The following is a 72,089-nucleotide window of genomic DNA, read 5'->3' on the forward strand; positions in this document are numbered from 1 at the left end:
CTGTTGACACCGTCCATGAGGACTCGCGTGAGGTGGAATACATCAATAATTGGGTCGAGGACTAGCGTGGCCGAGCCTCCATGATGGATATTGGTTGGGTGGTCTCTGCGATCGAAAGTGATCGGACTTGCTGACCATGGGTCGAATTTTGGGGCGACTGGCTCGATCGCGTAGACGTCCCTCAACGCGCGCTTGCGCTCCCACTTGGGGATGTGAGTAGCATATATCATATTCACAATTTTGACCTCGGGGGGAAATTTCTTTTGTCCCCCTGTGCTCGGTGCGTGAGGTTCCCCATCGTCATGCTCGCTGGGTGACCCTTTCTCCTTATGTTCGGCATTTAACTTGCCGGCCTGTTTGAAGACCCAACAACTTCTGTTGGTGTGGTTGGCAGGCTTGTCAGGAGTGCCGTGAATCTGGCAAGGTCGATCAAGTATTCGGTCCAGGCTTGATGAACCGTCTTTGTTTCGTTTGAATGGCTTCTTCCGTTGACCGGGTTTGGAGCCACTAAATCAGGCGTTGACCGCCGTATCCTCTGTATTATCATTGTTGCTTCGACGCTTATGTTTGTTGTGCCAGGGCCTTCTGTTGCCGTTTCTAGCTTCGAAAGTGCCAGGGTCGCTGGTACTGTTGCTGCTTCGGGCTAGCCAGCTATCTTCGCCCGCACAAAAGTGGGTCATTAGTGACTGCCATGGATTTCGGCTTTCTTGGCCAAGGTGTCGGGCGAGCCATTCGTCGCGGATGCTGTGCTTAAATGCTGCTAGGGCTTCGGTGTCCAGATGGTCAACAATCTGGTTCTTTTTAATTAGCAATCTGGTCGAGAATTTCCTGGCTGACTCTCCCGGCTGCTGGACTATATGACTGAGGTCATCGGCATCCAGAGGCCGGATATAAGTGCCTTGGAAGTTGTCTCTAAAGGCATATTCCAAGTCTTCCCAGCTTCCAATAGAGTTTTCTGGGAGGCTATTTAACCAGTGCCTAGCTAGTCCCTTAAGTTTTAGGGGAAGGTATTTGATGGCGTGTAGATCGTCCCCGTGAGCCATGTGAATTGGGAGAAGAAAATCTTCAATCCATACTGCGGGATCTGTTGTACCATCGTATGATTCAATGTTGACAGGTTTAAACCCTTCTGGGAACCGGTGCTCCATTAGCTCATCGGTTAAGCATAGGGGGTGTGCGGTGCCTCTGTATAGGGCCATGTCACGATGTAGTTCGGATGAAGTTCGTATGCGGTTTTTGGCTCGGGCATGATTATGCTTGTCGCGCCAGGCTTGATAGCCATCTTCTCGCGCCAGGGCATGCCCCCACGATTCGTAGATTGATCTGGTCTAACCTGCTCTATTTTCCAGGTCTTGTCGTAGGTCATAAGTGTATCCCCGAGCTGTTGTTTCTCTGCTTTTACGGCGAGGTGGTGCAGGCTGGTGTTCAGCTTGAGTTGTCGTTCTGTCCCGGCCACGTGGTGGTCGGTCAGGTCCGTCAGCCGCATTACGCGCGGGTGGTATGGGCTCTGGTGCATCGTCGTTAAATTGTGGTAGTAGCTTGCCCTTCGGGTAGGTCTTTGGGGGTGCGAGGCTGTATTCCTCGGCTGCCAGGACGTTACTCCATCTGTTGTTGAGCAAATCCTGATCAGCTTGAAGCTGTTGCTACCTCTTTTTCACGCATCTTGCAGTGGCGATTAGCCGACGCTTAAAGAACTCTTGTTCGAGGAGTTCCTCTGGTACGATGAAGTCTTCGTCGCTGAGGCTCACATCCTCTTCAGAGATATGTAGGTAATTACTATCCTCCGAGTCCTCGTTCCCGACAGGATTGTCGGGGTTCACTTGCCCGTCCTCCCAATTATCCTGTTCGGATGTTGGCTCTACAGGGGCTTCAGGGTCACTACTGCAGGATGCTGCTAACGTGACACTACGATCAGAGACCCTTTGAGAAACTATGTGCGATGCAATAATCGCAAACGGTGTTGTATGAAAACCGTCAGAAATGTATAAAACGTTTGCGATGACGGATACATCAAACACGGTTCAGGTTTTAGTTGCCTGTGTGATGAAGGGCATACGGTTCTGTTCAATTAACTGTTTGCGATGAGGAGGAACAAAAGAAATGGGCAGCCAGATGAAGGCGTGTGCGATATACAACATATGGTTCACTGGGATGAACTGTGTGTGATTAGCCAGCACAAAAGAAACGGTCAGCCTGATCAATGTGTGTGTAATGTACAGCATATGGTTCACTCGGATGAACTGTTTGTGATTAGGCAAGAGAACAGAAATGGTTCAATATAACAAGATGTGTGTGATACGCGGCAAACAGGTCTGTAATCAGAAATGTGTGCGAAGACCGATAACAACGCAGACGATTGCTTCTAATAAGACGTATGTGATATGCTTTGTCTACACAACATCTATTGGACATTGTGGGACAGGCGGTCATCCGGATACGCCATAAGGATGTGAAGAGGCATTCCTATCAGCAAGGACTAGTTATTCCACGAGTAGCTCATGTAAGAAAACTATCAAGTTAAGTGTGCTCAGGCTGGAGCAGCCATCGGATGGGCGAATGGATGGGAAGTTGTGTCGATGTTAAATTAGGTGATGGGATGGGTCATTTCAGTCAAATGACTGAAATGCCCCATTCCCTCAGCTAATTTAACCTCGAGGTCCTTGTTTTTTATTTTTTATTTTTAACGCATGTTAAAGAAGGTCTACCGCATTACTTTTTGACAATGTGCAATATGTGGCATACAGTTGATCCATCCGACCTATTTGTGATGGAATAGGCCGTGTGTGTTGTGGGCAAATGCTTGCTAGTATTCAACCGTTTGGGATTGATGAATTCATCACTGACAGGTTCCCTAGTGTGGTCCGTGTTCATCTGATCATCATCTACTTCTTGTGCTAGCTCAATGCTAAGTTTCCATTAATTGATGGTGTATTATGAACACGCCACCGTTTCCCACCATTTCCTTGCCTGTTTCCCGCCACCCTGCTATATTGCGCATACAGGGCGTGCGACGCACGAAGGCGACAAGCGCAGGCTGTAGCACATCCACCTTTTCCAAGCATCCCAACCCACCAAAGCACCGCCTCTGCCATCATCCTCGTCGACGAGGAAAACGAGCAGGCGCCACGGCCCGTCGAGGCCGAGGTGCTCCCAGCAGTTTGTGCAACCAACTTTGGTCCGCACATCCAAGCAGCCAAGCAGTAAAATACTAAATCTTTATGGCACGAAGGAAGTGGGCATCGGAGCAACTACGTGCTCTGGAGTCCGGGTCCCCTATTTTTTTCCGCTGCATCGGCTCGCCAGTGCAGGGCACCGGTGCAAGATGTAGGAACAGTTGTCTTTACCCCAGTTTTGGCATTCTATGTTACTAAATTTGTGCGTGTACACACCTATTAGTATCAATTTGCTGTCATCCAAACACTGTCGCTATGCTGTTGCAGTTATATTTACCTTCCTCATAAAATGTTCAATTTGTTATTTATTGTACATGAGTAAGAACTTGTAGCGTCGTTGTAGTTAATTATAGCTTCGGATGTTCCAAAATTTGGTTGTTGTCTCAGTACCAATTATTTCATTTGCACATTGATCTTTTTGAGAAGATATGTCATAATTAACATGTTTCTTCAGTTTTTCAAAATAAGCCTTGGTGATTTTCTATGTTGCTATAAACCCATTTCCCCTACAACTGTTACTGATCTAGTTTTAAATATTATAGGATGAACGGAAGTGTTCTTACTTGGAGTGGGTTGATCAAGAATGGCCACAGTCTTTGAAGATGTGCCTAACGAAGCTCTGGAGCATGTATGAGGAAGAAAACACATGTAGGCTTAGATAAAGTCTTGTTAACGCTGAAGCATATTTCAAGATGTGGGATAAAAAGTTGAAGGTGGAGAATGAGCTCAGGTTTTTTAAATCGGACTTTGCTAAGATGGTGTTGGTGAAGGAGGAGGCACTTTCCCAGTTGGCCCGTGCAAAACGGGTTCTTACTGAACTAAAAGCAGAGGTGGATAAGATGAGCCTGGATGATCTCGATTAGGGAAATGAATATATTGTTCTTATGAAGTTGAACTAGCTATATGTTGTACTGTGCTGTTTTCATGTAGCTACCGTACTGTGATGTTATAATATATTTATGTGCCTGATATGAAATTGGCAAACAGCTATTCGATATGAAATGTGAATTTGTGTAATACTAGAATTATTAATTGTAAACTAATAAACCTGCTAAATGAGTCATGGATCTTTGCAAACGATTCTAGGAGTAAAAGCGCTTGCGATGGATAGCCCAATGCCACACAGTTTTCTTCATCAAATCGTGTGTGATATAGTTGATAAAAGCAAACGGTTAACCAAGGAAGACTGTGTGTGATAGTTACACCTTTCAGACATGAGCATACCCATAAAACTATGTAGGATGTATGTCCGAATGGAAACGTTTTCCCTGGTTGATTGTGTGGGATGTACATAAGAACGGAAACGTATTCCTTGGATTGACTGTGTGTGATATACATATGAACGGAAATGTTTTTTTGGGATTCACTGTGTGGGATGTACATACCTACGGAAATGATTTTCTCGGATTATCGTGTGGGATGTACATACCTACGGAAATGATTTTCTTGGATTACTGTCTGGGATGTACATACCTATGGAAATGATTGGGTTTCGGTGCCTCGCCCAATCGCACACGGCCCCAGCCTGGGACCCAGGAGGGCCTATCCCCGACGATTTATGGGTCATGTGGGAAGGACACCCTATCGCACACACTCGACGTAAAGGGGTTAAAAACCGTTTGTTTTGGACCGATGCGCACCAGTGGGTCTTCGCCGTTTTCTGGAGTGTTATTCTCTTTGGTGCCAGTATTGTTGTCTTTTTGGCGACGCGATTTTGAGTGGCGCCGCTGACGTTGATGTTTTGGGGGTGCTTCGGCAGGCTTATCCTCAACCGGATTCTCCTTGTCATCGTTGCCATCCTCTTTGGGTGTGTCCACCTTGTACACGTCGTATGTGGAGGTGGCCGTCCACCGTCCAGTAAACGGAGGGTTTTGGACTGTTCGTCTCCGGCATGATCGTCCATACCGTCGATGTCTTCGGAGGCGTAATCCAGCATGTCGGTTAGATCCTCGACAGTGGCTATGAAGTGGGTGGTGGGTGGGACGTAAAATTCCCCGCTCTCAGCCCCTAGTCTGGGATGGGCGTAGTTCAGAAGTGATCCTTCCCTAATGGCGAGTGATCGCATTAAGTCCAGGGCCTCGTTTAAAGGTGAGGGTTGGACAGAGAAATGAGAGTCCGTGGGGCTGTCCGGAGTCGGAATCTCCTGGCGGCGCTCGGACACGGACCTCGGGAGTTTGGTCCTAGAGTCCGGCAAAGTGTCCGGTGCTTCTTCAGCAGCAAGCTCCATAAGTGCAAAGACTCCAGCGTGCTCTAGACTCCCGTCTTTAGACCTGTTGGCCTACTCTGGATCTAAGGCCAGGGCGGAAATTGGAGCTGCTAACCCTTTGAAGATCAAATATCCTCGGGTATCAGCGACATAGTTTAAGTTCCCGAAACCAATCTGATGACCAGGGGCGTAGCTGTCGATCTGCTTGAGGTGGCCAATCGAGTTGGCACGCAGCGCGAAGCCGCCGAATACGAAAATTTGGCCTCTGGGGAAATCTCCCCCGAAACAGTATCATTATTGATCGAAAGTTCCATCGAATCCTTTGTCAATAGCACAGAGGAGCTCTCAATGAAAGCACCAATGTCGGTGTCAAAACCAGCAGATCTCGGGTAGGGGGTCACGAACTATGCGTCTAAGGATCGAAGGTAACAGGAAGCAGGGGACACGATGTTTACCCAGGTTTGGGCCCTCTTGATGGAGGTAAAACCCTACGTCCTGCTTCATTGACTTTGATGAGTATAGGGGTTACAAGAGTTGATCTACCACGAGATCGTAATGGCTAAACCCTAGATGTCTAGCCTGTATGATTATGATTGCCTCTACGGACTAAAGCCCTTCGGTTTATCTAGACACCGGAGGGGCCAAGGGTTGTACAAAGTCGGTGTACATAGAAAGGAATCTTCATATCCGAACGCCAAGTTTGCCATCCACGTTAAGGATAGTCCCATCCGGACACGTGGGGAAGTCTTCTATCTTGTATCTTCGCGGCCCATTAGTCCGGCCCATGTTACATAGCCCGGACACCCGGGGACCCCCTAATCTAGGACTCCCTCAATGAGGTCCCGAGAAGCATCAAGCACTTCGTCGTACTTGATAGGCCCGTCAGTTTGTTGTGAGGCGGGCGAAAGAGAAGGGGATGTGGCGGCGGCGTGCATCAGCGATGGCAACGGGAGTCCATCGGTGGCGGCATCGGACGGGGGTTCATCGGCGGCGAAGTGGAGCGCCGCCGCCACCGCCTCTGTGCGCTCGGGCGGCTTGCTCTATCCTCTCGTAACAAGTGGGTTAGGGTGGGTTCCAATGGGCTAATAGGGTTAGCCCACTTAATATTTTACCTGTCCAGTGGGAGTCCACTAATGCAATTTAAGTGGGATGGGATTCTTAGTCCCACTTATTCCCACCCCACCTGCAGCGTGAGCTCAAGGTCAAAGTTTTCTTCAAACTAGTACCAGCCAGCTTTCACGTTATAGTAGCTTGTATTGGCACCTTTCAGATCCACTAGTTGATCTTCTTGGAAGCATCCATGAGAATATGTCAGAAACAGGAGGTGTGTGAAACAATTTCATCCCTGCCTTGAGCAGTTACTCCCTCCGTTCCAAATTACTCGTCGGAGAAATGGATGTATCTATAACTAAAATACATCTAGATCCAGTTAGATGACTCTACGAATAAGCTTCCAGATCAAATACAAGAAGCAGATCAACCCACGTCATTGGTTACCATGTTTAATTCAAACCGACCTAGATTAACTTGTACTACAAGTTTGTAACTCTTCCAGCCCATGTATATATACGATCAATGTAAATCATCGAGGTGTGCAATTGCAGCCCGATCATATTCTGTTACATGGTATCAGCGTAAAGTTCGATCCTTGGCCTCCTTCCTCTCCAAACCCAGACTTATTCCTCCTCCAATCCAAGCCGATCTCCACCATGACTCCCGACAAAATTCAAGCCAAAGAGAAAGAGCTCCGCCAGCGCGCCGAAGTGCTCGATGCTCGTGAGGCGGCGCTCTCCCGCCAAGTTACCGACGACACCGAGAAAAGTAAGAGTACAGCCGCTACACCACCACAACCAGCTCCCAGCCCCTCAAACTATGCTACTTATATCAAGCTCCACGTCCCAATAACCCTAGATCTCAACGCATCACTACACCAATTGGCGTGAGCTGTTCATCATTGCCCTCGGCCGCTATGGCTTAACAGCCCATGTTCTCGGCGACACCGAAGCTACTCCTTCTGACACGTCGCTGTCTTCAGATTGGGGCCGCGACGACTTCACGGGTCTCTCGCGAATATATGGCTCCATCTCCACCGACCTCTTAGGCATTGTCATGCGTCCCGACTCCACAGCGCAGACAATCTAGGATGCCATCGAGAACCTCTTTCGCGACAACAAAAAGCATCGGGCGATCCAACTGTAGGCGGAGTTCGGGAACACTCCATAGGGCGACCAGAACATCAGCGACTACTGCGCCAAGCTCAAAGCTCTCGCCGACTCTCTTACCGACGTTGGTCAGACGATCAGCGACGAGACGCTGGTCCTCACCATCCTGCGTGGGCTCAACGATGGCTGCGCGCATCTCCGATCCTTTCTCCCGTTCCAGGTGCCTTTCCCCATGTTTCTTCAGACACGATTGGCACTTATTTTGGAAGAGACGCGGAAAAATACCGATGCCAAGAACGCCATCTCCACTGCTCTGTGGGCGAGCTGCAACAGCATCATCCCTAGCGCGGGTGGTGAGCGAGCCACTCCGCCATCAGACTCTGGGGGCGAGTGCTCCGTTGGACACGGGGCAGGCTTCTCCGGCTACAACAACAACTTCTCCAACCACGGCGGTGGACACGGACGTGGTAGTGGCCGCGGTGGACGTGGTCGCGGTCGTGACAATCGATGGCAGTTTAATCCGTGGACCGGCGCTCCGACGAGGACTAATCTCCTTCAACAACACCAATAACTGGCTCCCTGGCAGCAGCTGTCGGCCCCCTGGCAGTCTCGTGCTTGGCATGCACCATCTTCAGGTCTCCTTGGCCCTCGTCCTAGCACTGCTCTGCAAGCTTACCATGCATACGGCCAAGCTTCCACCATGAACTCAGCTCACAACTCGACAGTGGACCCAGCTCTCCTTGCGACTCTCAACAATATGCAGATTCTTGTCACACATGAGTGATATATGGACTCCGGGGCATCCTCTCATATGGCATCCGATCATGGTAACTTCGACTATATTCAACCTTCTTATTCTTCTCAATCTGTCACTGTTGGTAATGGTGCAACCCTCCCAATTACACACATCAGATCATATGCACTCACTAGCACTTCTATACCTCTTCATCTACATAATATTCTAATTGTCCCACAGATTATCAAAAATCTAGTTTTCGTTCGTCAATTCACAACTGACAACTTTTGTTCAATTGAATTTGATCCTTATGGTTTTTCTATGAAGGATATTCTCACCAAGACCATGATTCTTCGATGCAATAGCTCTGGTCCTCTCTATCCAGTCTGCCCATCCACGCATGAAGCCCAAGTTGTCACCACCACACCTTCATCCGATCTATGGCATCGTCGTCTCGGTCATCCCGGGTCCCCCACCATGCCGCGTCTTCATCAACTTCAGCATATCCCCTACAATAAAGGCCACAATACATTATGTCATGCTTGTCAATTAGGAAAACATGTTCAGTCTTTGTTTTATTCATCTCAGTCTTCTATAATTCGTCCTTTTGAATGCATACATTGTGATCTTTGGACCTCTCATGTGCCCAGCACGACTGGCTATTGCTACTACATAATTATAGTCGATGATTTCACTCATTATTTATGTAGTTTTCCTCTTTGCAAGAAGTCTGATGTTTATGCCACCTTTGTTGCCTTTCATGCCAATGCCTCAACCCAGTTTCAACTCTCGGTCCAGTGCGACAATGGTCGTGAATTCGATAACACTAAACTTGACAAATTTTGTATAACGCATGGTATTATTTTCTGCTTCTCATGCCCCTATACGTCTCAACAAAATGGCAAGGCGGAGCGTGCCATTCGTACAACAAATGATGTCGTAGGTACTCTTCTCTTCCAAGCATCTCTTCCATCATTGTTTTGGGCTGAAGCTTTACACACTGCTACCTATCTCATAAACACACGACATACCACTCCACCCTCCTACTCTTCCCCTTTCTTTCTCTTACATGGTCGGCATCCCCGATACAATGATCTCCGTGTGTTTGGTTGTTTATGCTATCCCAACACATCCTCCACTGTACCACATAAACTCGCGCCACGTGCTGCCCACTGTATATTTCTTGGTTATCCCTCTCGACATCGTGGTTACCGCTGCCTCGACCTCACCACTCGCCGCATCATCATCTCTCGGCATGTCACCTTTGATGAAACTACATTTCCATATGCCCCACCTCCCATCCCGACACCCTCTACTCAACTTGACATCTTTGATCCGCAGACTTAAGTCGCGGCATCACTGATTCCTACCACGACCCACCATCCTCCTGCCACGACACCACATCCTGTCATGGAAGCCCCTACCTCATCTTCTGCCATGACAGCATCCCCACCTGAACAACCCTCCTCGCCATCTCCCTCCCAGCCCCCTTCGCCACCTCTCTCGCCGGCAGTACAGCCTCCTCCCTCTCCCGAGTCCTCACCATAACCGACCAACATCTTGGTTCCGTCACCTATTCTTCACTGTACTCGTAGTGTCACTGGCCGCCTACCACCACCCATTGATCGTCTAAATCTCACCGCTAATGTTTCCTCTCCAATCCCTCACAACTATCTCATTGCCTTGCGCGACCCCGCTTGGCGCTAGGCTATGCAGGATGAATATGATGCACTTCTTCATAATGGCACATGGACTCTTGTGCTTCCCCCTCCAGGAGCCAACATTGTTAGTGAAAAATGGATGTTTTGCCACAAATATAATTCTGATGGCTATTTAGCTCGTCACAAGGCACGTTGGGTTGTCTGAGGCTTCACACAACAGCCTGGTGTTGACTTTGCTGAGACATTTAGCCTGGTTGTCAAGCCATCAACTATACGCATTGCCCTCTCTCTCGCCCTAGCTAAATCCTGGTCTATCCATCAACTTGATGTTAAGAATGCGTTTATGCACGGCAATCTTGATGAAGAAGTATATAGTGAACAACCTTCTAGATTCATTGATGCTTGTTTTCCCAAACATGCATGTCGTCTTCAAAATCACTTCATGGTCTTAAACAAGCTCCACGTGCATGGTTTCAACGATTTTCCTCTTATGCTCGTTCTATTGGCTTTCTTGAATCTAAGTTTGCTGCCTCTCTCTTTATTTTTCATCACGGTAACCACATCGCCTATTTACTTCTTTATGTCGATGATATTATTCTCACTGCTTCATCTTCTACTACTCTTAAAACCATCATTCAAAAGCTTAGCACGGAATTCTCTATGAAAGACCTTGGTCCTATTCATCATTTTCTTGGTATATCTGTTACTCGTACTTCTTCCACTCTTCATCTCTCACAACGTCAATACATCGTTGATATTCTTTCTCGTGCTGGCATGCATGATTGGCATCCTGCTTCTACTCCTATTAACACAAAATCCAAACTCTCCGCCACTGTTGGTTCTCCAGTTTCTAATTTTTTTCAGTATCGTAGTCTCGCTGGCGCTCTATAATATATCACTCTCACACGACCAGAGAGCTCTTATGCTGTGCAACAGGTGTGCCTTCACATGCATGATCCACGTGAGCCGCATTTTCTTCTTATCAAGCATATTCTTCGCTATCTCAAAGGGACACTTGATCTCGGTCTTACACTTTAGTAGTCCTCTAATCATAATCTTGTTGCCCATTCGGATGCTGATTGGGCTGGATGTCCGGATACTCGCCGCTCTACTTCTGGGTTCTGTGTATTTCTTGGAGATAATTTAATTTCATGGTCGTCACGTCATCAACCAGCTGTCTCTCGCAGCAGCGCCGAAGCTGAATATCGTGCTATTGCTCATGCAGTAGCCGAGACTTGTTGGATTCGTCATCTTCTACTCGAGTTAGGCTGCCCTATTGCTACTGCTACTATTGTCTACTGTGACAACATTTCTGCAGTCTACATGTCATCCAATCCAGTGCAACACTGACGGACAAAACATATAGAGTTGGATATTCACTTCGTTCGGGAGAAAGTTTCCATCAGTGCCCTACGTGTTCTTCATGTTCCATCTAGCTCACAATTGACATATATCTTCACGAAAGGACTACCAACGCCTTTGTTTTTGGAGTTCAGGTCCAGTCTTCACATCAGCAACGGTTTGCCTCCTAGTTCAGACTGCGGGGGCGTGTTAGATGACTCTACGAATAAGCTTCTAGATCAAATACAAATAGCAGATCAACCCACATCATTGGTTACCATGTTTAATTCAAACCGACCTAGATTAACTTGTACTGCAAGTTTGTAACTCTTCCAGCCCATGTATATATACCGATCAATTTAAACCATCGAGGCGTGCAATTGCAGCCCGGTCATATTCTGTTACAGATACATCCATACCTATGACAAGTAATTCGGAACGGAGAGAGTACAATTTTATGGAACATGAACTGGTGAATGGGCATGTGGGGGAGGATGTCAGTGCTCAACAGATTAGGGAGGCTTGTCCTGCTGACGAAGGCAATAATGGAGATGGTTTACATGCTTCTCTGCTTTCTCAGGCGGCAACTGCGGAAGGATATGATACAAATGCACCCTTTACATGTGAAGGGATTTCTTCATATTTAAGAAGGCATGGCACAACAGGACTTGTGCAAGATTTTATGGCTTCTTTAGATGATCATGAGATTGAAGAAGAAGAAGAAGAAGAAGAACAACAAGAAGAAGAAGAAATCCATGAAGCAGCATTGTTATCACATCAGCCTGCACTTCATGATGTGGAAAGCACAAGGAGACATCTATCCAGCCAACAAATTGTCCAGCTATTTGAAACGGCTAATATAAGGCCTAAGTGGAGTGTAATTCAAGAACTTCAGGATGTACAGTTCTCTCTGTCACCCACACGTGTCTATGTACATAGTTTGAACAGGAAGCTTAGCTCACAGTCCTGCAGTATCAACTGAACATCTTACCAGTTGCGCTAATAGCTTGCTTACTGTTTGCCCTCTCTTGAAAATGTAGTCTGCAGGAATCAATGGCCTTGTCCGTTACACTTACAAACCTTGGATTCTTGAACAAGTTGGAGTAGTTAATTTGTTTTCAGACATTGGACTTGGCTCTCATTCAACTGCAATCCTCCTAAGTGCCCTTAATGCTTTGCTCATGCTGTCTTGTATAACTGCTTCAATGATGCTGATGGATATTTGCGGATGAAGGTTAACTCTGAGACTACTTGAACATCAAACATAAATGTTTACAATTAGAAAACTGTTAGTAAATTCATGATTTATTGTTGTTTAACTATCAGATAGTACTATTGTTGAGATTCCGACAGTTCTTTGAAATTAACATAGTTGCCATCTCCATGTCACCTTCAATATGTTTTCTACTGACAACTTTACAAATAAACTTATCAATATTGGCGATCGTTTCTGTCTGCATTGCAAAGAGAGCCTTGGCTCAGTGGTTGGGCATGCGGTTGTGTAGCCTAACGACCCGAGTTCAATTCCTAGAATTGACAGGTGATGCACAGGGGTTTCCCCCGTTTATTGAGGATCAAGTTTGGTATTTGGTGGAACCACTTATCCCAAAATATCTTGATACTCATTTCCAAAAAATTCTGAGGACCACGTTTATCTTGATACTCATACTAAAATGGTTGTATGCATCCTTAGTCGGTGCAGAGGCCGGGGAAGTGAAATTCTCCCCCAATTTTTAAGGCATCGATATAGGATAGTCTTTTGTGCCTCAATCTAAACAAATTTTGCTCACTCTCGCGTCGCCTCCCCGTGGTCGACTTGGGAGGGCTCCGCCGCCGCCGCCTAGTCCCTCCAGCACCCTTCTCCCCCTCCGCCGCTGCTGATGGTCGGCGTCGGGCAAAGCCCGTGCGTGCGACGGCGGCGGCGGAGGGTCTCTCCTCCCATTCCCGGATCCGTGATGGCGCGGGCGTCCAGATCTGTGGGGTGCGGCCCTCCCGACGGTGTGGCAGATCTCGGAGGCGACGGACTGGCCGCGATGCACGGGTGCCCAAATCCATGGGTGTGGGACTCCCAGCAGCGTGTGGGCTCCTGGTGGCGGCAGGATCGGTCGACGGCGGGCATGGTCAACGGCGTCGGTCGCACGGTGCCGGATCTCATCGCTCGCGGCGGATCTCGCCTCCCCGGCCTTTGTGGAGGAACCTGGACCAGGGGTGGCGGCCCCGTTAGGCATGACGATGGTGCCCTCGGCTGGTGACGTTCGCGCGCGGGGGGGAGGGTGGATGGACGGCGTCTTGACCGCGTGGGCGATGAGTCGCCGGTCGATCTCCTCCGTGCTGCAGGCTCTCTCCCGCTGCACTTGGTGGCTTACGATCGTGGTCGTCGGCCTCGGTACGTTTGCGGGGGCTGGTAGAGGTGACATCAAACCGGAGGAAACTCTGGATGACTCGTTCATCCTGATGATGGCGATGACCAGGGTCGTTGTTCTCCTACTTGCAGGCGCCGTTGAGGTCCCTGCCAGTGACAACCCAAGACCGGAGCTTCAGATGCCTTCCAGGGTTTCCGAGATTCGTTGTGTGATTTGTTTTTGCTTGTTGCATTCATCATTGCATCATGTGCATTGCATCATGTCATCATGTCTTTAATCTTTCCAACTCAACTAAATAAACCGTATGGATCTTCGATCCATTTAAATTGAGGGAACTCACATGGTGGTTTATCTTTAAAACATACCCTCCCGATATTTAGGGAGATATTATAAAATATTCCATTGTTTTGGAATCACCCATGAACCAACTTGCATATTAAATCCCTTCTCCATTTCTTCTTCAAGTTTTGACTCTCTAGCCTTGCCAATAATTCTTTTACCATTTTCCGGAGCTCTACCAAAATTCTCAACATTTTTGGATACTCCTAAAACCTCGTCCTAGTTCAAATCCATTTGAATTAAATTCAAATGAGTTTGAATTCTTATCGTTCGATCTTGCCCATTTCTATTTTCTTGGAACAAGCGCACTTTTGAGAGTCCGAGAAAATTATTCCTGTGCCCAAACTCTTTCTCTAACCTTTCTTTTCTTCCCTTTTTCTTTCTCTTTATTTTTTTCTGTTTTGAAAAGAGTAAGAGAGAGAGAGAGAGAAGGAGCCCAACAGCCAGCAGGCCTCCTGACCTTTTCCCTCTACCCACCTAAGTGGCCTAAGGCCCAGCCGCCGGCCTCTAAGGCCCATCTGCACCGAAGGTCAGCCCGGCCCATCTCGCTCGCTAACCCTAATGTCGACCGAACCCCACTCCCCTTGTTCTCTCGTTCCCTCCCGCAGCGCCACACACGATCCCCATCTCCCTCGCAGTCTCTCTCTCCCTCATCTCGCTCTCTTCCTTGCAGCCTCCCGTGCGCCTCCCTCTGCGGCACAGGACGCGCCCGCGCCTCCTCCTCACCAAGCTCCCGTCGCCCAGGCGCCCGAGGAGAGGAGCTCCTCGAGCACCTGCGTCCGCAGACGTCGCCCATCGCTGGTGCCCCCAAGTCCGCGTCGCCGAGTCCCTCGTCCAGCCGGAGCTCACCGCATCCCCGCGCCCTGCTCCTTCATGCCCGAGCGTCCCCTCGAGCTCCTCTACCTCCGCGCCCGCAAGTCCCTGTCGTTCCCCGTCGACCTCACCGGAGCACATGACCTCCTCTGCCGCCACCCGAGCTCGCGCCCGACCTCCCGGGTCCGGTGCTCGCCCGTGGCCGAAGTGCTCGTCCCCAAGTCCCTCGCCGCGCGCATCTCCTCTGCGTCCTCTGTAACGAGCAGGAGGCCGCTCGTCCCGCGCCTGCCTCATCTGTCCCCGCCTCGTGTTGCCCATTTCGCCTCTACCTCCTGTTTCTCTACATTGAAGCAGTGCAGAGGAGAACAAGCTCTTCATCGCCCGCCTCCCTGCGTTGACCACCAAGACCCAAGGCTTTCGTGTTGCTTCGTTTGGATGCGTGAAGTTCCTCTACTACTTGTGTACGACTACGTGGTTTCTCCAAGTACACCACCGGCAAGACCACACGGATTCTTGGCTGAGTACTGTACGAAATGCCAAGTACCCTTCGGATCAGCAAGTTCGACTACCATCACCATAAACTGCTTCCCGAATGATCGACGACTCGTGGACCATGTACAACTTCAAGCGCCGAACACCCGGGTAGCACAAATGCCAAGTACCCCAGAGACCACTTGGACGTCAAGTATCGTCGAACTACGAAGACTCCGTGGACGTCAAGTTCCTCGAGTGACCCTGAACATCTACGGAAACTTGTGCGACTAAGAATGTGAACCTTTACTGTCGAACCCCGAAGGACTCGGATTCGTCAAGTCCCCCTCCAAACCGGGAACCACTATTTCCGCTAACATCGAACCTGAACTGTCCAGAAACGCACGCTTCAAAGGTATAACCCCGAGACGACTGTCCGAGAACAAATGCCTGCTTGTGTTGTATGAGATGCACCCCTTTGCCTGCACCGTGTCCGTAGTGTCTCTCCCTCCCATTTTGCCATCAACTCATGGGACACCCGGTATCCGGGAGCGCCCCACCATCTTTTGCACGCATCCGCACACTTCTCCTTTGCATCGGTATCTCAATCGAGTTACGGAACCGGAACGTTGTCGTGGCACCATTTTCGTTATCGTTGTCGTGGCACCGTTTTCATTATCGTTGTCGTGGCACCCCTTTCGTTTCCGCCACGATGACAAATGCTCATGTCAACATTTTTAGAAGTTGCAAATAATTTGTTTATGTCATTCGCATCATGATAACAACATTTAAATGTTTAAATTTGTTGTTGCATCAAATTGCTAAATGACATGTGGGGATTTACAGGAATTGTTGTTTGATGTTTCCGGCCTCATTTAAAATGCCTAACTGTGTTTTTACTCATGTTTCACCTCTTGCCATGTTAAGAACATTTAATTTTGTTGGGTACATAACCGGGAGTGAACTAAATAATTGAATGTGGTGTTTCGCCAATATGCAACTAGTTGCATATTGAGCTCCACTTAATTTATAGGATTGCTTGTGCACTTTGCCATGCCATGCCATGCTTCATTAAACCGGACAGGCGTCATACTTGGTTGTGCATCATGCCATGCTTATGTGATGGTTGTTTACTATGTTGTTTGCTTCTTTCCGGTGTTGCTTCTTCAGGTTAGTTCCAATAACGTCGCGTTTGTGAGGATCCGTTCGACTACGTCCGTTTGCCTTCTTCAAGGACTCGTTCTTCTTCCTTGCGGGATCCCAGGCAAGATGACCATACCCTCGAAATCACTTCTATCTTTGCTTGCTAGTTGCTCGCTCTTTTGCTATGCCGCGATACCTACCACTTGCTATATCATGCCTCCCATATTGCCATGTCAAACCTCTAACGCACCTTGTCCTAGCAAACCGTTGTTTGGCTATGTTACCGCTTTGCTCGGCCCCTTTTATAGCGTTGTTAGTTGCAGGTGAAGATGGAGTTTGTTCCATGTTTGGAACATGGATATGTTGGGATATCTCAATATCTCTTATTTGATTAATGCATCTATATACTTGGAAATGGGTGGAAGGCTCGGCCTTATGCCTGGTGTTTCGTTCCACTCTTGCCGCCCTAGTTTCCGTCATACCGGTGTTATGTTCCTTGATTTTGCGTTCCTTACGCGGTTGGGTGTTATGGGGACCCCTTGACAGTTCGCTTTGAATAAAACTCCTCCAGCAAGGCCCAACCTTGGTTTTACCATTTGCCTCACCACCACCTACTTTTCCCTTGGGAGTCGCGCTCCCGAGGGTCATCTTTATTTTAACCCTCCTGGGCCAGTTCTTCTCTAAGTGTTGGTCCAAACTGGGCGATGTCCGGCGCCCCCTGGGCGACCAGGGTCTATGCCAACCCGACGTCTTGCCCATCCGATGTGCCCTGAGAACGAGATATGTGCAGCTCCTATCGGGATTTGTCGGCACATTCGGGCGGCTTTGCTGGTCCTGTTTTACCATTGTCGAAATGTCTTGTAACTGGGATTCCGAGTCTGATCGGTTCTTCCTGGGAGAAGGAATATCCTTCATTGACCATGAGAGCTTGTGATGGGCTAAGTTGGGACACCCCTGCAGGGTTTGACCTTTCAAAATCCGTGCCCACGGTTATGGGCAGATGGGAATTTGTCAATGTTCGGTTGTAGAGAACTTGACACTTAACTTAATTAGAATGCATCAACCGCGTGTGTAGCCGTGATGGTATCTTCTCGGCGGGGTCCGGGAAGTGAACACGGTTCTTGTGTTATGCTTGAACATAAGTAGCTTCAGGATCACTTCTTGATCACTTATAGCTTCTCGACCGTGCATTGCTTCTCTTCTTGCTCTCGTTTGCGTAAGTTGGCCACCATATATGCTAGTGCTTGCTGCAGCTCCACCTCACTACCCCTTTCCTACCCATAAGCTTAAATAGTATTGATCGCGAGGGTGTGAGATTGCTGAGTCCCCGTGACACACAGATTACTTCAAAAAGAATATGCAGGTGCCGATGATGCCATTCCAAGGGATGCGACCGAACTCAAGTGGGAGTTCGACGAGGATTCAGGACGTTACTATGTTTCCTTTCCAGACGATCAGTAGTGGAGCCCAGTTGGGGCGATCGAGGATCTTACGCATTTGGGGTTGTCTTTATTTTGGTTCCGTAGTCGGACCTTGATTGTATTCTGGATGATGTAATGCTATATTTATGTATTGTGTGAAGTGGCGATTGTAAGCCAACTCTGTACCTCTTTCTTATTCAGTACATGGGATGTGTAAAGATTACCCCTCTTGCGACATGCCTACAATGTGGTTATGCCTCTAAGTCATGCTCCGACACATGGGAGATATAGCCGCATCGTGGGTGTTACAAGTTGGTAATCAGAGCCTTCCCCAACTTAGGAGCCCCCTGCTTGATCGAATCGCTGGCGTTGTTGAGTCTAGAAGAAAATGTTTTGAGTCTTATAGGATTATATATATCGGAGAGTAGGATTCTTTTTACTCCTCAGTCCCTTCGTCGCTCTGGTGAGGCCTCCTGACGTAGAGTTTGACTCTTCCCTCCTCAAATTTCACGATTTTTTTAGGATCACGCGGGTATCTTGGAATCGTTCTGATGGTTTTGTGACGAGAACATTGTTCTTGGTGCCTCCTGGCATTTAGGGTGGTGGCACTGTCCCGGGGAGTTGAGATCCGAGGTGTTGTCGTCACAATTTTATCGTTGCAGTTCTGGAATACCTGAGTTCGCCGACATCGAAAATCTCTTTTATGCAGTTGTTGGTGAGATAACCTCGACGCCACCTAGTACTGGGGCGGGAGTTCGGGAGTATTGCCATAACTCATATAACGGATTCTTTTCTAAGGTTGAGGTAAACGATTTCCGAAGGTTTCTTGGTTATGTGTTGAAGGATGGATATAGCTAGATGTAGGATTTGCTAGTTTTGGGTGAGATATTATGCTTCCCCTGTATCCCCAACACCTGATTGCATAACCAGAAAGTTTCGGGAATTTATAAGTGGGAATTCAAGTAGCTCCTAGGATATCTTTCCGACAGATGCATGATATGAGATTGGGGTTCAACGTCTAGTGGTCCGCCTATCCACGGTTGGTTTTACAGTGTTCTCGTTCTGTCTTAAAGAGTCCTTGGCTATGCTGACTCGGGGACGCTTCGTATGTCATGTGCACTGCCTTGTACATGATGGTGCTGTACGATCGAGCCCGTGTGGGCCCCACCACAAAAACTTCGGACGAAATCTCTATCATATGTTTGTTCTCGCTTATTTTGCAAGCCAATCCTTTGTTTTGTTTTGATTGTGGTATTCGAGTTGCTTCGAAGTCAAGTGTTGATTCCATGCCTTTTTGCTCAGCGATGCTCTCATATTTCTATGGGAGTGCTAATCCTTTTCGATCATCGAGATGGTCATGCCAATCCTTTTCAATCGGTGTGTTTCTCTTCAAGTGGATCCGATCATTCCAACATTCGCGAGATCAATTCTAAGTCTTCTCAACGGTGTTTGTTTCATCCATTCCAAGTTGCCTTTGTTTTTCCCTCCCTCCCACCCTTTTTCTTCAAGGACTCAGATTCCTGAATCAAGTATCCATCTTATGGATGTGAAGACTCTTCATTCTTGTCTTTCAATGTTTTACCCGGCGGTTCTCATGAAGATGCTCTACAAGTTCATCATTCTTCGTTCTCTTTCTTCTCCGGTGGTGTCAATTCAAGATTTGTTGATCACATCATTTTCCTCGTTTCAAATGCTTTTCCCATGCCGATGCACCTCATAATCATTCCCCGCTTGCTATTCAATTGTTTCGGAGTGCTAAAGATATCTCGAAGATTCATGTTTCCACTCTGCTTTCATTCAAGCTTCAAGCCATTTAATTCAACTGGCGCAATCTCTCTTTTAAATCGTTCAACGGTGTATCTTTTGAGTGGGCCCTAACCCACAGGTCTTTTCCCAGGTTCTTACCTGACTCTTCTAATTTTTTCTGGAGTTATTTTCAAATTCATTTCAAAGTTTGACGTAAGAATGAGTTATCATCAGTCAAATGCCTTCTCCAAGATCTTTCAATTCTTTTCATCGTTAGTTCAACCTTTCGAATTTCCATTCCGGAGTGCCTCAACAATTCATGGTGGTGTTTCCCAACGTCATTCTCTGCTTTTGAAGACTGAAGAAGAGTTTCTCTTAAATCTTGCTCCGTTCTCATGAAGATTCATGGTTCTAGCTTCTTGCCACCCTCTCATAACTGTTTTCGATTGCGCGAATTCTTTTCATCCATCTGGAGCATTTTCGGAACCTTTGTCAGTTTGATTCTCCGGAGCCCATCATCTCAGAAGATTTATTCATTCCAGCCTTCAGCTCTCGTTCTCCAAATCTTACCGGTGCATCATTCAAATATTCTCGAATCAGCTCGTGATCTATTCGTTCTTATGTATCTAAATTCTCTCAAGTATCTTCTTTCGTTTTCCAATTCTTCCCGGTGAATTGTGTCTTTGCTACTTTCTTTTTCAATTCTTATGGTGGTTCATTAATGATTTCTCTTCGTTCGCTATCATATCAATTCATTCGTTGTTTCAATCCTACCGGTGGTTCGTCAAAGAACTTCTCAAGTTTGCGCTATATTTTTCCGCAATCCTTTCCAATGAGAACGAGTAGTATGCCAAATCCATTGTGCCATCAATTTAATTGATGAAGGATAAGAATAATGCAATTATTATTCTTGTTTCATAGAGGAAATTTAATTCCTTATTCCGGAGGCTCATCAAATTCTCGGTTTCAATTGTTTCATCTTTTCTTTTCCCGGAGCTCCAACCTCTCTCAATTATATCATCACGAAGATCCATCTAAATAATTACAAGGCTTCACCTTGTGTTTTCAACTTCTCTTTCTTTTTATCAGCATTTTGTTACTGGAGTTCTTCATGGAGGCTCTACTTCGTGGTTCGTCAAGGATTCTTTTCATTGTTCTCCAAGATTTCTCTCGAAGTTAAGATCTGCCAAGCTATACTCAAAATTAAACGTGGTGCAAAACACATGTTTTGTTTTGAGGAGATCAAGTATTCCTCTTCTTGCATTCCGAAGTGCAATTCTTTCTACCGTATCATTTGAGGTGGTGTTATGTCATTCTTGATAATTTCCCACTGTGGTTCATGATTCACATGTTGTCAAGAATGAGATATTTTAAATCCATCAATCTCTTCGTTGGAGTTATCTTGTGTCTTGTTTCACCTGAAGCCTTCCCTAAGGATTGTTTCTATTTATGGTGCTCATAAATGACCCAAGTTCTTTATTTATCCTCCCGGTGAAATAAGTTTCTCGTCTCCTTGTTGATATCAATCCAATCTATTGTTTCTGTTAGTGGCAGAATTTTCACTTCATAGTTTTGAGATGTTATCCATAAGCCCACTACAAGCTTACTCTTTTCGTTGTTGGTTTTCCAACAACTCCGTTATAACCTTCTTGTAAGGGTGCCTTCCAAGCTCATTTGTGGCAGAAGTTGGCATTTTCAACTCCATTCTTTTATTACAATGATCTAGTTTCTATTCTTTTGTTCCGGAGGCATTGTGATGTTGCTATCTTCACTCATCTTCTCGGGTTGTGAGCACCGTGTTCTTATCCATTTTCAATCGGAGTGTCGTGTCCTTCATTCAAGTTCTCTCATCTTATCAAGTTATACCTCCCTTCTCAACCGGAGTGTTGTCGTAATTGATCTATATCGTTCATTGTAATTCTCGTTTCAACTGGAGTGCTTGCATGTACTTCTTGTACATTGCAACTCTTTTTCTTATGTATTTCAACCTACAAGGTTCTAGTAATGTTCCTTGTTCCTCGTTTCTAGCGGAGTGTTTTCAACATTATTCATCCACATTGCATTCTTTCTTTGAATTTGTTCAACCTCGCAAGGTTCTTTGGTTTCACCCGTTTGTCAAAGAAGCAACTTAGCTTTACCTCTTCTCTTCCTCTTCAGTTTCCCTCCGGTGCCATCCTAGATCTCGGGACGAGATCCTCTTGTAGTGGTGGAGTGTTGTGACGCCCCAAGACCGGAGCTTCAGATGCCTTCTAGGGTTTCCGAGATTCATTGTGTGATTTGTTTTTGCTTGTTGCATTCATCATTGCATCATGTGCATTGCATCATGTCATCATGTCTTTAATATTTCCAACTCAACTAAATAAACACTATGGATCTTCGATCCATTTAAATTGAGGGAACTCACATGGTGGTTTCTCTTTAAAATATACCCTCCCGATATTTAGGGAGATATTATAAAATATTCCATTGTTTTGGAATCACCCATGAACCCACTTCCATATTAAATCCCTTGGCCTTTTCTTCTTCAAGTTTTGACTATCTAGCCTTGCCAATAATTTTTTTACCATTTTCCGGAGCTCTACCAAAATTCTCAACATTTTTGGATACTCCTAAAAACTCGTCCTAGTTCAAATCCATTTGAATTAAATTCAAATGAGTTTGAATTCTTATCGTTCGATCTTGGCATTTCTATTTTCTTGGAACCAGCGCATTTTTGCGAGTCCGTGAAAACTATCCCCGTGCCCAAACTCTTTCTCTAACCTTTCTTTTCTTCCCTTTTTCTTTCTCTTTATTTTTTCTGTTTTGAAAAGAGTAAGAGAGAGAGAAGGAGCCCAACAGCCAGCAGGCCTCCTGACCTTTTCCCTCTCCCACCTAAGTGGCCTAAGGCCCAGCCGCCGGCCTCTAAGGCCCATCTGCACCAAAGGTCAGCCCGGCCCATCTCCCTCGCTAACCCTAATGTCGACCGACACTCCCCTCGTTCTCTCATTCCCTCCCGCAGCACCGCACACGATCCCCATCTCCCTCGCAGTCTCTCTCTCCCTCATCTCGCTCTCTTCCTCGCAGCCTCCCGCGCGCCTCCCTCTGCAGCACAGGACGCGCCCGCGCCTCCTCCTCACCAAGGTCCCCGTCGCCCAGGCGCCCGTGGAGAGGAGCTCCTCGAGCACCTGCGCCCGCAGACGTCGCCCGTCGCCGGCGCCCCCAAAAGTCCGCGTCGCCGAGTCCCTCGTCCAGCCAGAGCTTGCCGCGTCCCCGCGCCCTGCTCCTTCATGCTCGAGCCTCCCCTCAAGCTCCTCTCCTCCGTGCCCGCAAGTCCCCATCGTTCCCCGTCGACCTCTCCGGAGCACAGGACCTCCTCTGCCGCCACCCAAGCTCGTGCCCGACCTCCCGGGTCCGGTGCTCGCCCGTCGCCGAAGTGCTCGTCCCCAAATCCCTCGCCTGTAACGCCCCGAACACACCCGCCGGTGGTCGTTACTCCTGGCGGTATCTAGACTGGCCCCACAGATCAATACTAGTCTTTTCTGCGCACTTTGTCCTCACTCATGCGCAGCCGCCAGCCTCTAAGGCCCATCTGCACCGAAGGTCAGCCCGGCCCATCTCCCTCGCTAACCCTAATGTCGACCGACACTCCCCTCGTTCTCTCATTCCCTCCCGCAGCACCGCACACGATCCCCATCTCCCTCGCAGTCTCTCTCTCCCTCATCTCGCTCTCTTCCTCGCAGCCTCCCGCGCGCCTCCCTCTGCAGCACAGGACGCGCCCACGCCTCCTCCTCACCAAGCTCCCCGTCGCCTAGGCGCCCGTGGAGAGGAGCTCCTCGAGCACCTGCGCCCGCAGACGTCGCCCGTCGCCGGCGCCCCCAAAAGTCCGCGTCGCCGAGTCCCTCGTCCAGCCAGAGCTTGCCGCGTCCCCGCGCCCTGCTCCTTCATGCTCGAGCCTCCCCTCAAGCTCCTCTCCTCCGTGCCCGCAAGTCCCCATCGTTCCCCGTCGACCTCTCCGGAGCACAGGACCTCCTCTGCCGCCACCCAAGCTCGCGCCCGACCTCCCGGGTCCGGTGCTCGCCCGTCGCCGAAGTGCTCGTCCCCAAATCCCTCGCCTGTAACGCCCCGAACACACCCGCCGGTGGTCGTTACTCCTGGCGGGATCTAGACTGGCCCCACAAATCAATACTAGTCTTTTCTGCGCACTTTGTCCTCACTCATGCGCACCCAGGAGCAACTTCCCGGTCGGTCACCCATCCTGACACTACTCCAAGCTGAGCACGCTTAACTTTGGAGTTCTGTCCGAATGAGCTTCCGGAAAAGAAGGAATTCCTTATTGATATGAGTAGTCTATCATCCCTAATAAGCCAGGCCATCACATACACCCCCACTCAGAGGAACCGACGTCCTCGTCGGGCAACAGGAACGTTCCCTCTTGGCACATACGTCTGTGCTTCCAGTCCAGTACATGTGCCATGTCGTGTGCCATGACGGGTCACAAACGTCATGAACAACATGACCAAGCACCTGTCCGCAACCATCCGTGTAACCGCGAGGGTCGGCTCTGATACCAACTTGTAACGCCCCGGACACACCCGCCGGTGGTCATTACTCCTGGCGGGATCTAGACTGGCCCCACAGATCAATACTAGTCTTTTCTGCGCACTTTGTCCTCACTCATGCGCACCCAGGAGCGACTTCCCGGTCGGTCACCCATCCTGACACTACTCCAAGCTGAGCACGCTTAACTTTGGAGTTCTGTCCGAATGAGCTCCCGGAAAAGAAGGAATTCCTTATTGATATGAGTAGTCTATCATCCCTAATAAGCTAGGCCATCACATCGCCGCACACATCTCCTCTGCGTCCTCTGTAACGAGCAGGAGGCCGCTCATCCCGCGCCTACCTCATATGTCCCCGCCTCGCGTTGCCCGTCTCGCCTCTACCTCATGTTTCTCTACATCGAAGCAGTGCAGAGGAGAACAAGCTCTTCGTCGCCCGCCTCCCTGCGTTGACCACCAAGACCCGAGGCTTTCGTGTTGCTTCGTTTGGATGCGTCAAGTTCCTCTACTACCTGTGTACGACTACGTGGTTTCTCCAAGTACACCACCGGCAAGACCACACGGATGCTTGGTCGAGTACTGTACGAAACGCCAAGTACCCCTCGGATCAACAAGTTCGACTACCATCGCTGTAAACTACTTCCCGAATGATCGACGACTCGTGGACCATGTACAACTTCAAGCGCCGAACACCGGGGTAGCACAAATGCCAAGTACCCCAGAGACCACTTGGACGTCAAGTACCGTCGAACTACGAAGACTCCATGGACGTCAAGTTCCTCGAGTGACCCTGAACATCTACGGAAACTTGTGCGACTAAGAACGTGAACCTGTACCGTTGAACCCCGAAGGACTCGGCTTCGTCAAGTCCCCCTCCAAACCGGGAACCACTATTTCCGCTAACATCGAACCTGAACCGTCCGGAAACGCACGCTTCAAAGGTATAACCCCGAGACGACTATCTGAGAACGAATGCCTGCTTGTGTTGTATGAGATGCACCCCTTTGCCTGCATCGTGTCCGTAGTGTCTCTCACTCCCATTTCGCCATCGACTCATGGGACACCCGGTATCCGGGAGCGCCCCACCATCTTTTGCACGCATCCGCACACTTCTCCTTTGCATTGGTATCTCAATCGAGTTACCGGAACCGGAATGTTGCCGTGGCACCATTTTCGTTATAGTTGCCGTGGCACCGTTTTCGTTATCGTTGCCGTGGCACCCCTTTCGTTTCCGCCACGATGACAAATGCTCATGCCAACATTTTCAGAAGTTGCATATAACTTGTTTATGTCATTCGCATCATGATAAAAACATTTAAATGTTTAAATTTGTTGTTGCATGAAATTGCTAAATGACATGTGGGGATTTACCAGAATTGTTGTTTGATGTTTCCGGCCTCATTTAAAATGCCTAACTCTATTTTTTTTACTCACGTTTCACCTTTTGCCATGTTAAGAACATTTAATTTTGTTGGGTACATAACCGGGAGTGAACTAAATAATTGAATGTGGTGTTCCGTCAATATGCAACTCGTTGCATATTGAGCTCCACTTAATTTGTAGGATTGCTTGTGCACTTTGCCATGCCATGCTTCATTAAACCGGACATGCATCATACTTGGTTGTGCATCATGCCATGCTTATGTGATGGTTGTTTACTATGTTGTTTGCCTCTTTCCGGTGTTGCTTCTTCGGGTTAGTTCCAATAACATCGCGTTTGTGAGGATCCGTTCGACTACGTCCGTTTGCCTTCTTCAAGGATTCTTTCTTCTTCCTTGCGGGATCTCGGGCAAGATGATCATACCCTCGAAATCACTTCTATCTTTGCTTGCTAGTTGCTCTCTCTTTTGCTATGCCGCGATACCTACCACTTGCTATATCATGCCTCCCATATTGCCATGTCAAACCTCTAACCCACCTTGTCCTAGCAAACCGTTGTTTGGCTATGTTACCGCTTTGCTCAGCCCCTCTTATAGCGTTGTTAGTTGCAGGTGAAGATGGAGTTTGTTCCATGTTTGGAACATGGATATGTTGGGATATCTCAATATCTCTTATTTAATTAATGCATCTATATACTTGGTAAAGGGTGGAATGCTTGGCCTTATGCCTGGTGTTTTGTTCCACTCTTGCCGCCCTAGTTTCCGTCATACCGGTGTTATGTTCCTTGATTTTGCGTTCCTTACGCGGTTGGGTGTTATGGGGACCCCTTGACAGTTCGCTTTGAATAGAACTCCTCCAGCAAGGCCCAACCATGGTTTTACCATTTGCCTCACCACCACCTACTTTTCCCTTGGGAGTCGCGCTCCCGAGGGTCATCTTTATTTTAACCCCCCCAGGCCAGTGCTTCTCTAAGTGTTGGTCCAAACAGGGCGATGTCCGACGCCCCCTGGGCGACCAGGGTCTATGCCAACCCGACGTCTTGCCCATCCGGTGTGCCCTGAGAACGAGATATGTGGAGCTCCTATTGGGATTTGTCGGAACATTCGGGCGGCTTTGCTAGTCTTGTTTTACCATTGTCGAAATGTCTTGTAACTGGGATTTCGAGTCTGATCGGGTCTTCCTGGGAGAAGGAATATCCTTCGTTGACCGTGAGAGCTTGTGATGGGCTAAGTTGGGACATCCTTGTAGGGTTTGAACTTTCGAAAGCCGTGCCCGCAGTTATGGGCAGATGGGAATTTGTCAATGTCCGGTTGTAGAGAACTTAACACTTAACTTAATTAAAATGCATCAACCGCGTGTGTAGCCGTGATGGTATCTTCTCGGCGGGGGTCCGAGAAGTGAACACGGTTCTTGTGTTATGCTTGAACGTAAGTAGCTTCAGGATCACTTCTTGATCACTTATAGCTTCTCGACCATTCATTGCTTCTCTTCTCACTCTCGTTTGCGTAAGTTAGCCACCATATATGCTAGTGCTTGCTGTAGCTCCACCTCACTACCCCTTTCCTACCCATAAGCTTAAATAGTCTTGATCGCGAGGGTGTGAGATTGCTGAGTCCCCGTGACTCACAGATTACTTCAAAAACCAAATGCAGGTGCCGATGATGCCATTCCAGGGGATGCGACCGAACTCAAGTGGGAGTTCGACGAGGATTCGGGACGTTACTATGTTTCCTTTCTAGACGATCGGTAGAGGAGCCCAGTTGGGGCGATCGGGGATCTTACGCATTTGGGGTTGTCTTTATTTTGGTTCCGTAGTCGGACCTTGATTGTATTCTGGATGATGTAATGTTATATTTATGTATTGTGTGAAGTGGCGATTGTAAGCCAACTCTGTACCTCTTTCTTATTCAGTACATGGGATGTGTAAAGATTACCCCTCTTGCGACATGCCTACAATGCGGTTATGCATCTAAGTCGTGCTCTGACACGTGGGAGATATAGCCGCATCATGGGTGTTACACTGCCCTCCGCCCCGACCCCACGCCCAGGTGAAAACCCTAAATCTCCTTAGATTGGGTGGCGGCGGCACTGCGTTTGTCATACCCTTCTTGGAGGCGCCGCCTGGGGCGTTTAGGTGCTCGGTTTGAGGAACTGCAGGCAGAGGGGATGGGACCAGTGGCATCAGGTGGTGTTCCGCGTCGGAGGATTGGCGTGGCATCTGGCACGTCGACAACGGCGGGTCTCAGCGGCATGGAGCAGTGGGGTCTCGACGGTGGGCGTGTGATGATGGACGAGCGCGGGATGGTGGCGTTGTTTGGCGTCGTGGTGGCGTTGACGGCAGCTAGACCGTGCAAGGTAGATGCAGCAGTACAGCACTGAAGATGGATTGGTGGCAGGTGGCTGCGGCAGCCTCATGCACGGCAGGCGTCCTGGTTGAGGAGTGCGTCGGACTGGTGGATGCCCTATACCCGGCAGACGTCCTGGTTGGGACCTCAGGTCTTAGATGTTAGGTTTGGCTGCGAGGTCTGTTTGGTATTAGGCTCAGACTATCAGCATGCCTACATCAACTGGATAGGAGTAGCGACAGATGTTGCCTAGACGGTGACTTTAGTTTTACTATTGTATGACTTTGTAAGGTCTTGTGTGAATAATTAATAAAGTGGTTGCATGCATCGTCGAGATGCAGAGGCCGGGGGTCCTCCTCCATTTCTAAAAAAATACATGAGAATAAGCTCATCATGTTGTGCTCATGATTTTGAAGATGTGATTTCTTGCATGTTCTGCACAAAACTCCAGATTAAGACCTTTGTACATTTATGCAGGTATCTTCTCCTTGTAAGTTGTAACTACCCCTATCCTAATGTTGTCCCTGAGTACAATATGTTTGTCCTCCATAGTGAATATGGGATCTTTGGCGCAAGAAATCCTCTTCCACCTCACATTAACCATTTGCCTCTGCTCTTATGTTATTGGTTTGGGAGCACACTGCACTGATTTCCAACATGGTATACACACCTGAAGAAGGAACATGCAGCTGATTAATAAGTTTACTATATTAATCTTTGCCTAATTTGCCATCTTTTCTATTTTTAGGGTCATATTATCTGACTCATTTTTGTCAAGGAGAAAGCAAACAACCAATCTACTCTCCAGTACAAATCTACACTTTTTTCTTTTCTTTTGTTGAAGAATATATTGGCAGACCTATTGCATTTGCATCATATCCATTGCTGACCTGTTATCTCAGCATGCGTCATACGTACTATTTTTAGGCTCCAAAACTGCATGCCAAACCACTGGAGCAGAAGAGGCATTGACAAAAAGCAGAAGAGGCAATGCCAAGAAAGGCAGGAAACATTTACAGAGGCTGGAAGAAAACTAGAGGAAAGGCACCTCCACCAAGATGGTCATGGTCATCCTCATCCTAGCCTTCCGGCTCTCCACTCTTCTCCTCCTCCTCCTCGCGGGCGGCCGGGTCGTGGTCGCCGCTGAGCCTGATGCCTCCCCACCAGGCACCGAGGCAGCGGCGCTCCTGCGCCTCAAGGCGTCGTTCAAGGACCCGACCAACGCGCTAGAGGCGTGGTCACCGTTGTTGCCCCCGGCGCCGTGCAACGCCGCTAGACCTTGGCCTGGGGTGCAGTGCTACAAGGGCAGCCTCATCGGCCTCCGGCTGGTGCACCTTAACCTCTCCGGCGCATTCGACTTTGCTGCGCTCGCCAACCTACCGGGCCTGCACTCAATCAACCTCAGGCGCAACGCCTTCGCAGGCCCGATACCGGCGAGCCTCGCCACCGTCCGCAGCCTCCGTGCGCTGTATCTGTCGCACAACGCCTTCACCGGCCCTATCCCCGGCGACGTGTTTGCCAACATGCGCTGGCTCAAGAAGCTCTACCTCGACAACAACGACCTGTCCGGCCCGCTGCCAGCGGCCGCCATCGCCGGCGCGCCGCGCCTCATCGAGCTCCACCTCGACCACAACAAGATCGAGGGCGCCGTCCCCGAGCTCCTCCCCAAGTCTCTCCGGCTGTTCAACGTGTCGCACAACTGCCTCACGGGCGTGCTCCCGCGCTCTGTCGCCACGCGGTTCAACGAGTCGGCGTTTGCCGGTAACCCAACCCTGTGCGGGGCTCCAGGGAGCGACGCCAAGGCCTGCGCACCAGTGGCCGCACCGGTGGCCGCGCCGGCGCCCTCGTCGATGCCGCCGATGACGGCGGCGGACTACTTCGCCGTGGAGGACGAGACCAGCATCGTCGTCGTGATCGGTATCATCCTGCTCGTCATCGCGCTGGTCTCCGGGGCGATGGTCCTCATGCTGCAGCAAGACGAGCAGCGGAACAGCGCGCCGCCGCCGGCGTACTACGACGCCCCTGTCGCCAGCGGCGGCATCTCCCCCAAGCCGGCCGTGACAGCCGCGCCTCGCACCTCAGGGGTGGCGATGGAAACAGGCGGGTCCAGCCGCGGCGGCAGCAGCAGCCAGGGCTCGGCACGTGGTGGTGCCGGCGGCAAGCGGATGGACGAGTTCGTCCTGATGAGCAAGTCGAGCGGCGAGTTCGGGCTGCAGGACATGATGAAGGCTTCGGCGGAGGTGCTCGGCAACGGCACACTCGGGTCCGCGTACAAGGCCGCCATGCGAAACGGCATCACCGTGGCCGTGAAGCGCATGCGCGACATGAACCGCGTCGGCCGCGAGGAGTTCGAGAACCACCTCCGCGTGCTCGGAGAGCTCCGCCACCCCAACGTGCTCGCTCCCCTCGGCTACCATTACCGCAAGGAGGAGAAGCTCATCGTCTCTGAGCTCATGCCACGCGGCAGCCTCCTCTACGTCCTCCACGGTAAGAACGTAATTACGATCCAATATGATTACTACGGCCGTCGGTGCAGGTAGTCGGTACACCATGCATAGTCGTCGTAGGAGCTAACTTTGTGCCTATGTTTGATGAGCAATCATCGCAACATTGTCAAAACCGACAACAAAGTAGAGGGAGATGAGGTGGTCGCGTAGAACCCCTAGTGAAGAAACCCTTGCTGCTGCTTGATCTGTTGATTATTTATACGGAAAGCTTAATTCCATTACACATAAGAAACCGTTGACCTACTTGAGTACTTCAAAAAGAAAAACAATTGGTGAAGTTACTCCTTTCTTCCGGGATTATATGGATGTCAGCCACAAATTAGCGCTTTTTATTATTAAATCAATGAAAACAAAAAAAATACTGTGTAAATTGACCTGATTACCGATATATTTAACCAACTGCCTAGCCAATTAACTACATTAATGATTTGATATTTGTAGATTGTTTCATCTTTAGTGACTACATGATGTATATGGACTCCCCACTTATTTTTACTCCGCATATAAGATACATCTTAGGTCAAACTTTGTATGGTTTGATCAAATTTATATTAAAAAACATTATCATTTAAATCCTAGGATATACAATATATAAAATTAATCCCAGGATGCATCTCATGATGCTCGTTTGATATTGTGGACGTGGGTTATTTACCCAAAACCACCACACTTGGTGTTAGGGTAACAATTTAGTACCACTTTTCAGAGAGGGCACAAGAACCACCAATTATGTGCCTAATGACAAACGGGGAGCACTGATTGTCTGATAAGCACACAAAAACAGTGAAACTGACAAGTTGGGCCCACCTGTCATGTTGACGTGGCATGTTTGTGTGGACAAGGGTCCCACCTGTAAGTGACTCATTTGTTTGTCTCCATTCAAAAAAAATCATTTTCTTGTGGGCATTTCAACAAACACGAAATGGGCGCTTATCAGCGCACTGCACGCCACCAGCGCGGCTCGCGGCCCTTGCTGGTCGACGGACATCCGAGACCTGGCCGCCACTGTCAAGCCGCTGGAGCTCCCCTCGCCGCCCCTTTCTTTTTCTTCTCCTCATTCCTCCCTGATTTCCCTCTCTGTCAAACAGGACCAACTGCCATGCCCGCCGCCATGGATGAACTCGAGCTCGCAGCGCCGCCCCGACATCCCCGAGCTGCCCCAGGCCTCTATCGCCCCTGGATCCAACGCGTTTTGGTTGGGAACTCGTGCTTGGGGCGACCGCCAGAGGCCTTGGTCGCCACCGTACAAGGGGGAGTGTAGTGGTGGAGTGCCCTAGTCACGCACGTGCCGGCCGGGAGGCCCCGGCCACGCGCGCCGCCGTGGAGCGCTCTGGCCACGCCCGTGCTCGTGGCTCACGCAGGGATGCCTTGGTCGTGCACGCCGTTGTGGAGCGGTATGGCCATGCCCCGTGCTCGCCACGCCCAACGGGAGGCCCTGGCCACCCCCGCACTCTCCGTGCCCGCTGGGAGGGCCTGGTCGCGCCCACGCTCAAGTAAGCAGCAAGTGGCGGCGGAAGCAAGCACACATGGGGCAAGATCTCCTGTAGTCATGCTCCTATTCGACTCGGCACTGGCGTAAGGCAGCGGACTGGGCGGCGGGGCGGATCCTCGCCGGATCCGGGCTGGATAAGGGTTGGATCCAGGCAGGGCCAGTGGCTTGTGGCGGCGGATGGTAGCTAGTTGGGACAACCGAGAGGATCGCCGGGGTAAGGCTCTTGCGGCGGCGCTGGATATGGCCGTCTATGTCGGGGTGGGTGGGGAAGATGGTGGCTTGGGGAGAGGGGGGTGAATAAGAGAGAGGCCAACAGGTGGGCCTTTGGCCACCTTTGCAAATTATCCAGGTAGGCATGCCACATCGGCCGGACAGGTGGGCCCAACAGGTCAGATTCGCTGTCTTCATGACCAAATTGAAGCATCAGTGCTTCATGTTACAGATTAGACGCAATTTTGGTGAATTTTTTGTGTCTAGCTCAAATGTGGTATCAAGTTGTTACGCTAGCCTTAAATGTGGTGGTTTTAGATAAATAATTTTATGGATGTTGATTATTTTTCATATAATGTTAGTCAAATTTTAAGAAGTTTGACTTAAGACAGATCCTACACGAGGACTAAAAAAATTGAAGGGAGTACAACGGATAGTCAATCATTTGGGTTAATGTTTATTATGTGTAACTAAAATGACGTCCGTGTGATCGATCGGTGCAGGGGACCAGAGCCCCAACAGGGTGGTGCTGGACTGGCCGACGCGGCTGAGGATCGCCCTCGGCGTGGCGCGGGGCATGGCATACCTCCACGAGAAGCTGGGCATGCCGACGATGCGGTTCGTGAGCATGGACGGCGCCGACTTCGATGCGCCGCCCCCGCCGCCGCCTCACGGGAACCTCAAGTCCGGAAATATCCTCCTCGACGCCAACCTGGAGCCGCACATCGCGGACTACGGCTTCTTCCCGCTCGTCAACGCGCCGCAGGCGCCTCAGGCCTTGTTCGCGTTCCGATCGCCGGAGGCTGTCGCCGTGCTCCAGCAGCAACAGCGCGTGCCTGTTTCGGCCAGGTCCGACGTGTACTGCTTCGGCGTCGTGCTGCTCGAGCTCATCACGGGGAGATTCCCCTCGCAGTACCTCCTCAACGCGCGCGGTGGCACAGACGTCGTACACTGGGCGGCTGCGGCGGTGACCGAGGGCAGCGAGCACGAGGTCATCGACCCCGTCATCGCCGCGGCCGGCGGGGGCTCCGCCGTGCAGCTGGTGCGTATCGCCGTTGAATGCACCGACCCCGCGCCGGAGAGCCGGCCCAACATGGCAGAGGTGGCGAGGATGGTGGAAGAGGTCGCCAGCGCCTCCGGCGCGTCGTGACCACTGCTCGTCGGTGCATGGGATGGGAGGAGTGATACGCGATGCAAGTCTGCGCGTGCATGTGTACTTCGAACGGAATCAAATCCCAGCCTTTGATCAAGGGAGGGTGAGTGTCAGAATTGGCAAAGGCGAGGGGTATGGTTAGTTGGGCTGCGTGTGAATTCAAGGTCTGAATTTGTAAAAACGGATGAAAATCAGGAGCAGAGGATGATCATGCCACTCCATGTCTCTAGTGACATTAGGTAACAATTTATTCTAGTTGGAGGATGGAATCAACGGCCATACTTTGTGTGAGTTTTCTAGACTCTGTTTTACCTTGTATACATGTCATAATAGGATTATGTATTTGTTCAAAAGTATATTTTGGATTTTAGTTTTGCTAGTACTTACAAGGCAAACTTGCATTTGCATTCAAGGCGACTAGAATTGATTACGAGCACTGATAAATAAATTGAACTTTGGTGGCGCAGCTGGATATAAATTTGTATATATTTACGATGGAAATTCGGACTCTAAACCTAAGCAGAATACTACTCTCTCTGTTTCTATCTAAATATAAGATATTTTGACTGTTCGAATTTGAACTGCCAAAACGTCTTAAATTTAAAAACAGAGGTAGTACCAAAATTTGGAGTCAAATGTGCACCTTGTTTTGAAGAACCGACTAGAGAATTAGGTCAAATCACCGAGGTTAAAATCAGAAGTGAAGACCCAAGTGAAGCTGAGGCCTCAAGCACTCTCGACAGACCGATTGAATTTTCACCGTGATACCGACCATTGGATCTGAGGTCGATTTGATCTAGGCCATTAGATCTTTACCCATAGCGCTATCAGCCGTCTGATAAACTTTCAATTGCATCCCTTTGTAATATACATGCCCCCACCAGGGCAATTTGCTCAATTCCATATAGGCATAGAAAATAAGGCAACTCCCCTGGTGAAAACCTAGCCGCCTCCTTCATAAATGTTGGTTCTCTCCTTTGATTCAAGGGCTCAAGCTCAAGAAGAGCCTAATCCCCTTCCAAACCCTTCTTATCAGCCAATGATTACATATGAACAACAGAGACGGAAGCGGTGAAGAATCTCATCTGAAAGGGCAACTTTCAGGGCCTCGGCCTGGTACGACCAACCACTCAAAGGTCGTCGAACGATCTGGATTCATTCGGTAAAACGGTCATAACGTTCTCATATGAACTCTGTTTTCAACGTTCTTGGGTTCGTTGGGATCACGAGAGTGACGCCGATGCACATGTGGTGTTAGATCTTGATTGGGAGCACTTTGGGAATATTTCTCTCATTTTTGACCTTATGAAACGCCTAAGTCTAGTACTCGTGATCCTCCATATTAAAGCTAACCTTGGCCTCTTTTATTGTGCTTGGTACTAGGTTGCTCCAACACACATGTAGACACAAAAAACAAGGGAAACTAATAAAAACACTAATTATGCAATGCTCATAATGAAAAGGGTGAAAACCGGAGATCATGCATAATGGACATATTTTTGGTTCAATGAATGTGTGCAGAACATGCAACAAATGAGCTCTAAAAATGCGTAAAATATAGAGCCGTTAGCCATGAGGGGCGCAACTGAGAAGGCGAGCGACGTGCACTGGTACACGTCGGTGCTATATAAACGGTTTTTAACCCCTTTCCGCGATGGCAGTTGAAACCGTCGCCAAGTGGGTGTGGGCGATAGGGGGGTCCTTCCCATACGAACCAAAAACCGTCGGGGATAGGGACCCTACAATACTCCTACTCATTTCTGCTCGCATTGCCATCGCAGTCGGTATTCTGTGGTGCTACGTTTACGATGCACGGCCCATCACAAACGGTTCACTATTATAGAATGTGTATGATGCGCGGCCCATCACAAACGGTTCACTGTTAATAAGATTAGCTAATCATCGTACGAATGCCGGACAGGATTACAAAATCTCGGACCGTCGTAACATCGTCATACACGACAACTATTGCACACGCTATTCTGTGGTGCAACGTTTACGATGCATACTTCATTAGAAACAGTTCATGGCTGCGAATCGTGTACGATAAGGAAACTAACACAAACGTTTAGTTTGCCCGCACCGTTTGTGATATTGTACATCGCACACGCTTTGCAAATGGCAACTATGTGCATGCTTGCACACGTTTCCTCTCTGTGAACTGTCTCAGATTATGGTCTATATCGCAAACGTTTGTGTTTTACTAACCGTGTGTGCCGTAACAACCTGGAGAGCGTAATTTCACTGTAATTTAATTGCCTCTATTTCAAATTGTACCGAATTTGAATTTTAATGTATGCTACAACTTTATTTATATCCATCAGGTTTAAACAACCAACGCATTATTCGATTCATATGTACATATGTTCAAAAATTACATAAGAACCAAATAAAGAATGATGAACCACAATTGTATACTTGTACTATTAAAGACGGTAAAGAAAGAGGCGAAATATATTCTGGTTGCTGAACAAGGTGAAGCGGAATGCCCATATTGTGCCCTCCTTCATGCAGAAGGCACGCACGACTCTAGTCCAACCCCTTGTGATGGCCGACCGCCCATCCTTCACGGTCTTCATCAAAACATCTAGATAATCATGGTGTTCTGGTAGAAATACTTTAACCTTTGCATGATCATGTAGTTTGAGAGGCAATCTTGAGTAAACTGCTTTGGCAACCATTGCAAAGGAAAAAGATTCAGACATTGTCATCTAACACAACTCATTATGGGCAGTAAAAAGAAGGCCGCAGACTTCTTACTTACCATCATGCAGTTCGCTGTTGTGTTGGATAAAGTGTAAACAAATAGTTTAATTGCCATCTTTGGTGATGAGGACATGACTACCTTGGATACGACCAAAAATATTGCATACATGCATATTTGTCAGGTGATTTCTAATGCAAACTATTCAATAATCTATTTATGTTATCCAGAACAAAAATACTTCACACACTTTTGTGTTTTGTCTAATTGCAGGTGTATGGGACATTTGTACAATCCACATATGAAGATAAGCGAAAAGGAGAAGTTTAGGTTGTGTTCAAAAAGTCCTCTCACGTCACTTTTGGGCCAAGAGAAGATAGAGTCCAAGTCTCTCACGTTCTGGATTCTGATTCGGACTGCACAGACATACCTGACTCAAAACGCCAACAACTTTTTCATACGGACTCCGAATTGGGTGATTCTTTTTTTGTTGGAAACTAGATTTCGTGCTCTTTCCAACCCAATTGGATTCACCTTCAAATTCATCCGGAGCGTTGAGTTATGGACGAAACAATCTGACGTTGCAGCAGAATCCGAGTCAAACTACAAGCCCAAAGGTGTTGCATCACCTCCACTTGGGCCCATGAGCCTTGTACGACCTAGGGTTAGTTTTAGGCTGCCTTGGGACGTCCTCCCACCTCCTTGGCCGCCACCCCTTGCTCCTATATAAGTAGATCCATCTAGTAGCTTTTTCCTTGGGATTTGTTTAGTTAAAAGTTAGCCATTGCAACTTCGTGTACTTCGTTTGTGTCCAACGACCAGACCAAGACCGCTTACGGATCCCCACCATTATCAATACCTCATATATATTTGCAATATTCAGATTGCTTTATCATATTCTTGCTCGTTCTTCGATTGCTTACAGGAATAGACCTTCGTGGTCAGGCTGACCGTGCTTCCGGCATCGTCAGTAACCTCAGGAGATTGGTTTAGCGATTGCTAAGGCGCAACGTCGTGCACGTTTGTAGTCGGATCGTCAAAGTCATCTCCACCAAATCGATAGTTATCATCTCATCGAAAGATCGGGACACCCTCGCCTCTATCAAGTGGTATCAGTTTTCAGGTTGCTCGGTGAGAATTTCCAGTTTTCCTAGATTAGATTTATTTTCTTACCTATTGTCCAACCATATATCCACCACCATATACCACAGGCTGACAAGTGGTATTAGTTTGGGTGTGTTTTGTCTAATTGCAGGTGTATGGGACATTTGTACAATCCACATATGAAGATAAGCGAAAAGGAGAAGTTTAGGTTCTGTTCAAAAAGTCCTCTCACGTCACTTTTCGGCCAAGAGAAGATAGAGTCCAAGTCTCTCACGTTCTGGATTCAGATTCGGACTGCACAGACATACCTGACTCAAAACGCCAACAACTTTTTCATACGGACTCCGAATTGGGTGATTCTTTTTTTGTTGGAAACTAGATTTCGTGCTCTTTCCAACCCAATTGGATTCACCTTCAAATTCATCTTTCGTGTCGAGTTGCTAGTCTTAGTGTCTAGTTCGTTTAGAGTTTCGAGTTCTATTCACATTAGTCACGCCACCGCTGCATCATTATCTCTTCCGCTGTCCACCATCCATCCATCAATTTCCACCACGTGCTACCCACCATTCATTGTCATAATAATAGTTGAGATCGTTCACATCTTCACTTGATCCAATCTGCATCTTATCTAGTTTGTTTTGGAAAGAGGGAGAAAAAAAGAGAGAAAAAAACGAGAGAAAAAAAAGAGAAAAAAAATTCAGAGAAAAAAAAGGAGAGAAAGAAAAAAAAGTGTGAGGAAAAAAAAGAGAGAAGAAAAAAAAATTCGAATCTTTTTAGACTCAATCTCGTAGTTGAATTCGGATTGGAATCTGTTTTGTGCACTGTTCAGTAAAACAGGCATAACTTCCTCATACGAAGTCCGTTTTGCCTCCGCGAGTACTCAAACGAAAGCTAGCGACGAGCCACATCTAAATAGTTGAAGAAGCTTGTTCAATATTTGGCACCTCAAAATCGGCTTCTAAATAGGTCTTTTTGCCCTCCGAAGTTCATGAACACAGCTTATTCCAGTTTTTCAGGACAATTTTTGAATTTTTTGACTCCTCATATCAACTCGGAATTGAGTGATTCCTTTTGTGTTTGAAAGCTTGAGTCAATACCACTCTTGAAAAAAAATCGGCACAAACTTTTTCAGAGGAAAGTTGGAGACAAAGTTGTTGATATATCCTGCTTGGCTGTTGTTTCACATCATTATCTTTACTGCCGTTGTGATCTTCACTTATATCTTGCTGTCCAGAGCTACTTAGTATCCTTCATTGATGCTAGTTGTGCTACGACGTGACCTCATTAGTATTCTAGGCTCGCGTCTCTAGTTCGGTCTAGCCTAGGACCAGCATAGTACCGTCGTTGAACGTTTATTCAACATTGCATCTCTGAATTGATTATTGCTAATCTTTTGCTACCATATATAGCCAACCCAGCTCCACATATTTCTACACCGTGTATACGCATGTTCCCCTGGCAATCGCTTTACACAATCTTCGGAGTTATTTGACACCGCTAGTTGCCTCTCACCACCTGCTGCATGGTAAGAACTTGTAAGATATTGATATTTGCTTTACTGTGAGCACTTTACAACCACATCCTAGTAGTTCATAGGAACATTATTCTCGAATTTTGGTTCTTGTTTCTACTAATCATGACAGGTTCCAGAGATAGAAGTTCTTGGACGACGGACACATCTTCACCATCACGAGAGTTGGGACAACACACACAAGCATATGGTCAGGTTATCTCTTTACCATCATTTGAGGGTAGATTTAATCCTGCTATTTATCTAGCTTGGGAGCTTGAAGTAGAACAAGTTTTTAGTCACCATGATTTTTCTGAACTTGAGAGAGTATGAGCTACCATTAGAGCATTTACTGATTTTGCTTCTGTTTGGTGGAGTGTACATTGTAAGAAAAACATTGATAACCAACCCACAACTTGGAAAGTTTTGAAAGCTGTAATGAGACAACAATTTTTCCCTCCTTATTATCATCGTGAATTGCTTCGCAAATTTGAACAATTTAAACAAGGCAACAACACTGTTCATGCTTACTACCAAGAGTTCAAATCTTATATGCATCATTGTGACATAGAAGAATCTGAGAATGATACAATGAATAGATTTTTTTGGTGGTTTGAACCATGATATTCAGGCAAGATTTCAGTATATTCCTCGTTGCATTACTGGTATGTATGTCCGTGCTTGTACCTTTGAGAGACAGATACAGGAGGATGCATTAGGTGACTACAACAACTACTATTCCAGTTCATGCTCACCACCGCCGGTGGGTTCCTCCATCATTGCACCTCGGATTATGAGCGCGGCATCATCTCAAGGGTATGGTACATTGTCAACGTCCGTACCTACATCAGCTACATCTTTGCCACAAGGTAACAGTAAAGATATTGATGATATAACTTCACATGAGAAAGATGCATGCCTAGTTAACTTGAATGCGTCATGTATTGAGTTACCTGTTGATTTGAGCACACCACCTATTTTAGAGAGTGATCAAACAACTGAAATATCAACAATTTTGAGTGCACCCATTGAATTAACTGTTGATGCAAAAGAACCAATGTTTAATCATTTTGATATGACCTCTAATATTGATGATGATTCTGTGTCCAATGACTTATTGCATGTTTGCTTATTTAAGCATGTTGTAGCATGTAAATTTTATTCAAGTAAGGTTTATTCATCGAAGTTAGGATGGTTTAATGATGAACATTGCCAATCTTTTGAAGAGAATAAGAGCTCACTTATATGTGCAAACTGAGTTCCAATATTTTCATGCCTTCTACTTCCTGTGATAATTTTTTGGCTTTAGATTTTATGAACAATGAAAGTTACTCATGTATACATGTGACATATGTGCAAAAATCAAGGGAAGTTAAAATGGATAACATATACATATACAACATGTACACCTTGTCTCTTTTGTTAGCCACATTTCAGATTAAGCAATGCCGAGGACGGCTTTATTTTCAAAAAGGGGAGGATGATGAGGACATGACTACCTTGGATACGACCAAAAATATTGCATACATGCATATTTGTCAGGTGATTTCTAATTCAAACTATTCAATAATCTATTTATGTTATCCAGAACAAAAATACTTCACACACTTTTGTGTTTTGTCTAATTGCAGGTGTATGGGACATTTGTACAATCCACATATGAAGATAAGCGAAAAGGAGAAGTTTAGGTTGTGTTCAAAAAGTCCTCTCACGTCACTTTTGGGCCAAGAGAAGATAGAGTCCAAGTCTCTCACGTTCTGGATTCAGATTTGGACTGCACAGACATACCTGACTCAAAACGCCAACAACTTTTTCATACGGACTCCGAATTGGGTGATTCTTTTTTTGTTGGAAACTAGAATTCGTGCTCTTTCCAACCCAATTGGATTCACCTTCAAATTCATCCGGAGCGTTGAGTTACGGACGAAACAATCTGACGTTGCAGCAGAATCCGAGTCAAACTACAAGCCCAAAGGTGTTGCATCACCTCCACTTGGGCCCATGAGCCTTGTACGACCTAGGGTTAGTTTTAGGCTGCCTTGGAACGTCCTCCCACCTCCTTGGCCGCCACCCCTTGCTCCTATATAAGTAGATCCATCTAGTAGCTTTTTCCTTGGGATTTGTTTAGTTAAAAGTTAGCCATTGCAACTTCGTGTACTTCGTTTGTGTCCAACGACCAGACCAAGACCGCTTACGGATCCCCACCATTATCAATACCTCATATATATTTGCAATATTCAGATTGCTTTATCATATTCTTGCTCGTTCTTCGATTGCTTGCAGGAATAGACCTTCGTGGTCAGGCTGACCGTGCTTCCGGCATCGTCAGTAACCTCAGGAGATTGGTTTAGCGATTGCTAAGGCGCAACGCCGTGCACGTTTGTAGTCGGATCGTCAAAGTCATCTCCACCAAATCGATAGTTATCATCTCATCGAAAGATCGGGACACCCTCGCCTCTATCATTTGGACCCATTTTACTAGCAATCTTTATTAGCTTCCTCAATTGATGCTGGTTCATCGACATCTCATTGCCCCATACGCAGAAAGGGTCGAAACGCAGATGTTTACCAATGACATATGTACCTAAAAGCACCAAGTTAATGTTAGAAGCTAAACAGCAATTGCACAATGATGTAGTACAACACTCTTTTATAATATGTTTATATACATCTGTATGTGGTAGTCCATTTGAAATCTCTAAAAAGACAAATATTTAGGAATGGAGGGAGCATATTATAACATCCAATATACTCACATATTAGATGAATTAACATCTTATATTATGGACCAGAAGGAGTTTAGTGCATTCTTACAAATTATCGGCTGATTAACTGTTGCTGTATCCATGGGTTACAGTTAGTTTGAGCTAGTTCGAGATCATATAGCCCTAAAGTATATCTAAATATGAGGGCTAGTTTGAGCTAGTTGCATCTATAATCCACCCAAAAAAATTCCAACCCAAGAGGTGCTAATTGGAGCTAGTTCTCCTAGTGCATTTATTGTCAATCTAACCCTGCCATCCAAACAACTCTTTGGATGGAGTTAGTTCAGGGTTAGTCATGAGCTAGAAACTAACTCTAACCTCTAACTAAGTTGAGTATCCAAACAGGGTTGTGTTGTTGTTGTTGTTGTTGCTGCTGCTGCTGCTCTTCTACGTATATCTAGACATCATTAGAACATTTATGTAACACTCTTCCTTGTTGCTATGTAGCCTAGGATTGCATATTTAGACATTAAGTACAGTGCATGTTGCTATGTAGCCTCAGATATATTACATATGGCCCTAGTTAACCTAACGATAAATGGGTTGTAGATATATTCATTTAAAAGTCTGATTCACCGATTAGTCCCTTATCAACCGCCGACCTATATGGTACCAGCTACCGATATCCTGAACAGTGAGCAGATATAAGCCATGGGATGAAACTAACCTCGATGGAAAACATCAGTCGTTCCCAAAATTGTCCTATGTAGGTACATCGAGAAGCATGTTAAGCACAATAGGCTAAACATCAACCAAAATTATCCATGACAGACAAAATAATCTCAAAAAGATAGATTCAGTGTGCAGGTTTAAGCACACTAGTAAAGCAAAACAAGTGGAGAGGTGTGCTAATTGCAACAGACCTAACATGTAACAATAAGCAAACATAGTAATTCAAATTGGTATTGTGCCGGTCTAAGTACACTAGTTATTTTTAAATAAAAATGGAAAGTTTTGTTAACTACAAGATGCATCAACCAAATGTTGTCATTCATAGTGGTATTGTTGAAACTGGTACTGATGAAATAGAACAACACAGTTCATACTTGCACGTATAGAACATCACATTGTGAATGACTAGAATAAACAAGGCATACTATGAACAACCAAAGATAGCATTTGAAACTGGACATGTGCTAACTACAAACAACCGAACAATCAAAAAACTTTAAAAGAGGCATATGCTAGCTATAACAGGCTTAATAACAAGCAAATATATGCATTCCTATCGGTATGTTTAAAACTGGATTGATGAAATGTACTGTAGAGTAAATAATTGCACATATAGAGCATCAATTGTGAACAACTGAAATAAACAAGGCACACTGCAAACAACCAGATATAGCAATTAAAACTGGATATATTCTCACTACACTACAAAAGGGACTCGACAAAACAAATCATGGGTTTCCCCCGTGAAGAGGCACGACAAAACAAATCATGGGTTTCCTCACTTGTCACAGATGGGATTGTTCCCGTGGGAAGAGCACGGACCCTGGATTCGCTCCATGTTGTCGCAGATGGGCTCCTTCCCCTTGGAAGAGCACGGCTGTAGGGTGCCCTCCCTGATGTCACAGACGGGCGCTTTCCCCTTGGAAGAGAAGATGGGCTCTTTCCCCTTGGAAGAGCCGGAGAGGGTGCCCTCCTCGTGGTCGGCGTCGATGAGGTCTAACTTGGAAGCTGTGGATCCCAAGCCAGCGTCACAGAACGTGTCCTTCAGAAATGATAAAAGGGGCTCGCTGGCGATGTAGAATGACAAATTGTTGACAACGATCCAGAGGAGATCAGCAGCTGGGCCATGGATGAGATTGACGTCGGTTGAACCCGAGGGATTGGGGTGGGCCACTTAACCTATGACATAGCCTGCCTCAGGCCGTTGCTGTCGATGACCTCGATGTCGTAGCTAGCGGCCGAGACATGCCCGCATACTCTAGCCCGCTGCTTGAGTGCCTGCCGCTAGTAATGGTCGTCAGCTTCCTCGGCGAAGTCGGGCGAAGAGACCGCTATACACCTCTTTTGGGCCAGTCGCTCCTCGAGCTCCATGGGAAGCGTAGCCGGGCTTAGGCTGCGGCGCTCTAGAGTGGGGGATGGGGATGGGGATCTGTGGGAAAGGGGGCGTTTGGCATGCGTCATCTAAGAAACTCAGGTCGGCCTAGGTATGGAGATCGGTGGGTAACCTGCATGGGAAAACCGATAGATGTTGACAATGGAGGCCTTGCGGTGGCGGCGGCAGGGACCTTGCTAGGGTTTCGAGCGAGGGAGGGTGTGTGTGTGTGTGCGCACACGCCCAAGGGTGTTTTGGTGTGTGTGTGTGTGTGTGTTGTGTGTGTGTGTGTGGAGGGGGGTGTTTGAGGAAATGATGCGGGTACTGAAAATTTTACTACGTGGGAGTCAAACGTGGGAGTGAAATGCCGGGCTATTGAAAATTTTGATGATAGTTCATCGCACACAGTCCGGAGATAACAACCGTGTATTATGAAATAGAAAAACCCTCCAGGCGGGCAGATATTTTCAGGGGATGTAGGCGGGAGTGGGAACATGAAACATCGCACACGGTCCGGAGATAACAACTGTGTGTTATGAAACAGGAAAACACTCGTGGTGGGTAGATATTTTATAGGGATGCAGGCGGGATTGGGAACAAGAAACATCACAGACAGTTCGGAGATAACAACCGTGTGTTATGAAACAGAAAAACCCTTGAGGCGGGCAGATATTTTTGAGAGGGGGAGCCTCGTGGAGCCCAATGTACTGTGCGGATGTGTGCGTGATAGGGGCACCTACGTGGCACACGGTTAGTTTGAGTGAACCGTGTCTGTTGCATCATCCGACTTGTCTAATGTTCATAAATTGGGTAAAAAATGATGCGGGAGAGGGTCAAAACACGAACACACGTGCATGTGGACCAAATTTATGTATCAAAAGGTGGTTTGATTTTCGAATACCAAGTGCAACTTCGATGTGGCACCTATCTCGCAAAGTGCACGGTATTGCTTGCCCCCACCCCCCTAGTGCCGGCACGAAGGGAATCCTAAGCTATGAATGCATGCCCCCTCCCCCTCGACCGAGGTTCACCTAGCAAAGTGCGAAGTAGCTAGCAGCCCCCCTCCCTCGTGTTGGCACGAAGGGAACCCTAAGCTATGAATGCATGCCCCCCTCAATCGAGGTTCACCTAGCAAAGTGCGAAGTAGCAACCCCCCCCCCCCACACACACACAATTTTAGTCAGCGGGCCAGAGAGGCATATCTCACCAAGATGGATCGTAAAACGGACCAAGAATAATCCACCTTGGTCATACAACCTCTCTCTTGTTGTTGGTCAAAGTGATGGCCGTCCATGCGACCCCGGAGATGGGCTAGCTCGCCAATAATCATTCAAGTAGCTAGTCCCCGAAAACAATCACTGCATGTGTGTGGCCCAAACATATGTATGGAGAGGTGTGTTTTTGAGTAACAATGGAACAACTTTGATGTGGCACCGTGATTTCGAACTAGAAATCCCCACACCGAGTGAGGGTTAGGTTGACGATGCATATGTATGTTACACCACACTTCAAGCCAACGACGGGGATTCATGCATGCATGCGTGCATAGTATATGCGCTCAAACTTAAGGTCTGAATCTCACCATGACCTAAACTACGATAACACGAACCATATGAAGAATCTGCCATGGTAACCTATCTTGTTGTTGGTCAAGGTGATCATGGATGTCCACGTGGGCCCATGAATATACAGGCTTGTCGCCGATAACCACGCGAGGAAGTGTACCGTTCGAAGGCAACCACTACATGCATATGTATGGAGGTGATGCGTGCATGCTTGTTTGAATACCATTTCACAACATTGATGTGGCGCATGCGTCAAAAATCATACACTAGCTCCCCACACAGAGCGAGATCGGTTCATGATGTGTCGTTGTACTAGCCACTTCGACTCGATGGGAGGGATTCATGCGTAGACATGCATGTGTGTGTGCTCAAACTATATCATGCATGTCATCCCAGAGAAAAAATAATAACCCCCTCCTTAGTCAAATTAACCTCTCTTGTTGTCAGGAAAAAAGTAGCAATGGACCAAGCGGGCCCACAGTTGGAAAGCATCGATATCCCTGATAACCGCTTAAGTGGGTGCGAGAGAGCAGCCACCACCGCTTTGCATGTGGGCCAAACATATATATGTTGAATACCCAAAATGCACAACTTTGATGTGCCACATGCCTCAAAAACCGTAAACCATGCACCCACACAGAGCGAGGTTCATGAAGCATACTACATATGATGGTCCCCTTCCCCCTCTTCACCACATACTATATGCTCTTGCCGTAATATATGTACATCCCAAAAGAATCCTCATCGATGGTGAAATTAATTAACCTCTCCCGATGTAGGTCAAAGTGATGCATGCATGCATCGACGATGGCCTCGTGGGCCCACAGATGGAAGCGTCACACGTGAGTGTCCTAGCTAGGATAACCACCGTGTGCATGCATGTGGCCCAAAAAGGTGTTGTGTGATGTTTGAATAGCCAATTTCACAATTTTTATGTGGCACATGCCTCGGAAACCAAAAAGTCCCGACACTGGGTGAGGTGTCCTTGTTCACAAACGCATAGGTATAGTATATATGCTAGTCCCCTCCCACCTCTTCAACGCGTACTATATACCACCATAACACAAACAAGAATGATTCTACCTTGCCGGTCAAATTAACCTCACTGGCGGCTGTTTGTCAAAGTGATGGACGACGACCTTGCGGGCCCACAGAAAGCGTCACACACGAGTATCGAGTGTCGTGTAGGACAACCATGGACTGCATGTGGCCAAAACATGTATGCATGAAAGCGTTGTGTAATGTTTAAATAATGATTTCACGACTCTGATGTGGCACCGGCCTGCCTAACAAAACGGCCAACCCACACGGTGTCTCACAACTCGTAGTGTACTGCGAGCCACCCGCCACCCCCAGGCGCACACACCCACACACACACTGCGAATCCACCACAACTATGATGCATGTTAAATTAGTTATCCCACGGTGGACATATATTACCAAAGTAGGGACTTTTTAATTTAAAAAAACACAGAGATCATTAAGAAGTTTTAGTACATTAATTGATTGATTTTCTATGGGTACAATGTGTAAAAAAATCAAATTTGAGCTACATGCACACGTGACAGTGCACCTAAATGGATTGCAAAAACACATGTGTCTCACTGGGTGCATGTTTACTCCCCATGCAACAAATTTCAAACATTGAGAATCTTGATTTTTATATTCTAGTACATACAAACCTTATTTGAAGTTCATGAAACTTATCGTGTTGTCATATGGACACCAATAAAAAGTGGCATTATACTTTTTGTCAAATTTGAGACCAGTTTTGATGTAATCTTTATCTAATTACAAACGGGATATTATTAATAATTCGGAACCAATATCCCAAACGGATTATTTATTCAAACCGTGAGCATTAGACCAACAAAGGATACGTGCCATTCTTCGGTTAAGCAATAAAGCTACAACATTAATCATCCAAATAGAAAAGCAATATACATGCCGCCGCGTAACCCGTGTGCCGTGCAAGCAGGCGTGAGTTGACGGGACGCATGCGAGTAGTCCGCCGCGTAGGAAGACGGGGAGGCATGTGTGCAGGTGTGTGAATTGACAGAGGCGTGCTTGCTGCACAGTGTCGTCGGGAGGCATGCTAGTAGCTGTGTGAAACTTTGGTAGGCATGCCAGCAGTCTGGTGCGCAGGCTCACCGAGAGGCGATCCATTGGTTTGACCGCCGCCCGTCGCTCTCCCACAACTCCCACTACTCCATATTAATGGTGCGCCCGAGCGGCCGCACCCCCCATCCTCGCCACACACACAATCCTCTCTCTCCGCTTGCATCCTCAATGCCGCTCTCAGTCCTCAAAGCCGTCAGTGTTTGAGGATGCCGCCGAAGCACCCCATCAGAAGGAGTGGCGACGTCGGGGCTGCTAAAGCACCGGAGCACAGCGTGGAGATGGAGACAGAGGTTGCTGTCACCGCCGGCGAGTTGTTGCTGCACCCTGACATCATCGATGGCGTCGAGCTTCCACAGCCGGAGGCGGAGTTCCACACCGACTCTGGTGACGACCCCGGCAACGACTCCGACGACCACTCTGGCGACGACTCCAACGACCACTCCAGCGACGACTCTGACGACGTCAGACAGCTGGTTAGTCATCGATACCCATTTATGTGTCAAATAGATCATAGGGTTTCTCTGGTTACTCCTGCCTCACCCTTTTTCGAATAGAAATCCTATGGTTATGTTCTCCCAATCCATGAAATCTGAGTAAGTTTCGTTAGATCCATGTAGTGTATTGATTGTTTGAATGGTACAACTGATAAGTGGTTAGTTGTTTCATCTGTGCAAATGATTGCTGCTAGTAATCCGACTAGGCTTAGTGTTCGTGCTTCTAATTCCTAGTCAGGACTTGACAATTGATTTTGAATGACCTGCATATGTTTGTGCCATTATTTTCTTCAAGATTGGTCTGTACATAGACGATTGTTCTTAAAAATCGAACCATAATCTCTGGATATGTTTAAATAAATAGTCATAAATTCCTAATCCTACTTCATGGCATGTAATCATTGATTTGATGCCAAATTTGTTTTACTATTTGTATAGGTGCTATCTGACGATGTGGACAACGAGGATGAAGATGTCCATAGGAGGTATAAGAGGGAAATACTGAGGGAGCTTTACGCGGGAATGCATAACTGGCGTATTAAAACCAGGAACGGCGGCTATCGACGCCCATTTTGCAACCAGAAGCTTCATGATGCGTATCTAAGTGTTCTAGCGCATGCAAGAGGACGGGCCGTTGGCTCCTTCAAGCGGAAGTATTCTCGCAGGGTGGCGCACGACGTGTATGCCGAGTACTTGGAGAAGCTTCAGGATCGTGCCGGCCTGTGAGATAAGATGTGGGATGGATCAAACTATGTACGCTTGAGTATGCTTAATGGCGGTTGAACTATGTACTTATGGTTGAACTATGCTTATGTACGTGTACGCTTATTATCTATGTCTGAGTATGTTAAATATTTGGTCAAAATTTGGTAAAAAATACAAAGGGGGGCCAATAAACCAGGACGGAGGTAGTACGTCAAGCACACACGGTTCCCAAAATTGGAACCGTGTGCAATGACTTTCATTTTTCCTGTTGCGTCAATCACACACGGTTCACTCTAGCAAACCGTCACCCCCAAAATTCTTTGTGGGACAGAAAACCCTCACCACCCAATTCAAAAAATAAAACCCTCACCATCCCCACATCACAAAAACCCTCAGCCTGCCTGTCACCCCCTCCGGTACGTTCCCCATTCGCACCTACACAAGCTCCTCCGCGTCTATGCCATGGCAGCGCCTATCGCGGCGGTAAACACTTAGCTCACCGCCTACTGCCGCCGCCAGGCTGCCGGCAAAAGCCACCGCATTCCGCCACTTCTGCTTGCCGCCGCCTATCGCCATCGACTTTCTCGACACTGCTCGTAGTTGACCCAGCTCCACTCGGTTGGGTAATCTGCCGTACTAAGGGTTCTTTCTCATGGACGACAAGGTAACTAATTTAATGAGATATTGTCATCTCTTATCCCAGATCATCTGCCTCCTTTAATCACCCGGCAGAAATCACCGTGAACTCATTTTTATTTGAGCTGATTTGAGGGTTTTCTTTCATTCATATAATCTACGGTGCTTCGACACTTCAGGACTTTGCGACCTCTGCCAGAGATTCCATCTCACTGTACCAGATAACTTGAGGACGCGTGCGGTATGTTCAATCTCACCATAAATCGGTTGGCATGGCCTACTTTCCTGAACATATTCTAAATATTGCTACATTTGGATAAAAGGTGCCACATGCACCATATACATCAAAGGGGATTTCCCCCCTCTTCTTTCTATATTAGGCAAATTAATGATTTATTGTTCTTTCGATTACTCTCATATTTGCATGACATCATGTTTACCCTATCTGTTTAATTATAGATTTTTGTTCTTCGATTTCAACTGCTATACAGTTCTTTCAATTTGGGCCCATATTTGCATGTTACCATATTTTATTTAACAATTCTACCATTTTCTGCAGCACATCCCTTGCTATGCAACCGATTATGTAGTGCACAATTTTTCCCTTTACATAGATCAAGGCTGCACGGATGTCATACTGCACACAAACCATGGATTTACAATCGTTGCTACTGTAAGACTTGATGAACATGGTGACTCCTATTTTGGCACTGGCTTTTGGAAAGAAATTTCTAAGTTTTATGTACTGGAAGCTGGCACTAAAATTGCACTGCACATAAAAGGGCCTGGTCATGAGATATATGCTAACTTCCCTGACAAAATCATCCGTCTAGACTTTGTTCGAAGTAAGTTTTCTTTTCAACTATCTGCATGTTGACTTACCCAGCAATGTCAAATGAATTGTGTAGTATTTAAGCAACCAATTGTTATTCCCTGTTAAAGCGCCGTTGACAAGGAGACTCCAGAGGTGGAGAACGGGGCTGCCAACAAGCGGAGGCGGGGCGAGCTAGAACCGCAAGTGACTCCAGCAGGCCTAGACTTCATCAGCAGCCTCCCCAATGATATGTTGAGAGTCATCATCTCCCTCCCCCAATCAAATATGGGGCGCGGACAACCGTCCTTTCCCGGCGGTGGCGCCCCATATGGAACTCCATCCTCTCGACCTCATCGACACCCACGAGCTCTACCATGGCTATCGCAAAAGCTTGGATGCATTCTCCAAGATCCTCGGCATTCACCTTGTCCCAACCAAAGGCCTTAGAATGGGCAAGTTCCGTTCCAACGGCAAGGACCGAGCCAAGCTTGATGACTGGTTTCGATCCCCCGCCCTAGATCAGCTTGAGGAGATCACTTTTGATGATGGGCATATGCGGTTGCTGCCAACGTCCGCACTCCGCCTCTCGCCCACGCTGCACGTCGCCATGTTTAGGAACTACCATCCTCCCTTAATGATGCGCCCACTCTTATTCTACCACGACTGAAGCACCTCGAGCTCGTCGCCATCTGCCTCTCAAACGGTGACGTGGAGCACCTGCTCCGTGGCTGTACTGCACTTGAGTACCTTCGTCTTCAGGCGATCAATGAGTTGAGTACCTTCCATGTCACCTTCATGACTCTCCGAACTATTTATGTGTGTTGCTGGTGCGGCAAGAAGACATCAGAAGATGTATACCACGGTATGGTCATTGAGGACACACCTGCACTTGAGAGATTACTTGTAGTTGATCAACAAGGTCCAACAAGAATCAATGTCATTTCTGCGCCAAAATTGACAGTGGTGGGCTATTCGTCTGACAAATACTCTAAACTTGTTAATGGATCCACACCCGTTCAGGTACAACAGCCGCCTTCTACCTCTCCTACAAATTAACATTATTTCTAATTTTGAAGATGTTTGTTCATCTGTCATTCAGAAAATGATTCTGACAAGCTTGACCCTGAAACTGCGCACAGTGAAGGTCTTGGCACTATAATTTATCGGCCCCAACCTGTAGCAAGTTGTTAGTTTCCTGAGATGCTTTCCGTGCCTGGAGAAGCTATATATCGAGGTGATGTTCCTTTCCTGTTAAATGTTAACCATAAGGGAGTTCAAATTGTGACACCTTTTTCCAACTTTAGAATGACAATGTACTACGATTTCTGAAGGTTCTTTTGGAGGATTTCAGTACATACATGCCCCCCCATATTGGTTGCTTGATCCATATGGTTACAATCAATAAGCATTTCTCCTTTGGATTCATCTGTACTAGTTTTCTTAGGGAACTTTTCATCCACTCTAACCTCTTGTGAAGAAGGCTACATTTTTCTAGAATGTAATCAAATGCCCATGTTAATCATGTCAGATCGAAGATGCTATGTTAGTGCATTTTACAAATACTGCAAACCAAATAGGCCTGTAGTAATGTTCAAAACTGCATGTAGGCACTAACATGTTTTCTTCTTTTGCAGATAAGATTAGGCCCAGTGGTGGATAATGTGATACAATTTAACAATCACATTGAATGCCTAGATCTGCATCTCTCAGAAATTACTTTGAACTCCTACCGAGGGACCTTACCAGAGATTATATTCGCCAGGTTCTTTGTTCTAAGAGCAAGGGCGCTGAAGGAAATGAGGTTCGCCCTACATTTATTTCGCAAAAATAAATGGTTTGTTGACCAGCGCCGGCGCGTGCGGCAGAATGGAGTAGGCTCCAAAAATGTTGTATTTCATTTTGGAACTTCAGATGACAGAGTAATCGGAAGTCATCGTGTCAACCCCATACATGACTTCTCAGTGGCTGACCCCTTTGCAAAAAATGTGAGGTTTCGAAACTAGACTTAGAAGCGGTGATATTAGTTTGAACCTCTCTGATATCCATGTTTAGCGGATCAGCGTGAGCGTTTGCAGCTGATGAGCAGAATTTCATTTCTAATATCAGTTTGAACCTTGTAATCTTCGAATTTGAGCAATATAACTCTGGAATTTGAACCTTGTAATATTTCGAGCTTTTGTGGTACAATCGTTGAAATGGCATCGTATGAGACTCGTATATTGCTAGAGCTATTTTGACCTTAATATGCAATGGTCTTAGATTTTATTAACCATTCTTGAATCTGTTTACCTTGTCGATCTCACAGCACACGATCTGTATAGCTAACTCGACTGCGATCTTCGACATTATTGCACACAGTTGGTTTCGTCCATCGTGTGCACTGTAGAGCGTGGAATTAATTATCGCACCCAAGTGTCCATCATTACCCTTCTGTGTAACTTTGACCTCATCACCCACGGGTAAACTTATGAACTAAGTCATTCCACACACTTCGTTTTTGCAAATCTTTTTGCCAATAAACGCCCATGATTTGTCCCTCTTCTAGCCGACGCGTGGCCAAACTAGCCGGGAAGGAAGCATGCACGGTAAACAACATGGTAGTGCGGGAACAGGCTCACCAACGATACATTTGGTGCCTCTTCGAGCCCACGCGTGTGGTGCGGTGTTGTAAAGCGTGCACTTGAATCCTCCGCTATGAACGTCGTGACAAGACGTGACGATTACAGGCCAGCCGGACCCCATTTATTATAGCGGCCATTTAACCCTTGTGTCTCTTCAACCTTTCGATCGCGCCCCACCATTGCAAGAAGCACACCCACCACGAGAAATTCTTAGAGGGTATCTTGCGCGGCTCCAATGGCGCTCCCAGCGGCTGCCGACGACGAGCAGCAGTTCACCATGCATGCCGTGGTGGACACCCACAGAAGGTTCATGGACCCTGGGTGGTGTACACCAACGACCCGGTCTGGGTGGAGTACTCCATCCACATCATGGAGCTGTTGCTTGCCGAGGAGAAGTACAAGGTGGTCGGGTTCGACCTCGAGTACACCAGCGCTCGTGCTGGGTCTCGTGCCAAGGTCGCCGTCGCCCAGATGTGCATGCGCCACCACGTCCTCGTCTACCACTGCTGCCTGGCCACAAGGCCTTGCGAGCATTTCGCTAGGTTTGTCAACATCCCCCACTACATGTTCGCTATGGTGGACATCACCAACAATGTAAATGTGCTCGAGAATTCGGGCATCGCCTGCCAAAATCTTGTCGATATCCAAGGCCAATACAAGATATGGGGCATCAGGGAGCATGAGAAGGATTGATATGTCTCCAACGTATCTATAATTTTTGATTGCTCCATGCTATGTTATCTACTATTTTGAGCAATATTGGGCTTTATTATCCACTTTTATATTATTTTTGGGACTAACCTATTAACCGGAGGCCCAGCCCAGAATTGCTGTTTTTGCCTATTTCAGTGTTTCGAAGAAAAGGAATATCAAACAGAGTCAAAACGGAACGAAATCAACTGGAGAAGTTATTTTTTGAAGGAAAGCTAACGGATGGACTTGGACCCCACGTCAGGAGCCAAGGGAGGTGCTCACGAGGGTGGGCCCCTCCTAGGGCACGCCCCCTGCCTGGTGGGCCCCCCGAAGCTCCACCGACGTACTTCCCGCACCCATATATACTCACGTACCCTAAAACTTCCAGAACACACAATAGATCAGGAGCTCCGCCGCCAGAAGCCTCCGTAGCCACCGAAAGCCAATCTAGACCCGTTCCGGCACCCTGCCCAAGGGGGCAATCCTTCTCTGGTGGCCATCTTCATCATCCCGATGCTCCCCATGACGAGGAGGGAGTAGTTCTCCTTCGGGGCTGAGGGTATGTACCAGTAACTATGTGTTTGATCTCTCTCTCTCTCTCTCGTGTTCTTGAGGTGATACGATCTTGATGTATCGCGAGCTTTGCTATTATGGTTGGATCTTATGTTTCTCCTCCTCCTCTACTCTCTTGTAATGAATTGAGTTTCCCCTTTGAAGTAATCTTATCGGATTGAGTCTTTAAAGATTTGAGAACACTTGATGTATGTCTTGCCGTGTGTATCTGTGGTTACAATGGGATATCACGTGATTCACTTGATGTATGTTTTGGTGACCAACTTGCGGGTTCCGCCCATGAACCTATGCATAGGGGTTGGCACACGTTTTCGTCGTGATTCTCCGGTAGAAACTTTGGGGCACTCTTTGAGGTTCTATGTGTTGGTTGAATAGATGAATCTAAGATTGTGTGATGCATATCGTATAATCATACCCACGGATACTTGAGGTGACATTGGAGTATCTAGGTGCAGGCCCGTCGATAAGGGCGGCCAAATTGGCCGACCGCACAGGGCCCCCAAAATATTGGTGCCCCCGATCGAGGAGAAACTGCTGCGCACGTATGTCTGCGACCCGCCCGAGTTTGACGCGAACACCTTCTCAATCTCTGCACAAGCCCTGATAAAGTCCCGATCCCTAGGGTTGCAGCCCTCCCCTAGCGCCACCTCCCCCCAGTCGTCCGCCATCCACAAGTCGTTGACTGCTCATCTGCTGCAATCCACCGTCGGCCGCTGCTCTCCCCTGATCTAGCACGGCCATCTAGCTGCTCCCCACCGTTCCTGCAAGATCCCAACGTGTGACCGACCGCCGAAGCCCTCGTACTGCTGCTACCGGCCCTTCGCCTGCCTCCCCTTTGCCCTGGACTAGATGCGCCTTGGAAGCCGAGAGAAAACTACTCATCAGTAATTTCTTTGACCGACACAGACATATAACAACAACAGATGCATTTGAACTGACATGTTGTATCTGCTGATTTCCAAATTAATGTTGTATGTGTTGATTTATAAATAGGTGCACTTTAACATTGAACAGAAATTGAAGTGAAAACACGAATCAGTAATCCATTGAACTCAAATTGCCCCTATGTTTATTTCAATTTCAAGATGAAGATATTTTTTTCATCGATGCCGGCAACAGTATTGTGTGCATATATCAGAACGGACGAAGCAACCTATTGATCAAGTCTCTTTATATCCCCACACATATTTTTTTGTCATATCTTATCTATTTTGTCCGATCGTTCCACATTGAGTTCTAGTTCTACTCATATTGGGTATTCGAACAAAAGAATAGGCTTTACCATGAGGTATTTCTTGGGTAGGTATGCGACTTTTTCAAGATAGTTCTTCAGTTATATGTTTTTTCTTCAAATTTTGAGCCAACATTTTGATTTCTGCCCCGGGCCCCCAAATTCCTGGAGACGGCCCTGTCTAGGTGACATTAGGGTTTTGGTTGATTTGTGTCTTTCTAGGGCTGTTTGTGACACTTATAGGAATAGCCCAATGGATTGATTGGAAAGAATAACTTTGAGGTGGTTTCGTACCCTACCATAATCTCTTCGTTTGTTCTCCGCTATTAGTGACTTTGGAGTGACTCTTTGTTGCATTTTGAGGGATAGTTATGTGATCCAATTATGTTATCATTGTTGAGGGAACTTGCACTAGCGAAAGTATGAACCCTAGGCCTTGTTTCAACGCATTGCAATACCGTTTACGATCACTTTTATCATTAGTTACCTTGCTGTTTTTATATTTTCATATTACAAATACCTTTATCTACCATCCATATTGCGCTTGTATCACCATCTCTTCACCGAGCTAGTGCACCTATACAATTTACCATTGTATTGGGTGTGTTGGGGACACAAGAGACTCTTTGTTATTTGGTTGCAGGGTTGCTTGAGAGAGACCATCTTCATCCTATGCCTCCTACGGATTGATAAACCTTAGGTCATCCACTTGAGGGAAATTTGCTACTGTCCTACAAACCTCTGCACTTGGAGGCCCAACAACGTCTACAAGAAGATTGTGTAGTAGACATCAAGCTCTTTTCTGGCGCCGTTGCCGGGGAGGTGAGTGCTTGAAGGTATATCTTTAGATCTTGCAATCTAGTCTTTTAGTTTCTTGTTTTATCACTAGTTTAGTCTATAAAAGAAAACTAAAAAAATGGAATTGAGTCTACCTCATACACTTCATCTTTTTAATATCTTTCGTGAGTATGATGGGAAGGAAAAGTGTGCCAAAGTGTTGGAAGAAGAATGCATTAGAATGTTTGGCACTAAATATTTGAATGATGAGCATGATTGCAATGTTGTTAGTATGAATTCCTTGAATATCCATGATGCTAATGATATACAAAGCCACAAGCTTGGGGAAGCTATGTTTGATGAAGATGATATATTTTGTCCCCCAAGTTTTGATGAGCAAATTTATTATGATGAAAGCATGCCTCCTATCTATGATGATTATTGTGATGACACGTATGCTTTAAAGAATAATTATAACAATGAAACTTGTCATCTTGATCTCAATTTTCAATCCAATGATAGTTATTTCATTGAGTCTGCTCCCACTACTATTGATAAGAATTTTGCTTATGTGGAGAGTAGTAAATTTTGCATGCTTGTAGATCATGGAAAGAATGCTTTATGTGCTGGTTATATTGTTGAATTCATTCATGATACTACTAAAAAATATTATGAGGGAGGAACATATTCTTGTAGGAATTGCAATAATATCAAGTTTCCTCTCTATGTGCTTAAAATTTTGAAGTTATCCTTGTTTTACCTTCCTATGCAAGTTGATTCTTGTTTCCATAAGTTGTTTGCTTACAAAATACCTATGCATAGGAAGTGGGTTAGACTTAAATGTGCTAGTAATATTCTTCATGATGCTCTCTTTATGTTTCAATTCTTATCTTTTATGTGAGCATCATTGAAATCATCGTGCCTAGCTAGGGGCGTTAAACGGTAGCGCTTGTTGGGAGGCAACCCAATTTTATTTTAGTTACTTGCTTTTTATTCCTGTTTAGTAATAAATAATTCATCTAGAATCTGTTTAGATGTGGTTTTATGCTTTTAATTAGTGTTTGTGCCAAGTAGAACCTTTGGGAAGACTTGGGGAAAGTCTTGTTGATCATGCTGTAAAAAACAGAAACTTTAGCGCTTACGAGAATTGCTGCCATTGTTATTTGGAGAGTGCTATTTAGTTAATTCTTTTTGAAGATGCTTAATAGATAAATACCTCAGGTACATCAATTTATGTGAGAATTTTATGAGTTCCATAAGTATATGTTTGATTCAGATTACTACAGACTGTTCTGTTTTTGACAGATTCTGTTTTTCATGTGTTGTTTACTTATTTTGATGAATCTATGGCTAGTAAAATAGTTTATAAACCATAGAGAAGTTGGAATACAGTAGGTTTAAAACCGATATAAATAAAGAATGAGTTCATTACAGTACCTTGAAGTGGTGATTTACTTTCTTATACTAACGGTGCTTACGAGTTTTCTGTTAAGTTTTGTGTTGTGAAGTTTTCAAGTTTTGGGTAAAGATTCGATGGACTATGGAATAAGGAGTGGAAAGAGCCTAAGATTGGGGATGCCCAAGGCAACCCAAGGTAATATTCAAGGACAACCAAAATCCTAAGCTTGGGGATTCTCCGGAAGGCATCCCCTCTTTCGTCTTCATTCATCGGTAACTTTACTTGGAGCTATATTTTTATTCGCCACATGATATGTGTTTTGCTTGGAGCGTCATTTTATTTCATCATGTTTTGCTTTCTGTTTGAATAAAATATCAAGATATGAAATTCTTAAATGTTAGAGAGTCTTCACATAGTTGCATAATTATTCAACTACTCATTGATCTTCACTTATATCTTTCGGAGTAGTTTGTTGTTGCTCTAGTGCTTCACTTAAATCTTTTTAGAGCACGGTGGTGGTATTATAGAAATATATGAACTCTCATGCTTCACTTATATCATTTTGAGAGTTTTGAATAGCATGGTAATTTGCTTAAATAATCCTAATATGCTAGGCATCCAAGAATAGTAAAAACTTACATATAGAGTATTGAATACTAAGAGAAGTTTGATGCTTGATGATTGTTTTGAGATATGAGGATAGTGATATTAGAGTCATGCTAGTTGAGTAGTTGTGAATTTGAGAGATACTTGTGTTAAAGTTTGTGATTCCCGTAGCATGCATGTATGGTGAACCGTTATGTGATGAAGTCGGAGCATGATTTATTTATTGATTGCCTTCCTTATGAGTGGCGATCGGGGACGAGCGATGGTCTTTTCCTACCAATCTATCCCCCTAGGAGCATGCACGTAGTACTTTGTTTTGATAACTAATAGATTTTTGCAATAAGTATGTGAGTTCTTTATGACTAATGTTGAGTCCATGGATTATATGCACTCTCACCCTTCCACCATTGCTAGCCTCTCTAGTACCACGCAACTTTCGCCGGTACCATAAACCCACCATATACCTTCCTCAAAACAGCCACCATACCTACCTATTATGGCATTTCCATAGCCATTCCGATATATATTGCCATGCAACTTTCCACCGTTCCGTTTATTATGACACGCTCCATCATTGTCATATTGCTTGCATGATCATGTAGTTGACATCGTATTTGTGGCAAAGCCACCGTTCATAATTCTTCCATACATGTCACTCATGAGTCATTGCACATCCCGGTACACCGCCGGAGGCATTCATTTAGAGTCATATTTTTTTCTAAGAATCGAGTTGTAATTCTTTAGTTGTAAGTAAATAAAAGTGTGATGATCATCATTATTAGAGCATTGTCCCAGTGAGGAAAGGATGATGGAGACTATGATTCCCCCACAAGTCGGGATGAGACTCCGAACGAAAATAAAAGAGGCCAAAGAAGCCCAAATTAAAAAAGAAAAGAAAAAAAGAGGCCATAAAAAAAGAGAAGGCCCAAATAAAAAAATAAAATAAAAAATGAGAGAAAAAGAGAGAAGGGGCAATGCTACTATCCTTTTACCACACTTGTGCTTCAAAGTAGCACCATGATCTTCATGATAGAGAGTCTCCTATGTTGTCACTTTCATTTACTAGTGGGAATCTTTCATTATAGAACTTGGCTTGTATATTCCAATGATGGGCTTCCTCAAAATGCTCTAGGTCTTCATGAGGAAGCAAGTTGGATGCACACCCACTTAGTTTCTTTTGAGCTTTCATAAATTTATAGCTCTAGTGCATCCGTTGCATGGCAATCCCTACTCACTCACATTGATATTTATTGATGGGCATCTCCATAGTCCGTTGATACGCCTAGTTGATTTGAGACTATCTTCTCCTTTTTGTCTTATCCACAACCACCATTCTATTCCACCTATAGTGCTATGTCCATGGCTCACGCTCATGTATTGCGTGAAGATTGAAAAAGTTTGAGAACATTAAAAGTATGAAACAATTGCTTGGCTTGTCATTGGGGTTGTGCATGATTTAAATATTTTGTGTGGTGAAGATGGAGCATAGCCAGACTATATGATTTTGTAGGGATAACTTTCTTTGGCCATGTTATTTTGAGAAGACATAATTGCTTAGTTAGTATGCTTGAAGTATTATCATTTTTATGTCAATATGAACTTTTGCCTTGAATCTTTCGGATCTGAATATTCATACCACAATTAATAAGAATTACATTGAAATTATGCCAAGTAGCACTCCGCAACAAAAATTCTGTTTTTATCATTTACCTACTCGAGGACGAGCAGGAATTAAGCTTGGGGATGCTTGATACGTCTCCAACGTATCTATAATTTTTGATTGCTCCATGCTAAGTTATCTACTGTTTTGAGAAATATTGGGCTTTATTATCCACTTCTATATTATTTTTGGGACTAACCTATTAACCGGACGCCCAGCCCAGAATTGCTATTTTTTTGCCTATTTCAGTGTGTCGAAGAAAAGGAATATCAAACGGAGTCGAAACGGAACGAAATCAACTAGAGAAGTTATTTTTGGAAGGAAAGCTACCGGATGGTCTTGGACCCCACGTCAGGAGCCAAGGGAGGTGCTCATGAGGGTGGGGGCGCCCCCCTAGGGCGCGCCCCCCTACCTCGTGGGGCCCCCGAAGCTCCACCGACGTACTTCCTGCACCCATATATACTCACGTACCCTAAAACTTCTAGAACACACAATAGATCGGGAGTTCCGCCGCCAGAAGCCTCCGTAGCCACCGAAAGCCAATCTAGGCCTGTTCCGGCACCCTGCCGGAGGGGGCAATCCTTCTCCGGTGGCAATCATCATCCCGGTGCTCTCCATGACGAGGAGGGAGTAGTTCTCCCTCGGGGCTGAGGGTATGTACCAGTAGCTATGTGTTTGATCTCTCTCTGTCTGTCTCTCTCTCTCTCTCGTGTTCTTGAGGTGATACGATCTTGATGTATCACGAGCTTTGCTATTATAGTTGGATCTTATGTTTCTCCTCCCCCTCTACTCTCTTGTAATGAATTGAGTTTCCCCTTTGAAGTAATCTTATCGGATTGAGTCTTTAAAGATTTGAGAAAACTTGATGTATGTCTTGCTGCGCGTATCTGTGGTGACAATGGGATATCACGTGATTCACTTGATGTATGTTTTGGTGACCAACTTGCGGGTTCCGCCCATGAACCTATGCATAGGGGTTGGCACACGTTTTCATCATGATTCTCCGGTAGAAACTTTGGGGCACTCTTTGAGGTTCTATGTGTTGGTTGAATAGATGAATCTGAGATTGTGTGATGCATATCGTATAATCATACCCAGGATACTTGAGGTGACATTGGAGTATCTAGGTGACATTAGGGTTTTGGTTGATTTGTGTCTTAAGGTGTTATTCTAGTACGAACTCTAGGGCTGTTTGTGACACTTATAGGAATAGCCCAACGGATTGATTGGAAAGAATAACTTTGAGGTGGTTTCGTACCCTACCATAATCTCTTCGTTTGTTCTCCGCTATTAGTGACTTTGGAGTGACTCTTTGTTGCATGTTGAGGGATAGTTATGTGATCCAATTATGTTATCGTTGTTGAGGGAACTTTCACTAGCGAAAGTATGAACCCTAGGCCTTGTTTCAACGCATTGCAATACCGTTTACACTCACTTTTATCATTAGTTACCTTACTGTTTTTATATTTTCAGATTACAAATACCTTTATCTACCATCTGTATTGCACTTGTATCACCATCTCTTCGCCGAACTAGTGCACCTATACAATTTACCATTGTATTGGGTGTGTTGGGGACACAAGAGACTCTTTGTTATTTGGTTGCAGGGTTGCTTGAGAGAGACCATCTTCATCCTACGCCTCCTACGGTTTGATAAACCTTTGGTCATCCACTTGAGGGAAATTTGCTACTGTCCTACAAACCTCTGCACTTGGAGGCCCAACAACGTCTACAAGAATAAGGTTGTGTAGTAGACATCAAGGATTCACTAGTTCACCTCGCCGAGGCCATCATCAACCCCTACTATAGAGACATGAAGGATTTGTGCAACAAGGACAAGCGTGCCTGGCATTCGGCCTGGATGGAGAAACTCGACAAAGCTCACGTCATGTACGTGGCCAAGGAGGCGTACACGAGCTATGACATGTACAGGCAGATCGTTGACATGAGGAAGTGCCTCCTTCCACAAAATGGCCAGGGATCCAGCCAGAAGCAAAGCAATGGCAGGCGTCATCGCAACAATAAATAGATGATTAGATCCTTGTTTCTCCTACTTTTGTATGCATGCAATTGCTTACTTTGGTGTGTGGAAATGTTATGTGTGTAGTCACTTGTGTAGCTATATGCTTAATTTGGTTATGCAATGTTGTATTTTTAAGTATATATCTTGATGCTCTATAGATAAAGCGTAGATGTTGTGTGGACAAAGAAAATCACATCGCACATGGACTAAAAAATGGAACCCGTCGGTGATGTTTTGATCAATCACTCACAATTGTATCCCAGCAATCGTTTGCTCACAACACACACAGCTTGTTAGCAGTAATCGTCTATGTTGTTATCGGTCTTCGCACACGTTTCCGATTACAGACCTGTTTGCCGCATATCACACACATCTTGTTAAGTTGAACCATTTCTGTTCTCATGTCTCAACGCAAACAGTTCATCCGAGTGAACCGCATGTCGTATATCGCACACACCTTGATCTGGCTGACCATTTATTTTGTGTTTCCTAATCACAAACAATTCCACCGAGTGAAGCGTGTGCTATACATCGCATACACCTTCATCTTGCTGCCCGTTTCTTTTGTGTTGCCTAATCACAAATAGTTAATTGAGCTGAACCGTATGCCCTACATCGCACACGCAACTAAAATCTGAACCGTGTTTGATGCATACTCCATCGCAATAGTTTTGCACCTTTTTAATGGTTTTTTACACCACCGTTTGCGATTATGGCATCGCACACAGTTTCGTCGAAGGGTCTCTGATCGTAGTGTCGCGCTAGCAGATCCTGCAGTAGTGGTGGGTGCGCGACATGGATGTGCAAGGGGGCCTGGGCTGCATGGATGGTGGCCTATAGCCCGGGTGGGCAAGAGGCATGGTGTGGACACGCGAGTGTATGGGCGATGCGGTTATGCGCAGCACAGGTGCACTTGGGGCTAGGCTGCTGAAAGTGCAACTAATCCTCGGGTGGTTTTGGTAATCCATAACAACATATAGCTCATTGAACTAATATCCATTCAAGTGTAATATTTCAGAAATTTCAATGAATGGCATGGCATGGACTAGAGATGTGGACCTTTCAAAATACTAAGGACACATATTGGCAAAAGCTCATGACTCTTCATTTCTATTTTAGTGATCCACGATCACATTGAGTCCATAGGAAAGCCAATACTATTAAAAGGGGATGAGGTGTTGATTAATGGCTTTCTTTCTCAAATGCTTAATGATATTGCTCCAAAACCCTCAACCACTTTCTCATTCTAAATATGTTAAAACCCTAAACTCCAACTCGGCCCCACCGATTCATTCTATCCGGTGACACCGAGTTCATATGACATAGCCATGGCCAGAAACCCTAACAGTTCGGTCACACCAATATGGATCTCGGTCTCACCAAGATGGCCTTGCCAACGCTCTATTGCCTGTTGCAATTATTTTGGTCTCACCGAAATAGCAATTGGTCTCACCGAGATGGATTGACCAATTCTCTGTTACCCTATTGCTTCTCTTCGGTCTCACCGAGTTGATACAATCGGGGCCACCGAGATGAAGTTTACCCTAAGACCAAGCACATCTGTCCCACCGAGTTGTTCCAGTCGGTCCCACTGAGATTCCTAATGTTCACATTTTGAACTAAATCCGTCTCACCGAGTTCATCTATTCGGTCTGACCGAGTTGGGTCAAATGTGTGTAACTGTTGGATTTTGTGTGGAGGCTATATATACCCCTCCACCCCCTTATCCATTTGTGAGAGAGTCATCAGAACATGCCTACACTTCCAGTTGCAACATATATTTTCTAAGAGAGAACCACCTACTCATGTGTTGAGATCAAGATATACCAATCCTACCACAAGGATATTGATTTCTAGCCTTCCCCAAGTTGCTTTCCACAAAAATCATCTTTCCACCATATCCAAATCTGTGTGAGAGAATTGAGCATTGGGGAGACTATCATTTGAAACACAAGAGCAAGGAGTTCATCCTCAACACAACATCTATTACCTTTTGGAGAGTGGTGTCTCCAGATTGGTTAGGTGTCGCTTGGGAGCCTCCGTCAAGTTGTGGAGTTGGACAAAGAAGTTTGTAAGGGCAAGGAGATAGCCGTGAAGATCTACCCGAGTGAGGCAAGTCCTTCGTGGGTAATGGCCATGGTGGGATAGACATGGTTGCTTCTTCATGGACCCTTCATGAGTGGAGCCCTCCGTGGACTCACGCAACCGTTATCCTTCGTGGGTTGAAGTCTCCATCAACGTCGAGGTACGATAGCACCACCTACCATAACCATGCTAAAAATCTCCATGTCTCCATTGCGTTTGCACTCTCCAAAGCCTCCCCTTTACCTTCATATGCAATGTTTTACTTTCCGCTGCTACACTCTTAGAATTGCATGTGTAGGTTGATTTCTTGACTTGTGCTAGTTGCTAAAATCTGCCCACAAATAAAATTGGGAAAATGTTAGATTTTTATCTGATCAAGTAGTCTAATCACCCCCCCTTTGGACCTACTTTTGATCCTACAAGTGGTATCAGAGCTTTGGTCTCCATTTTTCTTGATTTCCATAGCTTTGGTGATCATAGCCTTGGTTTGACAACCTAGGAGAGTATGGTGTCTAGCGAGGGAAATTACCACCGTAGAGGTCCTTACTTGATGGTACTAATTTTGCTAGTTGGAAGCATAAGATGAAAATGCATATTCTTGGTCATAACCCCGCCGTTTAGGCTATTGTTCGTATTGGCTTGCAAGGTGATTTCTTTGAGGATGAAAAAGAACCGAGTCATGAAGTGATAGAGGAAGAAATAAAGATGTTGCAATAAAATGCTCAAGCTTGCGATATCCTCTTCAATGGATTGTGCCCCAAAGAATTCAACAAAATCAGCTGCCTTGAGAATGCAAAGGAAATTTGGGATACTTTGGTTGATATGCACGAAGGTACCAAGTCCGTCAAGGAATCCAAATTAAATGTGCTTCAAAGTCAACTTGAAAAATTCAAGATGAAGGATGGTGAAGGAGTCACCGAGATGTACTCTAGGCTTGCTCTCATCACAAATGAGATTGCCGGCTTGGGAAGCAAAGAGATGGCCGACAAATTCATCATTAAGAAGATCCTAAGAGCCTTGGATGGAAAATATGATACCATGTGCACCTTGATCCAAATGATGCCCAACTACAAATATCTCAAGCCCACAGAAGTCACTGGTAGAATTGTTGCTCATGAGATGTCACTCAAGGATAAGGAAGAGCTCCACAACAAGTCAAGTGGTGCTTACAAAGCTTCAAGTGATGCTCCTACAACATCAAGTGAGAAGCAAGTCTCGAATGAAGAATTGAGCTTAATGGTGAAGAACTTCAACAAGTTCTATAAGAATAGAAGCAAAGAGAGAAGCTCCAAGTCAAGATCCTACAATGACAAAAGATCTTCTAGTCGTGATCATAATTGCTACAATTGTGGAAGACCAGGACACTGCTCCAATGAGTGTACGGCTCCCTACAAGAAAAGAGAAGATTCACCATAAAGGAGGAGTAGAAGAGATGAATCACCTCCAAGAGAGAGGAGTATATATGATCGTTATGAGCGAAGACCCTCTCGTAGAAGTAAGGATTCATAAAGGAAGGACAAGTCATCAAAGAGATACACAAGACGAAGACATCAAGCTCATGTTGGTGAATGGGTATCTGATTCCGACTTCGACAACTACTCCGAGATGAAGGTGTTGCCGGTCTTTTACTTGTGTCATCCAACTCCTACGACATATTTGACTCACCAAATGAAGGAATTGGAAGATGCTTCATGGCTAAAGGCCCTAAGGTATCACACCCCGAGTATGTTGATTTCAATAGTGATGAAGATGATTTTCTAGGTGATGATGATTTACTTGTTGACAACACTAGTGATGAAAACTATGATGAACTTGCTAGTAATCTTGCTAATCAAGATGAAATTAATGACAATGATAAGAAGGAGATCGAGCATCTAACTAAAGAACTAAACACTCTTAAGTAAGCTCATGAAACAACTCTAGAGGATCATAGAGAGCTCCTAAGGACTCATGAGAAGCTACGCTTCGAGAAGATAAATTTAGAGCAAGAGTATGAGTTCCTAAAAGCTATCAATGATGATCTTCGAAAGAAGAGTTCTTCTTATCTTGGCAAACGTCTCCTCTTGTCTACTTATATGCCACAAGTAAAATCTAGCAATAAGAGCAAGAAAGATTCTCCCTCTAGTAGTAATAATAATCATGTTAAATACAATATTGTTGCTTCTAGTAGTTCTCTTGATTCCATTAATGATTCTCTTAGCCAAGTTACACTTGAGCAATAAAATAGCTTATTGAAGGGAATTATAGAGAAAGGTGTTTACAAGATCCTTGCCAGCAGAAAGCAATTTGAGGAAATTGTACGCAAGCAAGGAAGGTACCGGAAGAATCAAGGTGTTGGTTTTGATAGAAAGTTTAATGCCAATGGAGTTGAGTGGGAAGAAGTGCAATACCCCAAGATGAAGTATGTTCCTCAACAAGATAAATATGGCCCCACTTCTTTCAAGGGAACACAAGCTCAAGATGATCTTCCAGCACAAGACCACAACTTGAAAGGCAAGGACAAGCTTGAAGAAGAGATTGATTCATTTGAAGAAGCTCCTAAGGCCATGGTCCAGTGGGTTACTAAGACTACGTCAAGTTCTAGTTCATCAAGTACAACTACAACTCCAAGGATTCCCACCAAATTGATGTGGATCCCAAAGAAGAAGAACTAGAGTGTTCTTGAAGGTAACGCCACCAAAATACTTCACTCAAATTCATTTCAGCGAGGACATGTGCAATCAACCTTTCATATATTGCACTAGTTCATGGAGTCTAAAAGGACAAGTGCTCCCTGGGTGATTTTGGTAATTTAAGTCAACATATCTCTTGTTGGACTAATACTTCTACCTAGTATATTTCAAAAAGTTCAACATGGTGTGGCATGGACAAAAGGATGTGGGACCCTTTCAAGAAGCTAAGGACAAGGATTGGCAAAAGCTCAAGACTCTTCATTTTCCTTGTAGTGATCCAAGATCACATTGAGTCCATAGGAAAAGACAATACTACTAAAAGGGGATGAGGTGTTGCTTAATGGCTTGCTTGCTCAAAGTGATTAGTGATATGCTCCAAAGCCCTCAACCACCCTCTCATTTCCACATATGTCCCAAACCAAAAGTCAAAATCAGCCCCACTGATTTGATTTATCCGGCGCCACTTAGTTCATTTGACATAGCCACTGCCAGAAACCCTAATTTGTTCGATCTCACCGATGGGATCTCGGTCTCACCGAGATGGGCTCGCAAACTCTTTGATTCCTATTGTAATTATTCTAGTCACACTGAGATATGCAATCGGTCCCACTGAGTTTGCTTGACCAACTCTCTATGTTGCTTATTACCAAAATCGGTCCCACCGAGTTTGTGTAATCGGTCAAACCATGTTGAGGTTTTACCCTAACCCTAGCACATCGGTCCCAGCGAGTTGATCATATCGGTCCCACCGAAAACTCTAACGTTCACATTTTGAACCAAATTGGTCTGACCGAGTTTCTCAATTCGGTCCCATCGAGTTGGGTGAATTGTGTGTAACGGCTAGATTTTGTGTGGAGGCTATTTATACCCCTCCACCCTTCCTTCATTCGTGGAGAGAGCCATCAGAATGTGCCTACACTTCCAGCATTCATTTTCTGAGAGAGAACCACCTACTCATGTGTTGTGACCAAGACATTCCAATGCAACCACAAGAATCTTGATCTCTAGCCTTCCCCTAGTTGCTTTCCACTCAAATCATCTTTCCACCATATTCAAATCCATGAGAGAGAGAGAGTTGAGTGTTGGGGAGACTATCATTTGAAGCACAAGAGCAAGGAGTTCATCATCATCACACCATCTATTACCTTTTGGAGAGTGGTGTCTCCTATATTGGTTAGGTGTCACATGGGAGCCTCCGTCAAGATTGTGGAGTTGAACCAAGGAGTTTGTTAGGGCAAGGAGATCACCTACTTCATGAAGATCTACCCAAGAGAGGCAAGTCCTTTGTGGGCAATGGTCATGGTGGGATAGACAAGGTTGCTTCTTCGTGGACCCTTCTTGGGTGGAGCCCGCCTTGGACTCGCGCAACTGTTACCCTCTGTGGGTTGAAGTCTCCATCAACGTGGATGTACGATAGCACCACCTATCGGAACCACGCCAAAAATCTCCGTGTCCCCAATTTGAAGGAAATATGCCCTAGAGGCAATTATAAAGTTATTATTTATTTCCTTATGTAACACCCTCGATGCGGCTATATCTCCCACGTGTCAAAGCACGACTTAGAGGCATAACCGCATTGAAAGCAATGTCGCAAGTGAGGTAATCTTCACACAATCCATGTAATACATAAGGGAAAGAGATACATAGTTGGCTTACAATCGCCACTTCACACAATACATGAATAAAGCATTACATTCAACCAAATACACTCAAGGTCCGACTACGAAACCCAAAATATAAGAAGACTACCCCAAATGCTACACAGATCCCCGATCGTCCCAACTGGGCTCCACTACTGATCGACTGAAAAATGGAACAACATAACGAACAAGGTCTTCATCGAGCTCCTCCTTGAGCTAGGTTGCGTCACCTGCACGGTATCATCGGCACCTGCAAACTGGTTTTGGAAGTATCTGTGAATCACGGGGACTCAACAATCTCGCACCCTCGCGATCAAGACTATTTAAGCTTATAGGAAGGGTAAAAGGTATGAGGTGGAGCTGCAGCAAGCGACTAGCATATTTGGTGGCTAACATACGCAAAATGAGAGCGAGAAGAGAAGGCAAAAGCACGGTCAAACAACTATGATCAAGAAGTGATCCTAGAACAACCTACGTCAAGCGTTACTCCAACACCGTGTTCACTTCCCGGACTCCGCCGAGAAGAGACCATCACGGTTATACACGCGGTTGGTGTATTTTAATTGAGAACAACTTCAGGTTTTCTACAACCGGACATTAACAAATTCCCATCTGCCCACAACCGTGGGCACGACTTTCGAAAGATCAATCCCTGCAGGGGTGTCCCAACTTAGCCCATCACAAGCTCTCACGGTCAACGAAGGATATTCCTTCTCCCAAGACAATCCGATCAGACTCGGCATCCCAGTTACAAGACATCCTCGATAATGGTAAAACAAGTCCAGCAAAGCCGCCCGAATGTGCCGACAAATCCCAATAGGAGCTGCACATATCTCATTCTCAGGACAAACTCAGATGAGACTAGCTACGAGTAAAACCAATCCTCAAGTATCCCCGAGGTGGCCCCGCAGGCAGCTCAGTTCGGACCAACACTTAGAGAAGCACTGGCCCGAGGGGGGGGGTTAAAACAAAGATGACCCTCGGGAGCGCGACTCCCAAGGGAAAAGTAGGTGGTGGTGAGGAAAATGGTAAAACCAAGGTTGGGCCTTGCTGGAGGAGTTTTATTCAAAGCGAACTGTCAAGGGGTTCCCATTATAACCCAACTGTGTAAGGAACGCAAAATCCGGGAACATAACACCGATATGATGGAAACTAGGGCGGCAAGAGTGGAACGAAACACCAGGCATAAGGCCGAGCCTCCCACACTTTGCCAAGTATATAGATGCATTAATTAAATAAGAGATATTGTGATATCCCAACAAAATATCCATGTTCCAACAAGGAACAAACTCCAATCTTCACTTGCAACTAACAATGCTATAAGAGGGGCTGAGCAAAGCGGTAACATAGCCGAACAACGGTTTTCTAGGACAAAGTGGGTTAGATGCTTGGCTTAACAATATGGGAGGCATGATAAGAAAGTGGTAGGTATCGCAGCATAGGCATAGCAAAAGAGCGAGCAACTAGCAAGCAAAGATAGAAGTGATTTCGAGGGTATGGTCATCTTGCCTGAAATCCCGCAAGGAAGAAGAACGATTCCATGCAGAAGACAAACGGACGTAGTCGAATGGGTCGTCACAAACGCGACGTTATCGGAACCAACCCGAAGAAGCAACACCGGAAAGTAGCACACAACATAGTAAACAACCAACACACGAACAAGGCATGATATGCGGGATGCGGTATGTGATGCATATGCATGATTTGCAAAGGAATGATTGACCTGGCCTCAACTTGGAAATCCAAGAGTGCCACTGGAAAGAGGAGTTTATTTCGGTTGAAATCGATATAAAGATCACCGGAATCGGATGCATGGTTTGGAAATGGCAAGCAAAACAAATATGGCACCGGTGTGCGATAAACAGCAAGTAGCCAACTAAATGCATCAAGATAGATATGCTTCAGCACTCAAACATGGCAACAAAATACATGGCAGGGATCCACTCATGATGCTTGACAAAAGATGAACACTGAGCTACGGCTAATTCACTCAATAACAGATTAAAACAAGCATGGCAAAATTGCAAATGATAACGGGTTACAGACTTAGAGAAAAATAACACAAGTCAGGAATTTATCATCAGGAAGCAATCTTTAGAGCATGAAAACTACATGCTACAGGAGCATATCATGGCAAAGCAAGGCATGGCATGAAGCTACTCAAAGCATATAACAAAAGTCCCTTGGTGACCATAAGCCAAAAGGGATCAGAGAAAACAATTGCAAGCATGTGAACATAGCAAAAACATAAACAGATCCAGACTTAGTGAAAAACTGGAGCATGGCGAAACAGTTAACAAGTAGGCATGTTTACGAGATCGATGCACTCACTACAAGGCATGGCATGACAAACTAAGCATACACCCATCAAGAAGACATGTCATAGAAGCTAGACATGGCAAGAACAACAACATATCATGCACGGATCAACAACAACAAGCTCGGCAAAATCGCTAAACATGTTAACAATCTGCCAGGAACATATTATAGCCAAAGTAGAGCTCGATTGACTCAAGCTAGGATGCTCCATAAATGCAAACAAAGACATGGATGGATAGAGCACAACAATATCTACAAAACATCCTTACTGATCAACCTCAAAAGAGGCACGGATCACTAGGAAACAACATGAACATATGGCATAAAAATAATGACAGGGCAAGGACTTAGTGAAATTCTAAGTCCCTGAAATCAGCATCATTGAGTAAGCTACTTTGCATGCTTGTGTTAGTCACCACAAAGATCACAAAAATACATGGCATACACCCCTGTAAAGATGGCATGGCATTCTACAAAACACATGTAGAGCTTAGGATCATAGCATGCACACATTAATCATGGCAAAAATGAGAAAAGTGCATTTGCTGAAACAGATCTGAAATAATCATCACATAGCCCTCTTCTTACAACATGTCGGGCATCAAGATAGCTCAAATGAAAATTATGCAATGAGATGAAATGATGTACTCGTCGAGACGAACATTTTGATATGCTAAACGCACGAATCGGAGCAACGATGATGAAGTTATGACATGACGAAGATTGCATAAAAATTAGGGTTCGGAGGGAAAAAGTCAGCCGGGGTGGATCCAGATCCAGATCGGCGCGGATTACGAGGATCGATGGAGACACTGTAGCCGGCCGGATTCGTTGGGGAAGAAGAAGCAGCGGCCAACGGGAGGATGGGGTGCCCGGATCCGGTGGCCGGCGGCCGGATCGGGGCGCGTGCGACGGCTGCGAGGTCGCCGGCGAGGAACGGAGGCAGGGCGGCGGCTTCGCGCGGAGAAGTGCGGCGGGGATGGGCAGCGTAGCGCCGGCAAGATGTGGTGGCACCGGCGACGACCGGCGGGAGGAGCTGCAGGCTCGGGCGGCGCGGGCTCTCTCAGGCGGTGGGGTAGGCGCGCGGGGTGCTCAGCCCGGTCGCGGGCCGGGAGGGCCGACCGTGGGCCGGGCGGGCCGCGGCGGCGTAGTGAAGTGGGCACGGGCAGCGGCGAATCAGAGGATGCCACGTGGCGGCGGATGGCGGAGCGGACGTTTTCGTCGGCGGAATTTGTGTCCGGCGCACGAGGAGAGGGAGGGGGCTAGGGTTAGACCACGAAATTTGGAGAGGGGCACATATTTATAGGTAGAGGGAGCTAGGAGAGTCCAAATGAGGTGCGGTTTTCGGCCACGCGATCGTGATCGAACGACCGAGATGATGGAGGGGGTTTAGGTGGGTTTTTGGGCCACTTTGGAAGGGTATTGGGCTACAACACACACGAGGCCTTTTCGGTCCCTCGGTTAACAGTTGGGGTATCAAACGAAGTCCAAATGATACGAAACTTGACAGGCGGTCTATCAGTAGTAAACCAAGGCCGCATGACAAGTCTCGGTCCAATCCTAAATTGTTTAACACCCGCACACGAAAAGAGGTAGAAATGGACACCGGGTGACATAGGAGCGCCGGATTGCAAAACGGACAACAGGGAAAATGCTCGGATGCATGAGACGAACATGTATGCAAATGAAATGCACTTGATGACATGGTATGCGATGCATGGAAAGCAAGCAATGTCATGGCAACAACAGCGAATAACTGGAGGACACCTGGCACATCGGTCTTGGGGCATTACAACACTCCACCACTACGAGAGGATCTCGTCCCGAGATCTAGAATGGCACCGGAGGGAAAAACGGAAGAGAAAGGGAAGAGGTAAAACTAAGTTGCTTCTTTGACAAACGAGTGAAACCAAGAGCCTTGAGAGGTTGAACAAATTGAAAGAAAGGATACAACGAAGATGAACGAATTTTAAAGCACTCCGTTAGGAAAAGGAACAAGGAAGAACAAATTCGAATAGCACTCCGGTTGGAAAGATATGCAAGGCTTGATAAAATGAAAGAACTTGAGCAGTGGGCACACACTCCGGTTAAATGAATAGGCATGAAAAGAAGATGATCCTGTCAAAACCAG

At 46.2% G+C, this 72,089-nt stretch overlaps 1 protein-coding gene and 1 pseudogene across 1 annotated transcript; both read left to right on the forward strand.

Moving 5' to 3' along the window:
- The first annotated feature begins 11,736 nt into the window (after positions 1–11,736).
- LOC125554676 (monosaccharide-sensing protein 2-like) lies at positions 11,737–28,509 on the forward strand (annotated as a pseudogene).
- A 294-nt stretch (positions 28,510–28,803) lies between these two features.
- Positions 28,804–33,553, forward strand: LOC125551248 (putative inactive receptor kinase At3g02880). Its single transcript, XM_048714406.2, has 2 exons — positions 28,804–30,322; positions 32,548–33,553. The coding sequence occupies exons 1-2, from the start codon at positions 28,894–28,896 to the stop codon at positions 33,192–33,194; spliced, it is 2,076 nt and encodes a 691-aa protein (XP_048570363.2). The 5' UTR covers positions 28,804–28,893; the 3' UTR covers positions 33,195–33,553.
- The last annotated feature ends 38,536 nt before the right edge of the window (positions 33,554–72,089 follow it).

This window comes from Triticum urartu, chromosome 4A (assembly GCF_056163025.1).
Source record: "Triticum urartu cultivar PI428250 chromosome 4A, HENAU_Tu73, whole genome shotgun sequence".
In the NCBI taxonomy this organism is placed as follows: Eukaryota; Viridiplantae; Streptophyta; class Magnoliopsida; order Poales; family Poaceae; genus Triticum; species Triticum urartu.

Coding starts and splice junctions, on each gene's coding strand:
- LOC125551248 (XM_048714406.2), top strand. CDS start 28,894: ATGGTCATGGTCATCCTCATCCTAGCCTTCCGGCTCTCCACTCTTCTC. Junction 30,323..32,547: donor CCTCCTCTACGTCCTCCACG/GTAAGAACGTAA, acceptor CGATCGGTGCAG/GGGACCAGAGCCCCAACAGG.